Source organism: Mastigoproctus giganteus, chromosome 10, assembly GCF_048544385.1.
Source record: "Mastigoproctus giganteus isolate SK-2022 chromosome 10, ASM4854438v1, whole genome shotgun sequence".
Classification (NCBI taxonomy): domain Eukaryota; kingdom Metazoa; phylum Arthropoda; class Arachnida; order Uropygi; family Thelyphonidae; genus Mastigoproctus; species Mastigoproctus giganteus.
Genome location: NC_143584.1, coordinates 13,881,090 through 13,953,178, shown reverse-complemented (window position 1 = coordinate 13,953,178; position 72,089 = coordinate 13,881,090). Strand labels below are relative to the sequence as shown.

The 72,089-nt window shown below is 36.4% G+C and overlaps 6 protein-coding genes across 6 annotated transcripts; 3 read left to right on the top strand and 3 right to left on the bottom strand.

Moving 5' to 3' along the window:
* Window positions 1-8,329: 8,329 nt before the first annotated feature.
* On the bottom strand, window positions 8,330-8,742 carry LOC150078769 (histone H4). Its single transcript, XM_090382288.1, has one exon. The coding sequence runs from the start codon at window positions 8,713-8,715 to the stop codon at window positions 8,404-8,406; it is 312 nt and encodes a 103-aa protein (XP_090238414.1). The 5' UTR covers window positions 8,716-8,742; the 3' UTR covers window positions 8,330-8,403.
* Window positions 8,743-12,670: 3,928 nt separating this feature from the next.
* On the bottom strand, window positions 12,671-23,623 carry LOC150078767 (histone H4). The gene is made up of 2 exons (XM_090383732.1): window positions 23,565-23,623; window positions 12,671-12,987 (listed from the first exon to the last, which is right to left on the bottom strand). The coding sequence occupies exon 2, from the start codon at window positions 12,985-12,987 to the stop codon at window positions 12,676-12,678; it is 312 nt and encodes a 103-aa protein (XP_090239858.1). The 5' UTR covers window positions 23,565-23,623; the 3' UTR covers window positions 12,671-12,675.
* On the bottom strand, window positions 21,896-22,251 carry LOC150078768 (histone H4). The gene has a single exon (XM_090382287.1). The coding sequence runs from the start codon at window positions 22,223-22,225 to the stop codon at window positions 21,914-21,916; it is 312 nt and encodes a 103-aa protein (XP_090238413.1). The 5' UTR covers window positions 22,226-22,251; the 3' UTR covers window positions 21,896-21,913.
* A 3,451-nt stretch (window positions 23,624-27,074) lies between the features above and the next one.
* On the top strand, window positions 27,075-28,579 carry LOC150078766 (uncharacterized). Its single transcript, XM_090382328.1, has 2 exons — window positions 27,075-27,470; window positions 27,935-28,579. Exons 1-2 carry the CDS (start codon window positions 27,075-27,077, stop codon window positions 28,259-28,261), a joined length of 723 nt encoding a protein of 240 aa, XP_090238454.1. The 3' UTR covers window positions 28,262-28,579.
* A 32,034-nt stretch (window positions 28,580-60,613) lies between these two features.
* Window positions 60,614-61,543, top strand: LOC150078765 (histone H2B). Its single transcript, XM_090383795.1, has one exon. The coding sequence runs from the start codon at window positions 60,626-60,628 to the stop codon at window positions 60,998-61,000; it is 375 nt and encodes a 124-aa protein (XP_090239921.1). The 5' UTR covers window positions 60,614-60,625; the 3' UTR covers window positions 61,001-61,543.
* Window positions 61,544-69,606: 8,063 nt separating this feature from the next.
* On the top strand, window positions 69,607-70,017 carry LOC150078764 (histone H3.3A-like). The gene has a single exon (XM_090383622.1). The coding sequence runs from the start codon at window positions 69,607-69,609 to the stop codon at window positions 70,015-70,017; it is 411 nt and encodes a 136-aa protein (XP_090239748.1).
* The last annotated feature ends 2,072 nt before the right edge of the window (window positions 70,018-72,089 follow it).

Here is a 72,089-nt window from a genome sequence, read left to right as displayed (position 1 = left end):
CTCACCATAGATCTTCAGTAAACCGACTTAATTTCAGCTTTTAACTGCACGGATTATTTGATCATTTTGATCCATGAACTAAAATAGAGATGTAACTTTTGTAACTCATGTCCTGCTTCTTTTAAAAGTGTACACAATTTAAAAATAATGGCAAGTGAATTCAGATTTTCATAAAGAAGTTGATGTAACGAATTGGAATTATAAGTGTTTTTTTTTTTTTTTTTTTTTTTAGCATAACAGTGACGCTGGTCTATTTTTTGTGTTGATGAGAAAGTTGGTGCGGTATTCAAACAGCCCCAGGTATCAGGTAAGACATTTATTAGCTTTTACACTGCACTCTTCACCACCTGAATTTTTTCTGACCACAACCACTTTGATAATGATGCTTTAAGTATATATGATATTAAATTTACTTTAAATAACTAATTTTATTCTGATTGTAAGGGATTATTTGAAAGCAGATACTTTTCGCAATTTTTTTTCAAAAGTTTAGTTGTATCGATCCTTGGTGGGATGATTTCTCGCTCTGGACATGTGGAGTTTCATCCAGCAAAACACAATCATATTTAATGGCCTTCGTTGCTTTGTCAATAAGCAAAATAACCCATTGGACGTCAGAAATGAGTAGCTCCAGCTGTATGTGGCACCAACCGTGCCTCACCCAGGTGAATGGATAGGTTTCAGAAGGTAAAAAACGATTGAAAAATCTTGTATTCACTTAAGTTGTGTTCTCCAAGGATTGGGCGACCCAACTTAAGTAAAAACAACCTAAATACATAGATGAAAGATGTTATAAACATTTTTTCAGTTTATGCCAAGATTGGGAGAGTGGTTAATATCAGCAATGGTCCTTCAGGATGACTTGAATAGGCTTCAAGATTGGGTAGAAAAGTGGTAAAATAAATACATCAGAGCAAAATAACTTATAACTTGATAAAGCTGAATTAAAAACAGAGAAGAAAGAGATTTGAGTGTTGTGATACAAACAGACATGAAGTTATCTGAGCACTCTAGGAAAAGTCTAGGATAAATCTTAGAAATTTGTGGAATAAATTTCCTGGCAATGTCACCTTAGATGGAGATTGTCCATCTATTTTGCCAGGCCTGCTGTAGATGAACATTAACATGAACATCGATGCAACCAATAATCAGCCTTTGGATTATTGTTGGGATCGATGGTGAAATCCATGAAGGTTATCGATACACCTTTGGACAGATGATAGAGGAGCCCGTGTCAGATCACTCTCAAGTCCAAAGGGAGGGTGCCTGCTAGCACTTGTAATGCATGGGTACTGACAGTACAGCAGGTCCGTAAGTAGGATTGCTTTTTGGATCCTTTCAAGTTTTTTTTTTCTATTAGTTGCTATCTTCGCTCTGAGGTACCAAATTCCTGAGGCGTACGCAATAGCCGACAGGAAAACTGCCTAATAGAATATTGAGAGTTTGCAGCGTTTGAGGCCCCAGTCCCTCCGCGACACTCTAGTAACCAGAGTAGTATAGTTTCTTATCTTAGTCTGTATGGTGTTATGGTTTTGGGAATTTTTTTCTTGGCATGCCCTGGGTCCTCTCATCATTGTTGTTTAAGGCTGACCAGACTGCATGCCTTTCTATCGTTGCCAATCAAGTACATCCTTTCATGATGGCAGGGTATCCAGACAACTCCGTCGTCGATCAAAAAGGCCACGCGCCATGCCACAAGGCCCGGAAGGTTGCTAACTGGTTTCAAGAATTCAAGGCAATGAATTCTCAGTCCTACCATGGCTGCCCAACTCACCAGATCGCAACTGAGTGTGTTTGTACCTACTGGAAAATGACATTCAATGCTACGACCATACACCTGACAATGTTTGGGCATTACTGGACACATTATGTATGGATAGCCCTACACAGGACACCTGCAACACATTATGAAATCCATGGTGCCAAGACATGTACTGGCTGTATTACTGGCAAAAAAGTGGCCCCACGAGGTATTATGTAAATTTTGTTAATACAAAGCCAACTCAGTGCAGATCTTCAACAGAGCAAATCTTTTTTATGATTTCCAAATGAAGTTTAATGACATGAGCAGCAAAATTTGTTTTAGACTGTAGAAGTTCAAAAAGAACATTGCAAGAAATCGGGAAGTTTTTTAAATTGGAACACAGTTTTATTTTTAAAATACTTTTTTCAAATTTTAAACTTTGCATTTTTACTGGTTTCAGTGTATGCCCTCACTAATTCCTTCTTTTATGTTTTGAAGACAGTCGAACTTTTCAGCAACATCGGAGGATTTATTGGAATATGGCTGGGCGTTTCCCTGGTCGCAGTTTTCGACTTTCTCGAGAGTTTATTACTCATCTCAGCTGCCTTCTTCTGTCCTCGCAGGTTATCAAGATATAATAAAGATGTCCCAAGGAACGAGCTAAGATTGCCAAGTACTTCCAGACGTAATACTATTTCTTAAGGGATGATTCTGAAGTTACGCTGTCAGTATTCGCAACAGATTATGGAAAACTGTTATTCATGCTCCTCGTGATTTAGCAAAAACAGTGAAAAAATATTAAATTTCTTTTATTAGTTATTAAAATTAATGATTGATGTCTTACCACCAGAACTACAATGTTTAAGTAGTACTGGTGGGCACATTTTATTTCCAAAATGTTTCGCGTTTCCCTGGGTGTACTCTAAGTGTAATTCTAAAGATCAAAACTGTTTCTACCTATCATGTAGTGCTTTCTACAACCAATAACAATTGTTTTCTTAGATACGCATTCCATCTATGCACGAAATGCCTACCACTTTCTTTGTGACTTAAACGCATTGACGTGTTTAAACATGTCGAGACCTGCAAGTTGGGTATTTATATAAACCAGCGAAGTGTTTCTTCTGCATTGTTGTTTTCTGGTGGTCTATTGCTAACTAACGTGATCATATTAATGACCGCTGCTTTTATTCTTTAAATATAGCAGATTATAACACAAAGAACAAGTATACAGCATTGCGTACTCCAACAACTTTACCGGTACTACTGGTTCCACCTCCATCAGTTGTTATTGAGCATATTCCATCAGATCCAGACTTTGAGATTTGTGATCTAGATTCTAGAGGATGACATAAGCTATTATGACGAAGGATTCATGCTGGATCCATGCCTTCCCCATAGTGCGGAGGGAACCTTGGGTATTTACAGAAAATGAACTGGACGATTTCATGAGAGATTCAAATCTACCCAAAGGGTCTGCAGAGGTTTTCGGGCGAAGACTGAAATCCAAGTAACTACTGGTCCCAAGAACATTCTGTTCATGAGATAACAAATCGTGAAAAGCAAGTCAAAAATGCGCAAGTTTAACCCAGTCTAGTGCACAAGAAATCCAGTTTGTGGCAACCCATGCTTGAACAGTAAGGATTAGTCTGTGTTTTTATGTATTTTTATATAAAAATAACCTATTTGTAAATCTGTAAAAATATAAAATAAACCAGAAGCACCACCGCCAATACTTTCGTTTCATTTATTTGTAAAAAATTACTAACGTCATAGGAAGTTTCAAATAACTTTTAGATATCTTATCCAGTAAAATATCTGAAAACTTTTCATAACATATAAAAGGGGGTAGCTACACCATTGTATCATATTGTACAACACACGTAGCAGCACAAATATCGTTAAATATTTTTTCTGCAACATTCCTGTCATTCTTTGTTAAAGTTCTTCTTCGGCCCTTTAAGGCCAAAAGGTGGGAATTAACAAAGAATTCCGAAACCTAGCTAATTCAGGATTTGTAAAATTTTATAATTGTGATTCAATAAACTAGTTCATTGTGCATATGCCTCATGCCGCCTTCATTACATTCTAGATTCATCTCGTTGGCCCTCCGTGGGATTAAAGCGGTTTGCACCTTGTATCTTGCACCTAAAATATGAAGAGATGGAGACACAGACTAAGTGAATTTAAATGAAGGAAGGAATTGAAACGTACGAGTCTAACTATTTACCAGTTGCTGCCTTCTGACAAACCCACTAGGTAGGGTCCGCTAGCTTCTTGCAATGCTCTGGAAATGTAGACCAGTTTTGAAGTCCAGGGCATTATCGCACAAACAAGATTTCTGGTAAAAATTACACATAATTCTGATAATGGAGAATTTCACTAAGAGTAATGACACCCCTATGACGATGGGGCGTTTTTGCCCTACCGGTAACAGCCCCTGCTGCTAAGAGTGTCCCATTCTTAGATCAGCTTTACTTTGGGACTTAACTTCTGAAAATTTGAGAGCGATTCATTTAACATGGGCCATAGCGATACAAATATTTCTAGAACCTCTGAAAAAAAAATCAAAATGGTCTTCTTCTTTCCTACTTTATGGGACACATGGACAAAGATTAGCAATGATATCTCAATCTAGAACGTGGGTTATCTCTTTCTAGGCTAATCTCAACCAGCGCCCCTGAAATGAGATTAATGTGATATCACCAATTATGACTCTTGTCTTGTCTTAGGAATCGGATAATCGGCTTTTAAGTCCGTTATAAGAGGTTCAAAACCAGATTATCCACGTAGCGTCCCACAATCAAGGTAGCTGTTAGGTACCATATTGTCCATGTTGTTTCGAACGTGTATCAGAATTATATTTTTATTCCTCTTTGAATGCAAATATATGATTGAAATTACATTCAATAAATAATCGTACTTCGAAAGTAAGGCAAGCTTTACTTTTTCAATATCATTTTTACTGTGATGACAATATTACCACTCTTCGGTAAATTCCGGTTTTGTTTAATGAATTACCGAACGAATGAATGAATTACTGGAGTTAATTCAACGTACGGTGTGCAGTATCAGTTGTCATATGGTATAATCACAAGTTCCTTGTTATCAGATAAATACTATGCGCTTTCGTGTGCCTTCTGAGAAGATCCTCTGTCATCCCCATGACAGAGGATCGAAAAGATCCTCTGTCATGGGGATGACAGAGGATCTTTTCGATTTTCAGAAAGGTTGTTGGAGCATGTTTAGCAGCAGCTACAATTGATAAAAGAATGGAAATCACTGGTGGGTCGAAAGCAACCACCTCAAAAGTATACAGTGAATGGAACAGAAATGCAACAGAATGTCTCCAAGAATGAAACTATAGGAATTTAAAGCGAATTGTGAGAATTTCCAGCGTGTAGAAAATCACTGAAATATTCAATTTAGGTGAAGAATCTGGGATTTGGTATTCATGTGCCTATATGAAAGCCACTTCTTTCTGTAAAAAATCTAAAGATTCGACTGGAGTAGTGCCGCCTGCGAATGCCAAAACTGGACTGTTGAACAGTGGAAAAGGATGAGGAGGACTGACACGTATCGATTTACACTTTTTTTGCACCGATGATAGGGTGAAAGTGTGGCGTGAACTGAGGAAGACATGCAACCAGATGCCTCGGGTACACCATTCAAGAGGCTGAAGGTAGTATCGTGGTATGTTCTGCTAGCACGGACTGAGTCAGCTCATATTGTTAGAAGTTCGTATTATCTTCAATAATTCTCTTTCTGTCGTTTCGGACAAACACCTACCAATTGTGATGGATTCTTTAAAGATGCCAACTGAACTACCCATCGCCAAAAATTGTAACTGAATGATTTGAGGTACATTCCCAAAATTTCCAACATCTACACTGGCCGCATAATTCTCCAGATATGAATTGAATTGAGGATATCTGGTATATATTGGAAAGGTAGTTCGTTTTTCAGTTACGTACCGACCACAAAACAGACAAATATCCAGAACCTATTTGAGAACGTAATCTATCCATGATCCTAGATATTTCTGTTTGTCAACCAAATTCATATTGTCAAAAGTGCAGTCCCAGCAGTAGTTACAAACATTGATGACTATACAGTTTCATCACTGGTAGATACACCTTACTCAGAATCTTTTGCTTTATAAATCCCAAGAACTTCTTATAACACTCTTTGTAGTCCGTCGATAAAACCAGAGTGGAGTTGAGCATCAGTTTTGAGGCGCTGTACCAAAAACAGTCTCCTTGTTTATCTAGTGCTTTAACAAACAGTTTCAAACAAAACAAAAACAATTTTTGTTTTGTTTTTACTTTACGGCTAGAGAGTTTTCGTTTTTTTTTCAATTTTGATGTGTCGTTTTTGCCAACCACATAAAATTATATCTGCATATATTTTCGCAGTCGTGTGAGAGTGCCATATATCATTGAAAAATGCAATGCATTAAGAAAAGTTGGTCCAGAATGAGTACTTTGTGGGACAACTTCTAAAGGAGTCCGTATTTATCTCAAGTAAAAAAATGATAAAATTATTTTCCACCATTTCCTTCATGTTGGGTTATAAGAGAATACCTTCTAATAGAGATAAGCTATTAGAAGAAATCTGGTCATCCACCAATAATAATAATAATGCCATTTACAACAAATGTGAAGGATTTATACGACATATAGACTGCGAATGCCAAACCTGGACTGTTGAACAGTGGAAAAAGATCACGAGGACTTACAAGTATCCGAGGCCGTTTTTTTGTTTTTATTTGTACAAATTCTCCTCTAATTCATCTAGCCAGTTGAATATACACTGCCCTATCATTAATATCCGGACCTTGACGAGTCGAGGTTTCGCACTCTACCAGTCCGATAGCCGTTTCTGGATGTGGCGAATACCAGGAGAACAGTTCCTTCCTGATTGTATCCTCCCAACAATGAAGTTTGGTGGAGGCAGTGTCATGGTATGGGGCTCCTTTCATGGTTTGGCTTGGGCCCATTAGTCTTTATCGACAAAACCATGAATGCTGTGCAATACCAGGACAATTATGCACTTCCAACATTATGGCAACACTTCGAGGAAGGCTCATACCTGTATCAACAAGACAACGCGCCATGCCATACTGCTCGGGTCGTAACAGAGTGGTTTCAGGCCGAACTAGTGGCTGCATTCAAAGCCGAAGTGGAGGAACATATCACCTGACATAATAAGTGCTCTTTTTTTGTCTAAAGGCAGGTATCCGGATATTGATGAAAGGGCAGTTATAGTTCTAATATAGCATTCCTCATCTTATATTAAATATTTCTAGAGTAATTTAAAAATAATGTTTATATTTACCTGAACTGTATATTTTTTGCAATTAAATCAAGGTAGCTGAAATATTATATACTTCTAGTATTAAATGGGCTAAATTATGCAAAGCGGATATTTCCTGCAAAAAAAAAATTATACTTTTACTGTCGCTGTAGTAAAAATTATTATTATGAACTAGTGTATTTATCATTTCTAGTAATATTTTTCATGCATTTTGTTATTATTTCAGGTTAAAAAATGCAAATAAATTTCAGGTTAATTATATTTGCATTTTTTCACTGTTTCATATTTTTGTTTTTAATTATTTAATACCTTAGCCATTCGCCTTTTCACTACTTTATATTCTTTTTACAAAAGTATTTCATTCTCTAAATTACTAAATATGTAACGTAATTTTGCGATTTCTGCTAAAGCTTAAATTGGCAATCAGTGCAATGGTACAGTGGCGGCATCTGGCGACAAGATATTGAATGAGTTGATAATAAATCCCATACTCGCAATTAACTTTAATGTTTAAATACTGTAATTAAAAGGTAGCCATATGTGGCATGGCTAAAGCACCTATCACGGCGCAAGAACTCCAAATCGCCATTAACATGTGGTACTATCTGTACTTTTATATTTATTTAGTTTAATAAAATTTTATTAATTTCGGAAATGGCGAAACTATCAGTGCTACAAGCGCAGGAAATTAAAATCACAAGTTGGAGCTGTGATTGCTCCAGTTCCGACCTGTAATGATCCATTACTTTAATGTGCGCAATTAAACCATGCCTAAGTAAACTTCGTCAATATTGAGTAAGGTATAAATAGAGCAAACTGGAATATTACTTAAAATGGATTTTAAGCAATTGGGAAACAAACATAAGGTCCATGTCTGGACAATATGAGCCTCACGCAGCAGAATAAAATATTGCATCGAGTCCTTTCTGTTTACTTTTAAACCGTTCCATTGAAAACGGACAGTTTAATAAAATTACGCACTAATTTTAAAGATGCAATACAGAAAAAAAAAAAAAAAAAAACAGAAAATAAAACTAGAGGGTAAGCTTTTAACACAAAACTTTCTAATTATAAGATTTTTTTTAGAAATTCTAGCACTAGCACATTATTATCAAACTTCCTACCAGTTTTCGTGCTACTTAATGTTATTTTAATCATAAACAAAACATGTTTTTCTGGAATTATGTATTTTATAGTATAAAGAACAGTTAAAAGCTTGTTTGTGCCTGTCGAAAATTAGAAAATGGTAAACTAAAAACTCACAGAATGTACGAATGATAATCCCTTTATCAAAATTTGGTGGCCCTTAAAAGGGCCGTGTTAATTTTGTGGTATTTTCCACTTTAACCACCAAAACCATACAAAGTCTTCCCTTGTCGTTTTAGGGCATAAACCACATCCATGGCAGTAACAGTTTTTCTCTTAGCGTGCTCCGTGTAAGTAACAGCATCTCTGATCACATTCTCCAAAAACACTTTCAAGACACCACGAGTTTCTTCGTATATCAATCCAGAAATACGCTTCACTCCACCACGCCGGGCAAGGCGTCGAATAGCCGGCTTCGTAATACCTTGGATGTTATCCCGAAGAACTTTACGATGACGTTTGGCACCTCCCTTTCCAAGTCCTTTGCCACCTTTACCACGTCCAGACATCTCGAAAGAAAAAAGCCCAATAAACTACGACAAAACACAATCAGATCACAAAATGAACAAGTGAAAAGTAGCTGATCATAACTCTATATATAATCCAATACCACTTGCGGACCGAATAGAGAGCTTCCCTCATCAAGGACCAATCAGTACAGCGCTTTTCTTAATTCCATGTACGTGGACTGAAAAGAGAGCTCTTCGTGATATACCAATAAGCGTCAAGTGACGTCATGATTTTTGCTTATACTTGGAAAAAATAAAATTTTACTGACTTTTTACCCCCATGACTGATGCCCGATAATTGATAAGGGGAAAATTATAATTAATTAATAAGAAATAAATTATGAAAGTAGCTATTAATTCTAATAGTATAATATTTGCCAGGTGATATATTTTTTTTATAATTATCTATTATTATTAGGTTTTTTTTTATTACGTTTTGGAAATGTCTTGGCGTGAAGTTTTTTTGTTAAAAGTTTATGAAACACATGCACTAGTAATGTGGTTTTTGTGAACTGAAGGTATACTGTTAGCATTTAAATGTTAAAAAAGAAATATTTCCTTTTGTTTTCTCACAATTTCTCACACTTTTGGTTTCACCCACTAATAACGTCGGTTTGTAGAGTTGGTTTTGTTTTAGAGCAGAATGAATTCATTTCGATTTTTTTTTTTTTTCGTTGCTCAAGAACTGATTTGCTGTTATTTGTTTTTTTCGTGACAATGGTTTTCGTTTCCCATTAACGAACATTGATTAGACTCCCTTCCCTATAACTACTTATCTCTTTTAACCTAAAAATCGCTAGACCCCCCACTAAATTCCAGGAAGGATCACCTCAACAAACAAGCAGACTTCCTAATTTGATTACAAAAAGGGGGAGAACATATATTTTTATTAATATTAACAGCATATGCATATGATACAGGAAACAAAACGAAATATTGATGTTTTAACATTTAAATACGAACAGTATACCATCAGTTCACAAAAATCACATTACTGACAATAATCACAGTTTAATAATAACAAAATCACAGATTAAAAATCGCAAAAAACATACAATTTATAACCAAACGTTTAAGTATTATAATAATCTTAATGTACTTAAATAATCTTAATAATAATACTTCAATTATATTAAGTATTATAATAATAAGAAGAAAAGGCGATGTTTTTTCCGGGGATATTTTCAGTATTGTATGGTTAAGAAAAAAAAAAATTAAATATACTGTTGTATGTGCAATTATTTAAACGTTTCATTCAAATGTATGGGGAAAAAAGTGGTTATTTTTTCACTATATCATTTGGAACTAAACAATCGACCAATTTTGTAGCGGCTTCACTTTTGAGTTGAATTCCCCCTGAAATCAAAGAGGAACAATTTTTAGTAATTTCATGTGGAGGTAAAAAAGACAAACCAAGCAAATAATGCATCCATTTTACATCTTGGCTGTCTTTATTTCTATACTGATTTACCAGTCCTAGATTTTCTATTTTCTTAAGCCATGCTTGTCCCAGACGAAAGCTGCAACCAATTATTGATCTATTTGGCCAGATCGTTAATAGGGCGTTGTTAAGGAACATATCATTGAACTGTACTGTGATTGCCCTATCAGAACAGCCATTGATTAGACTCCCCTCCTTTTCCCCATAATTTCTGATCTCTTCATAAACTGTTACCTGAAAATTGATAAACCCCGGATGAATCCCAGGAAGAGTTGGTCCCAAGTGAACAACAAAACAGACACAATTAGACAGTCCAAAGTAATCCACAACTATGAATAACCATTTTCTCGCAGGGCCTATCGGGTGACAAAATACTACCACTTGAATTACCCTGTAAACGCACCTCAACAAAAAAATTCAGACTCCCAAACAGTCATAGCAGCATTTGAAATTAGATCTTGAATTTTTCCGCCTTCTGTGATGTGTTAAATCCATCGGGATGTGGGGATATAAACTTCAAGAGTAAATAACTCTCTATATTTATGAATCTTATAATAAGAGAAAGCAAAACAGGAACCAAAAGAAAATATTTGTTTTAATATTTAAATACTAACAGTATACCATCGGGTCACATAAACCACATTACTCGCAATAATCAGTTTAATAATAACAAAATAACAGATTAAAATGCGCAAAAAAAACCATACAATTTATAATCAAAAGTTTAAATATTATAATAATCTTATTCATCTTTACTCTTTTTTTTGCATCTGTATCAACCACGCCATTTATTAATTTTTGTGATAACTCATTCCAGCCTTCTATGCTTATCTTCATGCAATGTTACAATATTAAAATAAAAATTACTATTTTTCGCTGGACGAGGAGGGGGGGATTTTATTCCACCGGAGGGGACACTCACCCACGGTTACCCCCTTCCTGGATTCAACACTGTGATACCTGAAGAATTTTTCCTTTAAAATTTGTTATTTCTGGTTACTGACTGGCTGAAAGCAGTTGGTAATTAGCACAGAGGTAATTATGCTGGTATTATTCGACATCAAGGTAATTATGCAGGTATTATTCGACATCAAGGTAATTATGCATCATTATTATATAATAATGCTAGACTGTGTGGATCTCAATTTTTATTAGTGTTTTAAAAGCACTGAAAGGGAAAATTGAGTTCCTCCTTCAGCTGATTGTGAGGCCTTCAGTCCATGTTTTTCAGCCTTGCCCGACAGAAACAACTGTGCTGAATGATACTTTGCATAAAGTACCAGGGAATGATACTTTGCATGAAGTGCAGAGAAGAGAACATTAAAAAAAAAAAATAACACCCAAAATCCAAAACGTTTAGATCAGTTACATCTGCTTTCAGCAGAATAAAAATTTATTGCTCAAGAGGGTTAAGGATAGCCATAGACAAGGCTTTTGTTCTTTGTCTAAGACAAGGTTTTTCTGCTTTATCAAGCAGAAAAACCCTGAAGCATTTAATGTTGAACATTGCTAATAAGCCAGGATTCTGCCCTGTTTTGCTGAATTGTTTAAGGGAGCAAATAACAGCTATGCAAGAGTAAGATAAACTGTGCTTACAATGAATAAACAAAGTACATTATCTAATTGCGAAGATGACGATGTTCTTCTTACTTAGCCAGAAATATTTTAAAGAGCAACAGTTGTGAAACATAAAAGATTTACTAGTAGGCCCAAGAGATCCTGATATTGAAAATTTGTATTTTAAAGATTTTAATTTGAGTGAGTATGGATTGAAGTGGCCATCAAAGGAATTGTACAATAATATCTTCTTTTCTTTAGTTGATTTGGTATTTCATAAGGAAATTTTGTAAAAAAACTTTAATGTTAAAACGTATTTATTGACTTTGATTGGATTGAGAATCACAAGCACAACGATGATATGCAAAAACGTGCATATTCAGTCTTTCCTGAAAATCATGTGAAACAAAAAGAGATAAATGTGAATTTGGCTTACTGGTCTAGTCAAGCATCAAAATCCGTTCAAAAAAAAAATTGAAATATGTTAAACACATGTAACTGGGAATGTTAAACATATGCTGTGAAAACTAGACTGGAAAATTGTGTCACGATTTTTTATTAGAGATCAGTTGTATCAAAGCAATATTAACATTTAGTTTTTTTATCGAAATGGGAAGCTTCTTGGTGGCTTTGAAGTTTATTCTTGCTTGCTTCTCTCAATTTCCCTCAACTGGAGTTTTAGCTATCTTCGAAATACTTTTATAGGTATTTTTACAATAAAATTCAAATCTTTAATATGTAATAAAAAAAACTTCATAAATAGGAATTTTAATTTTAAAGTTTGTCTTTTGTAATGTTAACTCAATTAAATCGTTATCTAAATGATAAGTTAAAACGCGTGGTTATGACTCGAAAATAGGAAAAAACTAGACTCACAGAATGTACGAATGATAATCCCTTTATCAAAATTTGGTGGCCCTTAAAAGGGCCGTGCTTTTTTTTTTTTGGTTTTCCTTTCCACTTTAACCACCAAAACCATACAAAGTCTTCCCTTGTCGTTTTAGGGCATAAACCACATCCATGGCAGTAACGGTTTTTCTCTTAGCGTGCTCCGTGTAAGTAACAGCATCTCTGATCACATTCTCCAAAAACACTTTCAAGACACCACGAGTTTCTTCGTATATCAATCCAGAAATACGTTTCACTCCACCACGACGAGCAAGACGTCGAATAGCCGGCTTCGTAATACCTTGGATGTTATCCCGAAGAACTTTACGATGACGTTTGGCACCTCCCTTTCCAAGTCCTTTGCCACCTTTACCACGTCCAGACATCTCGAAAGGAAAAGTTCAATAAACTATGATAGATCTCAATCACACCAGAAAATGAAAATGAACAAGTGAAAAATTTCTGATCATAACTCTATATATAATCCAATACCATTTGCGGACCTAACAGAGAGCTTCTCATATCAGAGACCAGTCGATAGTGCTTTTGTCAATTCTATAACGCGGACCGAATAGAAAGCTTTTTCTTGATACAACAATAATCACAAGTGCTCCACTGTATTTTATAAGAAAATAATCGATTCAGGTAGAAATCAAGCAGAAAAGAGAAATTTAAATTGAGGAGTTACCTTTTGCTGATTAAATAGATCTAACTGCCAATGTAGATAAAGAAAGGATAGGTAAGAAAATTTGTAAAAATATTCAGGATATCCCCTCTGAAGAATGAAATACTTCAAAACTACGTGAAAGCAGAACATGGCTGCGAAAAGATACTAATTTTAGTTTCGAAAACTCACTGGGACAGTTTATTGGGTATGATTGAGAGATTTTTAGAAACATGAGCAGCGTTTTTTAAGCATTAATTGATATTAAAGAAAAGATTACCTAATGAAGAATTTGGTATCCTGCAAGATATTGTAGCCAGTAAATATTGGCGCAGAGAAATTATGCAGCCGTGATGCAGTTCTGCTCACTGCTGGAGGAGAATCTGCTTTCTTTATTAATGAGTTAAAACAACAAAAGTCAGAAATTGCCAAGAAGTTGAAAAACTTATAAAATGGAATAATGAGAGAAGGAATACAACTTTGGTCTGCCTGCTTCAGTATTAATTTAGATATTAGCTTCTGGTAAAAATTTAGTTTATATGCACCCTTCAAAATGGCGGCGAGGAGAATTTGTTTCTTGCTTCTTTGAAGTGCCTCAGAAAAGACAGATTCGAATCCCACACCAAACCGAGGCCCCTGTGGGAGTTGACTAACTTGATTTGATGTCCGTTTATAGAGCCATGCATTGGGGTTCTTCTTTGTGAATGTCATCCGAGCAGATTTTTCGGCATTTAGCTCGAGTCCAATGTAATGTAGAAGGGTGTTTACCTGATCTATTTGCTTCATTGCAGCTCTTTGGGCTGAGAGCGCTTGTTCTGGCTGATCCGAATGAATGAAGAGCTTCAAATTATCGGCGTACGAGAGATCATGTTTTGGAAATTTGCCAGCAGAGGTTCTAAAGCAGCTGCAAACAGTGCTGCTAACAAAACACCGCCCTGTGGTATCCCACTGCAGGCAGTAAAGGAACGAGAAAGACCATTGTATTCTACAAGGAGTCTACATTGTATTTTACAAAATTTTATTGAGTGCGGTGGGGAGGTTATCATAGATCATATCCATCACATCGTCACTTAACATCCTGAAGAACTACTTCAGGATGTTAAGTGACGATGTGATGGAAATGCTAACATATGCAGCTTTGGCGTCAAGAAAAATTGTCCAGCTGAGCGCGAGAATCCAAAGCTTCCTGTATGAGAAAGAGAGTTTGGTGGTAGTACATCTTCAAGGAATCACGGTGTGAAGGTGGTGAGGTCTGTGGTGGAAACAGTGCTCTATAAGTTGAGTTAGGATTGCCTTTTCAAAAACTTTAAGGAGTCCAGAGGCCACAGAGATTTGTAACTGGCAAAATCTCTCTCGCATAAAACAGAAGGTTAAGAACCCCTGATTTAAATACTGACCTACAGTTCACAAAAACCACATTACTGACAATAATCAGTCCAATATCAAAATCACCGATTAAAATTTGCAAAAAAATCTTTTAAATTATAATCAAACGTTTAAGTATTATAAAATAATTTTAAGTATAATAATAAGAAGAAAATCGGATATTTTTCGGGTTACAATTTGGAGGGGCGGGGGTATTACATAATATATCAGAGATAATTTTCTGTTATGAAGAAAATTTTACATGTAGATAAGCCTGGAATAATCGCCAAGTTTTATCTATTTATATTCTGTCCCCTCCCCAAAATGATCAAAATTGTTTATTTTCCCAAGCAAATCTCCATGGTTATAAATGATTTTCAGTTCATTGCGAAGCTATTGTGTGTGTGGGGGGGGGGGGGGGGGGGTACGAATGCTAGACCCATTTTCGATCAATATGAGCCTCGTGCAGCACGCATACATATAAATATTGTATCTGAGATAGTCCTTGCTATTCTGTAATTATACAAACAGCAATACCTCTGCTGAAATTGAAGTTTAATAAAATAACTCCAGTTTTAAAGATAAACGGGAAAAGAATATACAATAAAATAAAACTGAAGTGGGATTTAAACAGGATTCGAATTGATATATCAATATTAACCAGATGAATATTACTCAAAATTGAATTCTCAAGGGCTATTTGTTCTTTTCTAAAATGCAGGGTTTTTTTTTTGTTTTGTGTTTTTTTTTCATATGAATTATATGTTAGGAAAAAAAAAAGAAAATTATTGAAATTTGATATTAAAAAAAAACAACGTTTTTAACTATATAATTATTTTAGAAATCTCAGCAATAACAGATTAAGCCACCTTCGTAATCTTCCTGTCTTTTATTCGTACTATCTACTGTTATTTGAATTTTAAAGAAAACATGCTTTTATTCAATTATGTACTTTCTAGTTACAGTATCAAAACCAGTTAAAAGCCTGGTTATGCCTCTCGAAAATAGGAAAATGGTAAAGTTTTAAGGCATAAACGACACCCATGGCTGTAACAGTTTTTCTCTTTGCGGACGTAGCAGAGAGCTTCCCTCATCAAAGACCAATTGATAGTGCATTTCTCTATTCCAAAATAGCTGACCGAACAGAGAGCTTATTCTTAATAGAGTGAAGTCACTAGATCAGTGATTTTTTTAATGTAGGTTGATTTTTCAGTTCCGATTTTTTTATTAAAATCGGAACTATTAAAGTATATTAAGATTATTATATTATTTAAACGTTTGATTATAATTTACATGATTGTTTTTCAAATTTATATGATTTTGATATTATTAAATTGTGATTATTGTCAATAATGTGGCTTTTGTGAACTGAAGGTATACTGATAATATTTAAATGTTAAAAAAGAAATATTTCGTTTTGTTTTCTCATATTCTCTTATTACAGAGATGATATATCCAAAATGTTTTACATAATTTCAAACATGATGAATATTATATAGTATAAATTGGAAAAGATGAACAATTTTTAAATGAACTGATTTATACAGATATCTAATAACAACAGAAAAGACAATTGTAATGAATATATAACTGATTCAAATAAGAGCAAAGGTACACATGGATATAAAAGAGACTTAAATAAATGAAGGCATCAAATGATGATTGCAACTTTCGCATTTGTTGTTAGTTGTTTCTTCATCATCAAGAGTAGAATCATCTTTTTTCTACTCTTGAGGAATCAAGAAACATTTGAAGTGTTGGTCAAGACATCAAAGGCGGATATTGTTGGGATATCAGAGATGTGGTGTCATCCACGTCTCTGATATGATAAGGAATGCAGAACTGGAATTTGGGGAGTACAATATGTACAGAAAGGATAGGAAGGGAGGCGGCGTTATGCTGTTAATTAAGAAAAACATAAAATAAAAAGAAATGCATCCAGTTGATATAGATGAACAGTGCACTGTTGAGTCAGTTTGGTGTGACATAAGCACTGCGAAAGCAAAAATAAGAGTAGGAGTGTGTTATAGGCCTAATGACTCGAATGAGTACAATGAACAATTGTACAAAGAAATAGTACAATTTGTACAGAGAAATAGAGTGGGCTAGTAAATCAGAATGTCTTATAATGGGGGATTTTAACTTCCCATATATTGACTGGAACTTGTAGATTGGTCACTCACTCACACACTAGTCAGACTTTTGGTGGATTTATTGGATGATTGTTTTCTGCAGCAGCATGTTCGAGAGACAACCAGAGAGGGTAATACTCTTGATCTGGTTATCAGCAGTGATCATTCATTCGTGTATTAATAATTTGCAGATAAAGGAACCACTAGGTGGCAGTGATCACAGTGTACTGATATGGGATTTACTTAAAGATTTAATTACCATCAGGGATAAAGGAAAGGGTTTTTGCTTCCGTAAAGGTGAGTACAGTGGTCTCAGAAAGTTTTTAAATTCTGTACAGTGGGATCAAATGAAGATGTTACCAACAGTAAATTCTAAGTGGGAAGCATTCAAGGAATTAATCGTGGATGCTACTAAAAGTTTCATACCTATTAAGAAATATTGTTCAAGGTTTAGGCCTAAATGGTTATCAAATGAACTAATGAGACTCGTGACAGAGAAGAAAAATGCATGGGATGCATATAAATTATCAAGCGATTCAGAAGCCTATGGCAGATATAAGCTAGTCTGCAGTCAGGTCAAAAAGGAGGTTAGGCAAGCGAAGGCAGATTACGAGAAATCCTTGGCAAAAGATGCTAAGAAAAACAGCAAGGATTTCTTTACTTATATAAACTCTAAAAGGAAGGGGTTGAACCTGATTGGTCCACTTGACATTGATGGTTCGACTGTTGATGATCCTGCTCAGATAGCAAACAAACTGAATGATTATTTTGCATCTACATTCACACGTGAGGAATTATTAAGGTTTCAAAATTGCAGAAGGTTATCAAATTGTAGCAGGATACTTAATGATTTTGTAATAACTGACAGCAAAGTGGAGGAAAAATTGTTGAGGTTAAACATAAGAAAAGCACCTGGGGTGGATGGGATCTATCCAGTTATATTAAAGAAGGCGGCAAAGCAACTAATCAAACCCTTAGCCATAATTATGAGAGCATCCTTGGACTCAGGGGAGGTTCCCACGGACTGGAGATGTGCAAATGTATCCCCAATTCACAAAGGGGGATCGAAGGGTGACACGAGTAGTTATAGACTACTCATGTCACCCGTCATTTTACCAGGAACAGAAGTTAAACTTCTGTTCCTGGTAAAATAATGGAGTCACTGGTTAAAGATGCATTGCAGGATCATCTAGACAAGACTGCAGCAATAATTCAGACACAGCATGGGTTTGTTAAGGGAAAGTCTTGTCTGACAAATTTGATTGGTTATTACGATGTGGTTACAAAGGAACTGGATGCAAAAAATAATTTTGATATCAGATATTTGGATTTCAGGAAAGCTTTTGACACTGTTGCACATGGAAGACTATTGTACAAATTGGAACAGAATGGTATTAAAGGTAAGTTGCTACAAATAGTAGGTGGTAGATGACTTTCATCAACCGGTGAAATACCACCACTTTGCTTATTGGAGGCTTGAAGTGGTGAAACCCATGTTTAGTCTCTAGAGCAAAGTTTCCGGCATCCCCCTCACCCATACTTCTCCTTCAACCCATGCACGGTACTAAGTACTATAGGTTTTGATACCTTTCGTGTTTGGGGTTTTCATAAAAAAAATAATAAAATGGTTAAGTGGGAGAAGACAGAGGGTGGTAATCAATGGGTGCTGCTCTTCATGGACTAATGTTATTAGTGGAGTCCCACAAGGTTCGGTGTTGGACCCACTGTTGTTTTGTATATTTATCAATGATATTGATGAAGGATATCAGGCTTAATGTCAAAGTTTGCTGATGATACAAAGGTTGGCAGGGTTGGTAATGGCAGTGTGCTACTGCAACAGGATCTAGATAATTTGGGCAGATGGGCTAAGAAGTGGCAACTGAAGTTTAACCTTGACAAATGCAAAGTACTGCATATGGGTAGAAGTAACCCCAGAGAAACGTACCAACTGTGTGGTACTACATTTAAGGTGGTAGAAAATGAAAAAGACCTGGGAGTAATTGTGCAGGCAGATATGAAGTTTTCTGAGCAATGCAGACAGGCTGCCAGGGCAAAACCGCATCACTGACAAAACCCCATGACCTGCCAGGGCAGGTCATGGGGTTTTGTCAATGATATATAGGAATTTTGCTAGCAGGGAAAAGGAGGTGATTATCCCTCTGTATAAGGCAATGGTCAGGCCACGCATTGAGTACTGCGTACAGGTCTGGAGGCCTCATTTTAGGATGATGTAGATTTGCTTGAGTGTGTACAGAGAAGGGCAATAAGATTGGTGAGGGGATCCTCTTACCAAGACAGGCTTGAGTTCTGCAAATTGCAGTGGCTGGAGACTAGGCACCTGCACAGTGATCTGATTGAGGTGTATAAGGCCTTGAATGGGTTGAGCATGCTGAATTCTGATGGGATCCTTCCACTTGTTCAGATTACGAACCTAAGGGAGCATAAATTCAAATTAAGAAAGGACAGATGTAGAATAGATGTGCAGAAATTTGCCTTTAGCCAGCAGGTGGTTAATTGCTGGAACAAACTTCCATTTGTCGTGGAAATTGATAGGTTAAATAAATTTAAGGAGGAACTGGAGAGGCATTTGGAGGAAATGGTTAGATTTTTTTTTTTTTTTTTTCGGCTGATGCTGCATAAGCTCATACACTTGCTTTCTTGCCTCACATGCCACTACTACTATCTACATTCAGCAGCAGCAGGCATAATTCTTCTTAAAAATTCCATAACACAGGAAACAACAGAAAGGGACAAGAAAGCAAGACTGTCTAACATGGCAACAGGGAAAAAATCCATTTTAATGTATTAAAAAGAAACAGGCCGCAGGTTTTAACTTCAAGTAATCCACAACTATGGGTCACCAGGATTAAATATTTACTCTCAAGGCCTGTCGAGAGACAAGATACTACCACCTGAATGATCTTCTAAACGCATTACGTCAACAAAAAATTAAGTCTTCCTAACAGTCATGGCAGCATTTGAAATTAGATCCTGAATTTTTCAGCCTCATTGAATTTGGAAATGAATCCAAATGGTTTACATTGGGGGCGGGGGGGATATAAACTTAGAGTACATATAGGGGGTGAATAGATTTTTATTAATATTAACAGCATATGCTACAAACAACTCTATATTTATGGATATTGTAATTAGAGAATATGAGAAAACAAAAGGAAACATTTATATACTGATTGTACACCATCAGTCTCACAAAAAACTATATTACTGACACTAATCACAGATTAAAATCATACAAATTATAATGAAACGTTTAAGTATTATAATAATCGTATTCATCTTTGCATGTGTATCAGTCACACCATTTATTAGTTTTTCTGATAACTCATTCGCAGCGTTATTTTGTTATTTAAATAAATATATAATTGCAGTCGTCTTTTTTGTTGTTATTAGATATCTGTGTAAATTAATTCATTTACGAATTCTTCAATTTTCGAATTAATACCGTATAATATTCATCGTTTTGATAATACAATCACTATAATACGAGAAAACAAATTACGAAATATTTAATTTTTAACATTTAGATTAGTTCTTAAACTGGTGCGCGGGAGCACCACTGTGCTCTTTAAAAAATAAATTTTGCCCGGGACCAATCCTAAAATGGGTGCTCGCCAGCATCTTCACTTATGTTAAAAAAATTAAATATAAATCTTTGGGTTTAAAAATAGTGCTTTTTACTTCTCAACTTTCTGAGATACTCTCCAAAAACCCATGCCAATCTTCACTAGAAAATCCTTTCTTTTGTTCTTGATTGGAAGAAAATTATATATTTCCCAATGTTTTAATTTCAAAAAAGAATTGAATTTTGACACAATTTTAAATAGAATGATATGCAATAGCAAGTAGGTGATGTCTTTTAAAGAAAATAATCGATTCAGGTAGAAATCAAGCAGAAATCGATCATAAAATGATCGATTTCTGCAGCAGATCTGTAATCGATCATTTTATGATCGATTTGATTACAGCAATTGAAATTTTGTGTTCTGAAAGATATTGCAGAATACAAATTCTCCTTCACTGCTGAAAGAGAATTTGTTTTCATTATTAATGAGTTACAACGACAGTCAGAATTCGCCAAGAAAAACTCTTATAAAATGGATTAATGAGAAGGAATATGACTTTGGCCTGCCTGTTTCAGTATTTAAAGAGTGGGAAAAATTATGCGAATTCTGCAGTGACTCTTGGGCTCCCATCATTAACAAACAAATCATTATTTGAATTTGCTAAGATGACATTGTTTAGATTTTTCAACGAAGACGAATCTCTATCTAGCCCAAACTCTCCACAATCAGTAGATGAAGAAATTGAGCAACCCACGTGTCCCATGACATTGAGAAACAAGTCTGAAACAGCGATTCGATTCAATCTTGAACTATTTCTCAGGATCAGTGTTTATGGCAGGCTTTGAAGCAAGAATTGCAATTATTCCAGGCAACTGGAGACAGAGCTTCCAACATTATGCATTTAGTTGATTCACTAAAAATCGTTTAAAAAAATATGGAGGTTATTAGACAGACAACTTGAGTAGTCGAGACCCGCTAATTTTCGTGAAATCGGACAAATGCTAAATAATATATTGTAATTTTTCCTTGTAGTGGATCTGCGATCTCATTATGGATTGAAAATAAACTGTGAATTTTTCTGAAAAAGGATAGTGTAGCCTATTAATTAGACCTTGCATGGGGGTCCCCCAAGGTCTATTAAACAGGCGAATATTACTGAAAACTATATTTTCGAGGGCTATTTGTTTGTTCTTTTCCATAATTCAGCTTTTGTTGTTTCATTTCCATTAAAATTATGTATGTTGGTTTATTGATATTTAAAACCATATTATAATTTAGAAATCGCAACACTAAGAGATTAAGTCACCTTCATGCCTCTGTTTTCGTACTAGCTATTAATGTTATTTTAATTACAATATTTAAAAGAAAACATTTATTGAATTGTGTACTTTCTACTTACAGTATCAAAACCAGTTAAAAGCTTGTTTATGGCTCTGGAAATAGAAAAACGGTAAAAAAAAAAAACTAAAAACTCACAGAATGTACGAATGATAATCCCTTTATCAAAATTTGGTGGCCCTTAAAAGGGCCGTGCTTTTTTTTTTTTTTTTTGGTTTTCCTTTCCACTTTAACCACCAAAACCATACAAAGTCTTCCCTTGTCGTTTTAGGGCATAAACCACATCCATGGCAGTAACAGTTTTTCTCTTAGCGTGCTCCGTGTAAGTAACAGCATCTCTGATCACATTCTCCAAAAACACTTTCAAGACACCACGAGTTTCTTCGTAGATTAATCCAGAAATACGCTTCACTCCACCACGCCGGGCAAGGCGTCGAATAGCCGGCTTCGTAATACCTTGGATGTTATCCCGAAGAACTTTACGATGACGTTTGGCACCTCCCTTTCCCAGTCCTTTGCCACCTTTACCACGTCCAGACATTTCGAAAGGAAAAGTTCAATGAACTACGACAACGAAACGCAATCAGATCACAAAATGAACAAGTGAAAAATAGCGGATCATAACTCTATATATAATCCAATACCACTTGCGGACCTAATAGAGAACTTCTTATAAAGGACCAATGAACAGAGCGCTTTTCTCTGCCTCATTCACACGGGCTGAATAGAGAGCTTTTCTAGACACACCAATACTCGCAATTACTCGAGTGACGTCACATTAGTGATTTTTTTTTTAATGTATGTTGGTTTTTTCGTGCACCTACTTGGAATAATTTTTACTTTTTTTCCTTGTGGCCGATGCCCTTAATAGTAGAATTAATAAGAGAAAAATCAGAATTAATTAATAAGAAATAAGCATAAATTAATTGTAATAGTATAATAAATATTTTGCTAAATGATATTTTTTATAATTATTTATTATTATTATTATATAAATTCATATCATATGTATTTTAAAACTCTCTTGGCGTGAATTTTTTTTTTTTTTTTTTTTTTTTTTTTTGGTAAAAAGCTTATGTAGCACATGCACTGCTTCTCATATTAGGGTGCCACCATTCTTCCAAAACATTTGGAAATTTTTTTTTGGAAGTCTAATAACAGGGTTAGAATGGGTTGAGCTAAATGGTAAAATAAAATTAATATTATAATACGGTAATTTTATGGTAATTATACACATAGTATTCAAGGAAAAAATTGAGGAAAGAAAATTTGAAACAACATAAAAAATATATTATTTTTCCAAAAAATCGTCTCCTTTGTTGGGTGGGGATTTATTCCATTGTTACGTAGAATGACATGCAAGGTAGTGGAAATGCATCATTTCTGACAGAAATAGTGTACAGTATTTGCATTAATTTGTCTGAGTGGGTCTAAGTTAAAGATCATGTTTAAAAGCTTTCATCAACATTTACAAATTATATAACTGAATAAAAAAGCTCACAACAAAATATCAGTAGTATGCAAGTAAAGGTATACCCAACAAGTATATAATTATAAGAAAAAGTTGACCAAGTAGGAAAAAAAAATTTAGAGGGGGGCCATATTTTTACCAATTCATGACGGACCAGTCGACAATACTTTTGCATATAAAACACTTCATGCTAAAATACAAACACGTCATCGAGTAATGCCCTCATTGGTTAGTTGCCTAGTTACAAGTGTTTATCAACTGGCCAATTAGAGCTTTACTAGATGACGTAATTTCCTTATGTCACGGAGGACATAAGGAAGGCTTGAGGACAGCTTGGAATGGTGGGATTTTTTTTCCTTTGTATACAAGTAGAAATTATAAATATACAGAAATTATAATTATAAATTACTATGATCTGTGTTAGACAGCATTTTCAGTCCTGGTTTACACTGTAAACCAACCACTCGCTAGTACCAGACAATAAGCAAGCAAGAACTGGAAAAGATGCTAGATGATTGGTTAATGAGATATAAAGCTGTGTCCTCACTGCGTCGGCTTTTGCCGATCGGCACAACGCCACGGTGGCGTCGATCGGCAAGGCTGCGTGAAAATCCAGACTAGTGGGGACGGTGAGTCGATTTGTACCACGTGGCCCTAAATGCGACTGATGTCGGTAAACTTGAAAGGAAATGAATTGTGCAGTGGGGACGCGTATTTGTTAACAATCGGTCTCTTTTAGTGACCCCTCCCCCTCGTATCCAGATGACCCATTAATGGAAATAGCGGTTTCCTTTGGTGAGCCCAAAGACGAAATCGAAAGAAAAATTAAAAACCTCTTAAAAAGAAGACGCATCGTTAAAATCTGGTAGTGACAGTGTTTACAAAGCCTTCAAAAGCATGTTTTTGAGGGACGAGAATAAACCACGAAAAACGATTAATACCGAAGATTGGGTATGTAAATTACTGACAACAGTTTCTTTTTTATTATAACTAAAATGTAGAAAACAATTTCAACATTTTTCATAATACTCCTTGAATTCCTCCCGTACTTTTGAGTGGTATTGTAAGAGAGTTTGTTCAGATCTTCTTCCAGTCACATAGCTCCCTGAGGAGCTGTTGTGGCCACCAACTGCATCGATCGTGTGCTATACGAGCAGCATCGCAAAATGTCATGCCCAGTTCACTGATCCCATCCTTCCACCTAGTTGCAGGTCTTCCTCTTCCCCTCGGTTTTTCCTTCCATTATATTCTTCAATAGAAAGTTTTCCCTTCTTACATGTGACCAAAAAACTTGGGTTTTCTTTTGTTGATGCTATGAAGAAGAATTTTAGGCCTGCCAATTTTATTCAAAAATTAACGAATCAATGATTCTCAGTTTCGCCTTTAGGGGGAGTTCATGATCTCTCCATATTTTTTTTTTTTTTTAGTAATTGCGCAGTCTTTATTTTTTATTTATTCTTGACGCTAAGTAATCAAATTCATCATCTTCTTCGATATCTTGCCCATTAACCTTCACTTTCCTGGAACCGGGATTATCACCAATCACCATTATTTTAGTTTTACACACATTCAGAAACTTGCTTCACATACTCTCCTCAGAGTATGTGAAAAAAATCGGGCATCTGCCAGTTGAACTCGAAGGTAAACCTCCACCTTGCCAATTGCGCTCGGCCATTTTGCAGAATCCTGACGTGAATTGACCTTTAATCTATGCTATAGGCCCTTACTATTTTCACCTTATCGTATAAATCCAACAAATGTTTACTGATATATGAAAATTAGTAGTGTGATGTAAGTTATGCAGAATCAGCCAAAAAAATTTACAAAACAATTCTCTATAAATGTTTGTCCAGTTCCTCCTTAAATTTATTTAACCTATCAACTTCCACAACAACAGATGGAAGTTTGTTCCAGCAATTAAAAACCCGCTGGCTAAAGGCAAATTTCTGCACATCTATTCTACATCTGTCTTTCCTTAATTTGAATTTATGCCCCCTTAGGTTCCTAATATGAACAAGTGGAAGAATCCCATCAGAATTCAGCGTGCTTAAACCATTCCAACACCTCAATCAGATCACCTCGCAGCTGCCTAGTCTCCAGCCACCGCAATTTGCAGAACTTTTCAAAGCGTAAAACTATGCAAAGTGGAGAAATAAAATAGAGGTGTACAAATAAGTTTTGCACAGCTATGCAACGGACATGTTGGAATATAGAGGTATGTTTGATGTAAACTGCTTTTGCTTAAAAACCTGCGTTTTTCAACTGTACAGTAAAGTATTTTTGTCACAGCGACTCAGCCATAGTTGAGTCGCTGTGACAAAAACCTGCTGTTCCGAACATTGTTCGTTTACGTGGTGATCGGCAAAACTGTGATTTTCTCGTCAATGTTCCCGTGACTATTTTGAGCGAGTCACGTATAATAATAAAAAAAAAAATGTCCGTTTATACATTGGATGGCCGAAGCAAGAATTAAGAGCAACTGTGAAAAATGACTTCCCTCCAAAAGCTCCTTTGGAGGAGAGTCAATTCGTCGTTCGTGTCACCATGATAGCAGGTTTTTGTAACAGAGACTAGGCTGACCGGAGCAGTCACAAGCTGGAACTAATGCGCTCAGAGTGCTAGAATTGGTATGCTAATATTAAGGATTACCTTTTCCATTTCCAGTATTGTACAATTTTATTTTTAAATGAAATTCCACAATACTCAAGCTTCAAAATGGCCATTATTAGGGTGACGAGGCGTGTTTTTTTAAAAGATGCCATACCTGGATCAGGAGTTTTTCTCCATTACAATTCCTGTTGACTTGTAAACAGGAATTGTAATGTAAACATATAAAGATAATTTTACTTAAAGTAAATAAATAAATTATAAATCAATAAATAAAATTACGTCTTCTTTTGCACACCGTTTTATTAGCCTTGTTAATGTTAATTTACCCTAGAAAAGCCAGGGAGGTAAAACCTACATTATCATTAGCAGCCATATGGTGCAAGGAAGCCTGAGGCTTTTACTGCACCAGGCAAAAAAGATTTACAAAAAGTATACGGGCAGTGTCCTGTTGTGTAATGTCTGGTATGTTGTATCGTTGACCATTTAGCCGTTGGACCCCCGTTGCCCACACTTTCCCGTGGAGGCAGGATACCCAGTAGATTTAGATTCAGCACTCTGGCAGGCCCTGCCTGGCTTTATGAATGGGTTCCGGTTTTCAGATTGCATGACTAAACGTGGAAGTGGAAGCAGGGAAGTTGACTTTCTGAATCGCCAAAAAATAATATAAAACAAAACAGAATTTTAATACTAAGAATAAAGAATAATACTAAGGTCGGGTAAACCTGGTCTCCCTTACCGCTATATACCTTTTATTTTATCTTTTAATATAATGTAAGCGCACTCACGAAAAAAGTCTTTAAGATGATTAAAATCTTAGAAAAACTTCTAAGAATACAGTTTGAACTATCAACCAACTGAAATTGTTGAGTTTGAAACGAAAATTTAGAGTGCACTATTTCGACCTTTAGTCCCTCCCATTTAGTAAATTATGGGACAAGCCCTGATTTTATTGGTGCGTGTATATATATTTGAATTTTAACCTTACTTCCCAGATCAGCATTATTATTTTTAAAACGAATACTGTACTATACTTATATATATATATATATATATATATATATATATATATAGTCCTAACGTTCTATTTATTAAATGAACACAAATTAACTGCGTAGATATAACTGAGGGGAAAAAGAAAGAGTTAAGTGAGAGCAGCTAACAAAGATAGAAGGTGGAGTATTTGAACAGAGTAAAACTGACGTCATTTGCTCAGTAAAATGCGCAGTACGACTGATCATGCACTACGTTTTTTTTCCTGGTAGTGCGAAAGCGCAGTTAACTGCGCATTTCCTTCAGTTATCCTCTAGACATGGATGCTAGAGGTGTAAACAAGAGGAAAGCCTTGTTGGAATTCCTCGAATGTTATCGAAGCTTGCCTGTATTATGGAACATCAACCACGTAGCGTATAATAATAGGCAAAAGAAAAGTGCGGCATATAAAGAACTGATCAACAAGTTTAAGGAGGTAGAACCAAATGCTACTCGAGACTCCGTGGTTCGCAAAATCAACTCGATGCGCTCAGCTTTCCGCAAGGAGTTGAAAAAAGTAAGAGACTCAAAGCGATCGGGAGCTTCAGCAGATGATGCATACGAGCCATCGTTATGGTATTTCAAGGAACTTATGTTCCTGGTTGATGAGGACATTGATGAGAGCAGATGTATGCTGGATGTGAAAACCGAAAGCTATGGCGATGAAGAGAGCACTGTAAGTTAGCTAATGTATAATTTTAATAAATTTACATTTTAGACATATGATTAAATCTAAAGTTACATCCAACTTTGGAATTAAATAGTTTCGTCCTCTGTTCAGCAGAACTAACCAAGTAGGAAAAAATTAAGCCCAACTGCTTTTTAGCTTTCGTTTCGCTTTTCTACTGACAGATGACTTGGGGCTGTTAAGAAATTTATTATTCATTTGATAATAATACTATTGTCTTAAGATAATGAATGCCATTATTATTCCATACTGTGTCAAAAACTAAGAAAAAAAATTAAAAAGTTTCCTATTTTTAGTTATCTTTCCCTTTATGCCAGAGATCTGATTAGGTGAAATCAATACACTAATGCGCCCTCTGTCGTGGCTTTAATTATAATTAAAGGTTACAAATTTATTTATGCATGTATCAGTTTAAATTTCGATTTTATAATAATTTTTCATTTTTCTTTTAGGATGAGTTGATTACTGGATCCCCTACTAATTTGCTTCTTGATCCAAGTCAACCTCTCTGCACGATTTCTACACCTTTTTGTGTTGCTTCATCAAGATCGACATCAAGGAAAGGGAATGTTTGTGATGATATGCCAGGGAAAGTAGAGAAACACCATAAAAGTGAAGACGAATTTGACGTGATTGGAAAAACTGTAGCGTTTAAACTAAGGAAATTGCCGAGAGAGACAGCAGCTATTGCTGAAAAATTCATTCATGACATTCTCTTTGAGTGCGAGATGGGAAATGTAAACAGACAGACGAAATTATATCTGGCTCAAAAAAGTTAAGGGACTGTTATGGTAATCCAACCATAACAGCCTTCCAACGTGCGAGGCTGCCCTGCTATGTCGCACTTTCGAAAGAAAAGCTACGTACACAAATTGGTTAGTGAAGTGAGAATGCAAGTTTTCTCGCTTGAAAATCGTCACCAATGTAATTGGACTACTCGCCGTTACAGAGAGAGATGTTAAGTAATGGAAAACCACGGATTAGATGGTGTCACTTTTGTCGGCCAGGTGTGATGGTGACCAAATACCCCACCAGAAAATAGTTGAACTGAAATAATATTTTGAGTGATCACGGCGCATAGAAATAAAAATACAGTATATCGTTTTCTGTGGGGGATAGATCAAAATTACTTCGGTAATTTTAATTTTGCTGTGTTTTTAATTGTAAAAAGTTTGATTATTCTACAGCCAGCATGTTTATTTTTTATACTTAAAAAAAAAAAAAAAAAAAGTGGTAGGTTGGAAAAGTTTGCCAGCCTTCTTTCTATATTTGTTGCCAAAATTTCTTTAAAGGTTTTGTTTGATAAAGAGTATGGCCAGTATTCAAAAGGCTTCCATGGCTAATTAATTGAAATCAATTAACCATGGAAGCCACTTAATTTCTTGTATATGATTTTATCTTTATATTATTTTTATTTGTACATAGCTGTTTTATTTCAATAAAGTTTTTATGTGTAGTTGTGATCTGCAGCAATTTGTTATTTATGAACATATGCACAATTCATGATGGAAATTGAACATAAAAGCACAACAAACAAAACATCACTTAAGCTGACAGACTAACTAAATTAAGTGATATATCAACCTTGGAGAAGCTGAGCAAAGGTAAAGTTCCAGGAGTGGATAATATACATCCTGTTATACTGAAAAAGGCTGCATATGAGTGTAATCATGCTGTTGGAGATATTAATGAGATCATCATTAGAATGGGAGATTGTCTTAGATTCTAATGATGACCATCTAAATAGGATTGGTATCCTTAATGGATACCATTCCTTCTAGATGCGCTATCACAGCATGGATTCTTATGGGAAGTCTTAATCAATCTAGTTAACTATTATGATGAAATTTTAAAGCAGTTGGATGCAAGAAACAATTTTTAATATGGTTTCCACATGAAAGGCTGCTATATAAGCTGGAGCAAATTGATTACCTGTAAAATCCTCTTGGAACGAGGGCTGGCTAAAACGAGACAGAGATAAATGGACATTCCTCAGAGTGGACCAGCACAGTATTCCTCAGAGATCAGTATTGAGTCATGTCTATTAGTCATCTTCCTTAATGACAGTGATGAGTACGGTAAGTTGTGAAAATTTTCTGATGATTTAAAGGCAAAAAGGGAGGTTAATGTCCCTTGTGGTTGCAAAAAGTTATCCAAAAAATGGAAACTGCAGTCAAAAGTTTCTAAGCATAAGGTTTTGCACCTGGGAGATAGAAATCTGGGAGTTATAAGGTGTACAGAGAATGGTGTCAACAGGTCAAACCACCTCCGACAGAACTGTAAAGGATTATGCAAGGTGAATGTTTGTGGTGAGCAAAAGATAGAGCTAGGAAAAGATAGGTAGAGCTTACAGGCTGAACAGCAGGTTACTGTGCAACAGTTGCCATCGCAATACAGTATAAGGAATGCAAGACTATCTCAAATGATGTTCTGCACACTCAGATATGAGGTTCCACAGCAGACCATCCTTGTCCCTGATCATCAACGGCAAATGCCATGGTATCAACACACTGGTTGGCCACTGGAGGACAAGAAATGAGTGTGCTGGTCAGACAAATCCAAATACTTGGTGCAACACACTGGACACTCGTGTGGTGCAAGCAACAAGAGTCCATGGACCCATAATTCCACTATCAAGGCAGGTGAAGCAGGTGCTTAATATGGGGCACATTTTGCTGGAAAGAACTAGAACCTCAAATGTTTTACTGGTGAACTCTACCACTGGCCATGTGGACCCTGCCATGTTCCATTTTTTCCTGGACAGAAAGGTACCTTTCAAGACAATATGAGCCATCAGGCCCACATTGTGCACAAGTGTTCAAGGAATATAGTTAAGATATCATCAATCCATATTGCTTCCAAATTTTCCTAACCTCAATCCATGTGGGATGTTTTGGAAAAGAAAATCAGGTGTATGGACATGCATCCGTCATCTATTCCAACACTGAAAGCCTTACAGGCAGCATGGCTACAGATGCTTAGGTATGTTTTCAGACATTTCAAAAGGATTGCACCATTAGTGAACAACATGCCATGATAGAATTTTGTGCTCAGAAGGGGTCAAGACCTCCAACATTCACAGAATTTTAATACAGTATGGAGAAAAGCATATCAGTCAAAGAAATGTGCACAAATATGTCTTAAGGTTTAGTAGTGGCATTAAATTGATCATTGTTTACCATCATTTAAATCAGATGGCCTGAATGGACTTCAAACACTTGCTCTGTCTGATTTTTTAACTAAACCCGTTCAATAACTTTACCCCCCCTCTCTCCCTCCTTTATTAATACACTTCTCCATATTGTGCCAATGTTCTGGGGGTTCCCCCTCATCTGATCACAGCACATTGTTTACTAACAATGCAATTGGAAAGGGGAGCTGACATGTTTACATCTCGACTGTATAAAACAGATTGAGCATAGGCAACTGATGGCACATGTTGATTTGTCCAATGTAGTAGGTATAATGATTTTGGGAGTGTCTTCTGACATGGTTAGTTTTATGTGAACAACATACATTGGAACTTTACCAGCAGATGCACATTGTATACTTTATATACTTCACACAACATTACAATTTCTTTCTTTTAATTAACCACACCACAAAATTTTGTTAAGGTATGTGACATGGGTAGTAATGAGCTGAAGTATAAAGTTATATAAGTTATTTTTGGTAACTTTTAGCATAACTGGTCATTCACCTCCACCAAGTAACTAATTTTTTTTTTTTTTTAAGAGCAAGCAATCAACGGCTCAGATTTCCTGGATTGCAAAAATTTTAAGTGGGACACAGCAATTGCAATATCAGTTCCTGGAATTTTCATTAGCAATTAAAGCAATTGAATCTGTGTTTTCAGTGTTACAACAACATAGATAGCCAGCACTTCTTTCAAATCATTGCATTCTATACTATAAAGCAATGCACATTGGATTATCAAATATTCTTATTTTTTTCCCCTGAAAATGGGTGATCATTGGTCACATGAAGAATTTTTTTGGGATAATTTTGCCTTCTAAGAAGGAAGATGGCTAGAACATGAATCTCATTATTCATTGTGGAAGCACTTCAACATAAGTTGCCTTGGTGCATTTTTAAATGTACTGTACATTTTAAATAAAATGCACTGCTCCAATGGAGAAGTATATTGCTTTTACTTAACATTTATGCCCTTCCCCATTTTAAATAAATTATGTACAATGTACAGTTATGTCCTTAAACTGTTCCAACGTGAGACGTTTGTTCCAAATTCATTTGGTGGCACTATTAAAAAAAAAAAAAAAAACTTAAAAGCAACTTATTTACTTTTTATGAAATAACTTTTCTTTCTCAGAACAACTTTTAACTAAGCTATGTTGGTTAACATCTGATTCTCTGGCTCAATTTATGTACCCTGGTGTTTAAACACTTCAATTCTGGTCTCCTCCAAGTGCTGCAGTTTATGAAACCAAAGTCTCTTTGTAGTAAGCATACCCCTTTGTGTTCTTGACTAATCTGGTTGCTTTTCTCTGTACCCATTCCAAGAGATCCACATCTTTCCTAAAATGAGACTTCCAGACCTGTATGCAGCATTCAAGATATGGCTAGTCCATTGCCTTATACAATGGGATGATCACCTCTTTGTATCTGCTGGCAAATTCTGGTATCATTGATAGAACCCCATGAGCCATTCTGGTGGCCTGTCTGCAACATTCAGAGAACTTCATGTTGGACTGCACAATCATCCCTAGGTAATTGTACAGTCCATCCTAGGTGTTGTCCATCACCTAAGTCTGCGTGGCTAGTAACAGTGATATCCTCACTACACCGGGTTGGAAAAAGCCCGGGTTCAAACCCCATCGACGAGTTGGAAAAAGCCCGGGTTCAAACCCCATCGACGACGCAAGGAACTTTAATGGGTTTTTTTCACCCCGTGGCTGAGTTAGTCAGTTTCAGGCATATATAGCAAGGTTTCACCAACCCAGAAACAGGTTTTTTTTGTCCAGCAAAACAGGCAAGTCGACCAGAGAACATACGCAAATACGGGTTTATGTAATGAATTAAGGGTGATCCTAATATAACAATTTGAATTTGATTTGTCTAACACCTGATTGGTATATTATTCTAGGATTACTGCTGCCCATATGCAGTACCTTGCATTTACTAATGCTAAACCTCAATTGCCACTTCACAGCTCATCTGCCTAATATTTCTAGGTCTGGTTGCAGTAGTATGCCTTGATTCCTATTATTAACCACCCTGCCAACCTCTCTATCATCTGCTGACTTTGATAATAAGCTTGATATGCCTTCATCAGTATTGTTAATAAATATTGTAACCAGTAAGGGACCTAGTACTGAATCCTGGGGACGCTCCACTAACATTAGTCCAAGAAGAGTAGTGCTCATCTATAACTACTCTCTTATCTTCTACTACTAAATTTATTTAACCATTCCTTTATCCATAGCAATACTTAGCCCTAATACCACACTGCTACAAATTATACAGCATTCTTTCTGAAATCTAAATGCATGATATCAAAATTATTTGCATCCAATTTCTTTGATACTCCATTCATAGTATCTAACAGATTGGTCAGACAAGATTCCCCCTCCCATTTTAACAAATACATGCTGCAATTTCCATACAATTCCATTCCTGTTAAGATGATCCTAAAAAACTGACTACTGATTCCATTATTTTCCCTGGAACAGAAGTCAAGCTTACAGCTAATGATTTTTGCCCTCTCCTAATTTGCACCCCTCTCTTATTGAGCAGTGAAATACAGATGCAACTCACTGTGAAAGTGCCCATACCAAGTCATTTTATGACTGAAGCTAGTAACCGAGTAACTCAGGCATTACAGCAGAAGATAAAAGTACTTCCCCATTCTTACAATAAACTAATTTAAAGTGATATTATTTTTTTTTTTTTCACACTTACACAACGCAATGAATGATATTACATTTAGCAGATAGAGTTCCAATGTTGTGCAGGCTTAAGGTTTTTGTTTTGTAAGGGCACAACTTAACCAAACTTCAAAGTCTTATTAGCATTGCATCCTCCACCTGTGAGAATAAGGTGGGTAACCCAATGTCTACCACATGACCAAGAAAAATCCATTACATGAGCAAATGCAGCAAGATTTTGTATGCACATATATGGAATATTATAAAATTGGATTTTTATAATAATACTGAAACACAAAGCATGAGTTCACTTTATCTCTGTTACACAATACTGATAGCAGAGATGAAGTGAACATCTGAGGAAGTCTGCCAGTGAGAGAGATTATTCTGTTAAGAAGTTTAGTCTATAAAACAGAGTATGGCACAAGGTGTGGGTAATAGAAGACATAAGTTACTTTAAATTTCAAATAAAGCTGTGGCATGACTTCTGAAACTGATAATTTTTACAAATGTACACAATTAGAACTGTCATTTGATATTCATTCAAGGCAACCACTTTAAAATGGTTGATGCTGTCAGAAGAAAGTACTGCATTGCATTAATACGCTGGTTTTAATTTGTTTATTCCTTTACAGCAGTATTTTCAAATGCAGCAATTTTCATGGAGAAAAAACAAAGAAAGTCAGAAAAACCATTATAGAAATTGAAAGCCCTGGCATATTTCTACTCTGTGGATCCATTTATCACTCATCTGACACAAGCAAACTTCCAAGTTGATCAGCAGTTTTTACACCTATTACGCTGGTCACATGTCTTTTGGATAACAGTTTGGTTTTGAAAATATTGCATATAACTGCTTTGTCATTTTTAAAAATTTGAATCAACTGAATAACATTCATATTAACAGAAATAAAATCTCAACAAAACAATTTACAAGCTTACAGTGCAGAAACATCATACACTTTTTTTTTTTTTGACTATGACCAGAAATAAGGAATCTGCCATTCAGGTGCTATTTTCATACTATTACAGCTCCTTCAAACCAGTAAGAGTTCTTGCTGTACCAGACCACAGCTTCAAACACACACAACACCAGGTAGTGGAACTAATTTATTTAGGTACCATGGTGACCAGGATTTGTCACAATCCCTACTTTAACTATCAAGCCCTGGAGGAAATACACGATAATTTAAAGAGAAATGGAATTCTTATGAAGGAAATGCAGCAGTTTCATAAAGGGAAAATCATGTTTAACCAACCTGGTAAGCTATTCTGTCAGTCACGCATGAGCTGGAGTTAGGAAATAATTTTGATTTTTAAATTTTAGCAATGCATTTGACCCAGTCCTGCAGAAGGGATTACTTTATAAGCTTTAACATGCTGGAATCAAAAGTAAGATCCTTTTGACAGAGCACAGGTTGACTGAAGAGGATTCTAATTAATGGTTGCTCTTTGGATTGGTCTAACATTAGAAGAGGGGCACCCCAAATATCAATTCTGGGATCATTGTTGTTTCTGATTTTAATAAATAATAACCAGTAAGGGGATAGAGGGCATGATATCAAAATTTGCAGATGATGTGAGGATTGAGAGAGACTAATTAATGATCAGCCAAGCAGAGCTTCAGGATGACTTGGATAGATTTCAAAAGATGGTCAGTAAAGTGGCACCTATGTTTTAAATGTAGCAAAATGAAAGGTCTTTCACTTGGGGAAAAGAGGAAGAAAGAATTTTGGGGGTTACATTATAAGCTGGCAAAGTTTGACAGGCAGATGTGGATGCAGCTGTACCATGCTTGCTGGGTCTACGCTGTTGTACCTATCAAGCAAGTATTGGCTCTTGCTAATTAATTTTATTTTCATGCGTATCATTTAGTTTGTTTCATTACAGCTTGGTTGCAAGTAGTGGCAGCACCTTAAGCACAACCTGTTGCAGTTAGCAGCAAATTACTATGTGGTAAAGAAGTGTTTAGTTCATCAGTTTTAATCAAAAATTTCTTTTACTGATATTACAGCTGATATTTGTGCTAAAAAAAAAATTCTGCATCCCCCAACTCCTAAAAATCCTTAAGTGGTTGATTGCCTGGGGCATTCGCAACAGCTCTAACCTTTCAAGAGCTGTTACTCTTAAAATTACTTTGCTACCTAATTGCCTTTCTCAATGTCTCAATAAAGGTAAAATTTCAAAATTTACTGGAAAGGTTAAATCACTTAAAGCACAACACAATTACTGAGGGGTTAAGGAACCAAATAATTTTATGAAAAAATATAAAGGCCAACTAAAAATAACTACATTAGGTTAAAGAATACATCATTGTAAAGCAGCAGGTTTCAGCATCGTACAGCAAGCCTACCTGTTACTGACAAAGTGGCATAAAATTGCAGGCATTGGTGGTAGCATACTGGTTTTAAATTTGCATTTCATCACAAACAGATCTAAAGGGAGTTTTAATGATTTAAAATGTTTTTAATATAAAAAATGGATTTTTCACAGTTGTGTTCAGGAAAGATTGAAAATATAGGTGTCATCAAAAAAGTAAACAATTTTGAATTAATTTTGCCGATTTCTCAAATGTAGGCACATGGGGTTTAAATGGCCTCAAGGTGACTAGAGGAAGAACAATCCTTTTTGTAACTTGACTGGTTAAACTTCATGGATCCCTACTGTTGTCCTGTTATGAATATCATAAGACCATATCAATTATTTATGGCATCACCAAATATAGAGGACAAGATAGTTCTCAATTTACTGAATATTATCTAAGCTATTCCTATTTTAATTAGATTAAATTTTGAACTCATTTATACCACATGGCAATTGTTGCAGAACTGCTTCAATATTCATAAGTCACAGTTGTGCTAATTGAGACAGCTATCTAATGAGACCTCTGAGTTTGTAAACAGTGTTATAGTAGGGATCATATTTTCAAAGAAATAAGAGAATAAATACCCTTTACGGGTTAAGGGAACTCAAGGATGTAAAGACCTCTTATTAGAAGTATTGTGATCATAGCATTTACTTACAGAAATAAGTCTACCGGCCACAAAATAGGGAAGACAAGATTTACTGACCTTATTAATACTCCTTTTTAGATGAAATTACCCCAGTAGTTTTAGATCAAAAAGTATCATAACTGTAGAACTGGGGGCAGGCACAGATCATGGCTAAACTATAACACTAAAGTCATCAAATTTTCACTAAGTAACTTCAAACTGAGCCGATGCTTGACCTTAGTTTATAAAACACAGCCCCTGAAGGTTGTTATTTGGTTTTTAGGAGCATTAGCAACTAAGGCCATACTGCTCCGGGAATATGCGGCGGTCATTCCGACCTTTCCGCATCCTCCGTATTTGGTGGTCATGGGCTTGAACCCCGGTCTAATCAAGAAGCATGTGCTACGCACTGCTACTCCTGGCTACAGAGGCACTGGATTTCCCCCCCCACCTCCCAAAATTAACAAACTGCCACAAAAGTGAACATTTTGATGCAGCTCTAAAGAGAGATCATCAAAAGAATTGGTCCACCTTTCATTTCTCTCAACTGGAATTCCAATCATATAGCCCAGAAAAATGTATAATGTAACATGGTTATTCTCTCATTACTGTTATTAATGTATTTGCAACTCTTAGCCCAACCAAAGGTTGGTTTCCACCCTTGCGGCGAGGACGCGGTTGCAGTCAAGGGCATGTTGTCCTAACACATACATTTAAGCTACATAGGTATCAAATAATTAGATAATAAACCCTTCTGTTCATATTTTTCTGCCTTGGGGACACTAGTTTCCTCTAGCAACAGGCTAGAGCTTATACTCACCTGAGAAACTTTTTTTCTTTTTTGAAATCCATGCCTCTAACTAAAATTACTAATATCTTTTTAATCTGAATAACATCACCAAAAAAGAGGCAAATCTACTTCATATCTTCCAAGATTTTATTAAAAGCAGATTTTCTTCTTTTTTTGGCAATGTTATTCAATTAAAAATTATTTAGAATTCTAAGTTGACACATGGATAACGTCATTTCAAAAATGAAAATAAGCTCACGCCTGCTACTGTCACTGAAGAGAAAAAAGCATCCATAAAGCAGAAAAAATATAATGCAGAGAAGCATTTATTATTTAACTACACAGGTATTACAAGTTTTGATTTATCCTTCAGTGAAATGGCTCCACTGGATGTTTTCTTAAATGTATTGTGTCATCAAATTATGTTTGCTTTTCTTATGAAATTAAGATCTAAATCTTTAAACATAACTGAAATCACTATTAGTTAAATGGTTATAAGCAATTGTATATCTTCAGAAAACACAAACACTGTGGCTTTCAGTTTGATTCTACAGAAATTATTGAGAATTAAACTTTGAACAGCCAACAAGTTTCATTCTGCAAGTTACTTCTTACAGAAAAAAACAAAAAAAAAAAAAAAAAAAACAATGCTGTACCATAATTGGTCCCAATAAAAGTACAATAGTACTCATTTCTTTCTAAATGAAATATAAATTAAAGATTTGCTTGTTCATGTTTTTAATTTATCAAGGAACAAAAAAGGCACTAAAGTAATTTCATGCTCTTTCATTAAATAAAACAATAGCAATTTAATTGCAAGAAATGAATTCACTTACAGAGATTATGTGACAGATAAATGGTCCCAAATTATAAAAGAAGTGGTGTAGAAAGTAATTATACTGTCACACAATGGGTGCCTAGCACCAAAGAGTTACAATTTATAATGCTTGGATCACAGCTTGATTTACCTGTGATCCAAGGTACTCATTTCATCCAAAAATAATGTTTTTGGATTAAAAAACAAGCATTACTGAGTATATTCACTAGCCAGGGATTTTCCTACCAGTATAGATTTTTTTCCCTTCCACTGGAAGAAGTAAAAACTATACTGGGAGGAAAATCCCTGAACCCTCCATATAAGAACAACTAACTCAGCAATAGATGAAGAGTCTTGGAAAACGTTCCTCCTATCAGCAACAGGATTTGAATGAATCTCTTGCTAAAGTAGTTACTGTTACAGAGGCTTTGGACAGTGGGCACCTGCAAAGCATGTGTCTACTGTCTAACAGTTGACACCATGCGTCAGGTGTCGGCACCACCTCCAAATCAGAAACACCAATTTATTCATACATCAGAGTAACTGCACCGATGCCCGAATAAACTGCAAAAACAGAGAGCACAAACAGTACTACAGCGACAAAACAATCAATCATCAAACAGGTTAAATTCTGAACTTCATTGCTCAGACAAGAACAGGATCAGCAAGAATTCTGTTATATTATACAGACACTGTCAGAAGATCAGGAGGTATGCAAGTAGTATAGAATCATATGGCAGTTCTTAACCTGCAAAAGATCAAAGAGAAAAACTTCATATTAATATGAAAACATTCAATAATCATATTACATAAAATCAACTTATAGCATAATGGGATAACAGTGAGGAAATCATAGGAACATTTTCTTTGATTGCAATTTTCAACCCATCTCAATATATAGGATGATTAAAAATTATATCTAAACATTTTAAACCATACTGTCAATTTGAATAAAAAGCATTCATTTTAAGGCTAGAATAATACTTAAGTTTTCATTATGTTGCAGATTATCTGGTGATTAAATCAGTATAGAGAATAATCAATTAAAATTTGAAGAAAGGAAGTGCATTTTGAAATGGTACTTGGAAGTATGAAAGCATTAAAGAGATTCAATGTGCATGGGAATATCAATATGAGATGAAGATACCAACACATTCAATAATAACTCATCCCCACAATAAATTTGAAGAACAAGGAACTGTTCACAATATTAATAAGGAAAAAAACATCAAGAAGTACTGAAAACATCCAAACTGATAGAAGTGCATACAACCAGTCAGTAAAGAAGTAAACAAGATAGTGTTCCCAAGAACTGTGTTTAAGAAAATATGGTGCAAATATTATGAGAATCTTAAAGGTCAAAATTCACACCTGTATGAGGTTCAAGAAGATGATCCCAATCAACAAGTACAATTTTGTGAATGGTACTGTCAGAAGAACAGGGAAGCTGCTGATTTCAATTTAATTGCAACTGTGTTTACTGGCTATGGCAATCCTCACCTCACTCTACGATGTTAATCTATCAGGGATCAATACATGGATGGGAATCTCCTCTCATGGGATTAGCAAAAGACGTTATCTTGAATTTTTAACGATGATGCAGATCTGCAATCAGAAACATGTTTACAGATAGATGGTGCACTTCCATATTTTGATCTAACATCCATATCTATCTCGATTGCAAATTTTTCTCGAAAAAAGGATAGGCTGCAGGAGGAAATGCGTTTGAATATCCCCCAAGTGTCTCAAAAATCTCATTCACCTACTTATTTTCACTGGCATACCTGAAAGATAAACTATACACTCAACACAAACAATGCAGGGTTTACAGGTAATAAAGCAGACAAAATTATAACATATTGCAACACTGTGCATCAGGCTGTTGAAAAATCATGCCATTCACATATGCAGGTTGCTGGTGGATATTTTTAACATCTAATGTAACTTCTGTAATCCATCCAATTTCTATGCAATTTAGGTATTTCATGTTTCTGCTGCATGCTAGAGATACTTCTATGGGGACTGCTCTTCTGAATTGGCCTATAATTCAACTGCTCTCTTTCTAGCCAGTCCAAACAAATGCTTCAAAGATGGCATACAGAAATGACAATTTCTGCATCACATTTTTGTAACAAATTTTCCTTCAGTCCAAAATTTAATAGGCCACCAACGATGTTTTCACATCAAAAAGACTAGGATAATTGTACAGTCAGATACGAAGTTCTCTGAGCAATGCAGGCAGGCTGCCACTGGGTTTAGTCAAGTGATATACAGTATAGGAACTGAAGTGATTATCACTTTTTACAAGGCCATGGTTACGTACTGTATAGAGGTCTGAAGGCCTCATTTCAGGAAGGATATAGATCTACTGGAATTGGTATACAGAAGGGAATGAGACTGATGAAGGAAACAAAAGGGGGCTAACCAAGAAAGGCTTCAGTTCTGCAAACTACAGCGTCTGGAGACTAGGCACCTGCAAGGCAACCTGATTAAGATGTTTAAGACTTTGAATGGATGGCAATATTACTATTGCTGATACTATGTCATGAGGAGGCATAAATTCAAATTGAGGAAGGACGGTTACAGGATAAATGTGCAGAAGTTTGCCTTCACCTAGCAGGTGGTTGATAACAGGGTTGGGACAAACTTCCACGTGTTGTGGAAGTGAGCTGTTTGAATGAACTCAAGGCTATACAAATTACTGGAGGAGACAGACAGACAGACAGATGGTGTGGGTATTTTTTTTTTTTTTTAATTTTTTTTTGGCTGATGCTCTTATACGCTTGCTTTCTTGCATCATTTGCCACTACTAAAATACATATATGCATTTCAAAACATCTATTAAATTTAACAAACACTGACATTACCACCCTTTGTATAAAATTAAGTTTCTATTTACTGGTTTCCACAATTCTTTCTCCCGCGAACTGACAATATATTTACTATTTAATGAAAAGGACACAGTAATAACCATTGAAGAAAACAATAAAGAATGTTGAAAGTAATAAATAACACAGAATTCTGAAAAGTTGAGTAAAAGGCCAAAAATATTCAAAATGGTAGTGCTTTACAAGTACAGGTCAATGTTGAAAAAAAGTTGGAGTTAGGGTTAAATTTGAAAAAGTGTCTGCAATTCTGCCCAGACACAACAGGAGGGAGTATATGATAAGAGCCTTGTCAATCAATTCGGCCCTGGAGAGATTGGGGTAGAATTTTTCTCTGTTTGGTCTGCACTTGTTAACAGGAGAGATTGTTTCTACAGGGATGGGATACACTTAAATAGAAAGGGTGCAAGAATATTTGCTGATGCTATCAAGGCAGTGTTAAGTGGGTCAGAAAACTAGGGGGGGATTCATAGACTAATAGATTAATAGTAGCCGCAAGCAGAGGTGAAAGTGATTTTTGCACTGCTTCCATTGGAATGAGCAGCAGCCTGGAAAGTGCTGAGGATTTCAAGGACTGCTGGAAGTCATCATGGAAAAGTAAATACTGTACATGGGTTGTGTTAGAGTACATGTATACTTGCATGTACACCAATGTTAGGAGTATAGTAAATAAATTTGATGTGCTGGCAACACATCAAAGGCAAATAATGTTGGGATATCAGGGATGTAGTGTCACCCAGATATAAGGAATGCAGATTTGGAATTTGGGGAGTACAATGTTTACAGAGAGTATAGCCATGATAGAAGGGGAGGAGGGGTCATCCTGTTAGTTAAGAAAAACAAAATCTAAGGAAGTGCATCGAGTTGACATGGGTGGACAGTGGAGAGTCAGTTTGGTGTGACATAAGCACTGGGAAAGCAAAATTGAGAGCTGGAGTGTGTATAGGCCTAATGACTGATGAATACAACAAACGACTGGGCCAGTAAATCAGAATATCTTATAATGGGGGATTTAAACATCCCAGATATAGACTGGAACTTGTGGGTTAGTCACAAGCACACTAGCAAGACTTTTGTGAATTTATTGGATGATTGTTTTCTGCAGCAGCATGTTCGAGAGACAACCAGAGGGAGTAATACTCTCGATCTGATTATTAGCGGTGATTATTCATCATTAAGAATCTGCAGATAAAGGAACCACTAGGTGGTTCCTTTATCTGCAGATTCACCTATTTTAAAGTATAAGAGAGTGGATATTGTTTTAACTCGTTACTTCTTGTGAGCACGGTTTACAACCGAAATTCCTGGTCATGTATTAAGAAGTTCAGCCTAATAATATTTTTATACGGTTTAATTTAATATAGTTCTAATACAGTTTGACAATTGTGTTTTCTTTCTGGTCTATCATTGCTGATGTGCATCGGCTGCGCTTGGCTCTTCCTTGATAGCAGTTAGCAGACTATGTCTGCTAACTGCTGTCTGCTATGAATTGAAGACAAGTTTTATATAATATCACATAATTTAACAATCCTTTAATAGCCACTGAAATCCCAGGAAACTAGGTGGCAGGACCTGCAAGAGCAATTTGTTGCGATACTGGATACACCCGGCTAGCCTCCACGTGGCAGGGTATGGGCAACGTCAGGCCCCACTAGGGGCCTGGCGGCCAATAAGCCGGATAAACAACGGGCACAACATATCACACTGCACAGACATGGCCCACACACTTTCAAGTCTCTGGCTTGACAGTGTACTGTCCTCGATACAGCGAAACACACGCGGAGATGGGAGAAATCCCAGGTGCCGTCTGACACGAACATACCTTATAATCCTTTAATAGGGATATGTTTGCATTTTAATACTTAAAGATTTCATATTACATTAACCAGATCAGTTTGATGTGAGCGTCGGGTCAAGATTTCCTACAATAAAGGTATGATATCAGTCCTATACTTAAACAAGAGTACTTAAAGTAGGAAAAATTGGGCTTCATTGCTCTTACAATTTGAAAACATCAATTAGGTTACCACACAGATGACTAGTTTCCAGAGATTAAAGCATATTCTCTTAAAAGTATATCCTTTCTTGGTAGGAATTTCCTTTTGTACTTCCAACTAATCTTGCCACTCTGCTTCTTTTTCAATACATCTTGTGTTCTTCCTAAAAAATGAGTTATCCAAACTGTATGCAGTATTCCAAATGTAGCCCAACCTGTACCTACACAAATAGCATGTTACTCTGGAATTACATTAAACAGAATTAGTTAGCTATGATCTACCTTTAAAAGATCCATGCTGTGATCTGCTCTGTGTGGCAATATGGGCAACACGAATTTCTGCATTACATTTCTAACTATTGACTTATTTTCCCGGCACACAGGTCAAACTTATAGGTCTGTAGTTCACACTTTGAACACAACTTTGTGAATAGGAGAAAGATTTATACAGTCTGTAGGTGCTTCTCCTGAATCTAAGGATGCTCTCATTTTTCACAGGTCTCCGGTTTAACTATTTCTTTTGCAGTTTCTGTTAACCCAGAAGTAGTATCATTTTATTCCGTAGCATGAATGATATTGTGTAGCCTGACAGACCCCAGATTTTAACTTTAATACTTGTGAAATTATTCAGTGTTTTCAATTATGCTTGGAATGTACTAATGCTAGTCCTATTACCAGGAGATTGCAATACTTATTAACTTTATTTCTTCACTTTTTTTAATAATAATTGAAAATTTTGTAAACATTTACAAACGTGCTTTTTAGCCACTAAAAATACTCATTAGTTTCAATGAAAAAAAATTAATTATATTTATTTTCAAATAAACGTTGGTAACATAAAATAAACATTAAATAATTAATCTCCACCAAATTTAAGTTCATAAACCTCAGCATTACTTCAACACGACAAATTGAGCTATTTGTGAAACACGTTTTAACATAATGCAATAAAAAAAATGTTTAAAAAAAATCAATTTCTATTAATTGTGCCCTGTGTATGTAACAAATATAAATGCAAATTCATATCATACTATTTGTTCCCACAAACTCTACAGGAATTTCTCTTAATTTCTGTGACAATATAAGTGAACTTGGAGCAGCTTTTGAATAGTGAAAAACCTGCTGTTGTGGTGAAAAGCAGTGTTGAACCGTACTTAGCCAAGCACAACAGTAATTTAAACAATACTGCATAACTTCACAGAGTCCACTAGCATACACAAAATGAACGATATAATTGGACAAAAAAGCAAAGCAGCACAAGGCTAAACATATTATTGTGAAGATAAAAGACCACTAATTCCGAAACTGTAAGTCATCAGAATTTAATATTTTCCCAAATGGACCTGTCAGGCAATGACAGGCCCATTTCGGAAAATATATATAATATATGTATTTCAGCAACATATAGTGCATATCCTAGCTGGCTTTCACGATATTTTAAAAAGGAAATGTACGAATTTATTTCCCAATATATAATTCAGCTGAATTACTTAAAGTAAAAAAAGAAGTGTCAATATATTACAAAATACAAGGCCTTTAAAATAAAATACCACACAAGTGTATTTATAAATACACAAATCAAGAAATACCTGTCAATTTCTTTTTTATGGGCTCTGCTGACATTAATTGTTGTTGGAGCATGCTAACAGCTGTTGTTGACATGCTCCACACAAACAGGGCTTGTGCATGAGAATCCTTGATACTTTAGGGATGTAGACCATCTGCATCCCTTCATGGTCATCGTGCACCCACAGGGCAATGGATTCTTCCAGCAGGACAGTGTGCCTCCCCACAGAGCCGTGATGACTAGAACATGGTTCTAGTCATCCTTTTCTCCCCCTCCTTTTCTGCTTTCTTTTGAGAGATGACGGCTATCAGTCCTTTCATTTCCCACCCACATTATTTTTAAATTTATCAAAAAGAAGGAAAAATTATATTAGTTAAACAATGGCATTATGTGGTGTCATCAATTCATCTTACATAAAATACACTAAGTGATACTAATGTACCAGATTATTATTATTATCAGTAGTAGTGGTAGTGGTGGTAACACAAAATGATGCAAGTTTATACACCATCAGCCAAATACACTGGGTGGACAGAAATCATGGGATACCTACCTAGTAATGGGTAGGCCCACCTTTCACCCAGATAAGGGCAGTCACACGGAGAGACATTGAGTCCACTAGTTCACGAAACCGTTCCACAGGTATTTCCATCCATGCTTGCTACACCGCTGTCCATAATTCTGCTGCATTCCTGGATGGAGGATCCAAAGCTCAAACAGACCTTTCCACAGCATCCAAAAAAATGCACCACAGGGTTCATTTCCAGTGAACAGGAAGGCCATTCCATGGTGGTAAAATCTATGAACCATGTTCTAGTCATCATGGCTCTGTGGGGAGGCACACTGTCCTGCTGGAAGAGTCCATTGCCCTGTGGGTGCACGATGACCATGAAGGGATGCAGATGGTCTGCAAGGATGGACCCGTAACGTGGACCACTCAGATGTGTCTAGACATACCAGAAGTCCCAACGTGTGCCAGTTAAAATGCACCAGACCATTGCCAACCATCCACTTGCCTGAACAGTTCCTTGTTGACCTAACAGGTGCACAGCTTCGTGCAGTTTCTATCGGATATGCATCCTCCCGTCCACTCGAAATAACTGGAAACAGGACTTGTAGGACCAGGAGACCTGTCTACAATCATCCAAGGTCCAATGCTGATGTTATTTCACCCAGCTGAGGCATAGAGTCCTGTGTTGTGGTGTTAGCAATGGGACTCTAGTGGGTCGGTGGCTCCTATAACCTATTGTAGCTAACAATAGGTGGAGATGTTTCTAGCACCTCCCTCGTTGAGCTTGGCAGTGATTTGTGCCACTGTTGCTTTCCAGTTGGCTGAAACAATGCGAGACAGACAGCCACATTCATCCACCAGCTTTCTCCGCCCACAGTGAGATGTTATTCTGGAAATGGCATATTCCCAATACACTCGATACTGTCGAATGGGGATAATGCAATTTCTTTACCACCTCCACAATAGTGACCCATGCATCAGCCACCCACTATCATCCCTCTTTCAAAATTGGTTGACTCACGACATTTATCTATACTAACATCAAATTACTGTCTACGTGAATGCAATGAATCTATATACCAGCAAAGTGGTGGGTTTTCCCACTAGCAAGAGGGGTGACAGCGTCACGTTGCCCAGGAACCCCATGAATTCTGTCCTTTCAGTGTATATGCTAATCACAAAAATAAATTTAAGTTTTAATTTTGCAGAGTCAAATAAATGTACTGACCAATACCATAATTCAAAGTTGGTCAATAGCTGCTTTGGGAAGTTTGGATTTAATCCTAGTAAGCAAGATAAAAACCAGTATTCTCACCTAATTGTATATGAAGTGAGAATATTGGTGTTTACTCCTCCCACCTGATGACCAGACCATGAACATTTAGGTCTCAACTGGACTAACATATATGCAAAATAGGATAATGATTTGGATAACATCACTATAGCCAGTTTAAAATGGCTAAGGCAGAAAGGAAGATTTTAAACAATGAAATATTAATAACCAAACTCAATAAAGCACTCCCTGCATAAGATCAACCCAGAAGTACTCAATGCCACTTGCAGAAACTCCAAATGGATCAAATTTTGAGCTAGGCCACACTATTCACGAAAGGCTTCTACCTTTTTTTTTTTTTTTTTTTTTTTTTTTTTTAGGATTTGTGGGGATTCCATTGGAGTTTTGGGATCTTGGCTTGCAATTTTATGAAAAATTGTAATAATCTTTTGCTGAATTACTGCTATCCCTGATAAAATTATTTGCATAATTACCTGTTCCAAAATGTGTCTATAACTTACTGTTATTTGTCTATTGATCCATTTATGCTTTGTTTCATGAATGTTGTTATTATAATACCACACTTGATCAAATAAAACACTTAATTTGTAGATCAAAATTTACTAATATGAGTTGAGCAACTATATCAGTGTCTAACAAAACAGATAAATGTAGATACAACCATTCATAGATAAAATCGGTAATGGTATAAACCCTGGTCAGGTTTACACTGAAGTACTGACTTCAGTAATACCATATTTGAATGGAATATATGATGGCCATCTGAGTAAATTTCCTGTACAATGAGAGAGGGAATAATAATGAACTAAACAGGACGAAAATCTAATTGAATATATACCTCAAGTACGACTGGCCTCCTGACCGTTATTGTGGTATTCCTGGGTATAATTCCTTTAAATCCTCCAGGAATTTTCGCAACCTCTGTTTAATGGGAAAGGTGTGCAGGTAATTCTTCCTGTACACGAATTCATCGACATAGCTTGGTGCACAGCGAATGAATATGCCCCTAATTTTAACACACTCCCTAGCGCACTTTACTGCATTCCTTAGCTCTAGCCACATTCCATGAATTTTATTTAATGTAACTTCAACACGGATTACCCTTCCAGTACAATCAACAATATTATAAAATTGTCGTTCACGGATATTGGAACTGTCGATCCGAAGATGTGCCGCCATTCCTAGTTCTTCTACTAGTCCTCTGCATTCATCCCAACAGTCTGTGATAATTCGGCTTCCTATTTCAACCCTTCTTCTGATGATGTCCTGCACACTAAATCTGGTCTTAATTAAATCTAGTTCCACAAAACACTGATTAGTTTCGCGGCAAATACCACCAACAGCCCAGACATTCTCGAAAGCCAACTGCTCACTACCTCTGCGACATTTCCTCTTGAATAAGAAACATTTATCAATTTCAACACAAAATCCACGACCCCCTATTTTCCCGAAAGAACGTACTCGGGTGGCACATACTTCACGGCAGAATTTACGAAAAGTTGATACTGTTGAGCTGGCATTTTCCGATTTCTTGATGGTCATTTTATTACTGAATTCGTTCACCCAACAGTAAAGCTGTACAAGTACTTGATGGAAAGTCAATCGCATTCTTTCAAAAAGTGTGTTTGCTGTGCCGGACCATGAATAACGGCAAATATTTCTGCAGGTTTCGCGTATTTTGCAACTACTACAAGTCATGCATCTTCCACGATATCCTGCACATCTAAATCTGAAACCACTCTTTGAGGATGGTGCAACTTCTCGACGCACGTGATCCGAACCACAGCGCGGGCATGAAACATTGCGGTTCACCAAACCTATATTTTCGAAAAACATCTTATATTCTTCCTCTCCCTTAAATCGAGTGTGCATAGTAGCTAATGTTAAATCTTCTAACATCTCCCATCCCATGACATTAACACATTGAAGAAGAAGAAACACAAACGAAGAAAAATAACCCCAACATCGCTTGCCGAAACATTTAGTACAGCTCAATCCGAGATAGATGGCTCTGCTGGTTGCATTTATGTTATGTAAAAGTTTGACATAATTTAGCCAATGAGGTACTTCATCCTAAACGTATCTAGGATCCAGTGGTGATGTTTCTCCTACAACCAATGAAATTTCTTCATACGTTCTTGCTGTCCACGCCTCACTTTGTGCTTTTACTGTACTACTGTAAATACAATATTGTAATATGGCATTAAAATAAATTTATCAAAATCTCGTGTATTTTCAAATTCTACATTCACATATTTTCAAAGGAAGATGGCGACTGAACATATCTGTCATAATTTTGTAGAATTTTTAACGCTATCATACAAAAATCAAATTTACACTTTCAAGGAAACAGAAACAGTTTTCATAAACTGTACATTTATATACTAAATCCTTTAATTACCACAAGCTGAACTAAGGAAAACTGATGATGGTGAACACATCATGTAATGTATTTGTAATCAGAAAAAAAGCTTTTCGATTACAAATACAACAAACAATACAATAAAAAAAACAAATGTAAATGAAAAATAAAATAATTAAAAAAATTAAAATTCAGTGTATGATCAAGAAAGAGCATTAACCATAATAAACATATACAGTAAATGGAGAAAAGGGTTACATTTATAAATTTCACCCGCTTTACCCAGACACGGAATCCTTGGGAAAATTCAGCTTCACCAGTTCTTCTTTCCCATATAATATCTTTTTTTTCTTTGCACTCGGGCTGTAGATTATACAAGTCATGTATAGTCTACAGCCCGAGTCATGTATAGTCTACAAGTCCTGATTCAGAGATCGTGGTCCAAATTGTAATCGTTGATCTCTAAGAGCATGGGCGCCAGCAGCATGTTGCAAGGTGGTGCAAGTGCACCACCTTTGGATTTCGAAGAAATACACCATCTTTTAATATTTTCATTCATATAAGGAAACATAAGATATTGCATGTATTCGAAAATTTGGTGAACATAAAATTTATTCCCACATGCACCACCTTGCAAAATATCCTGTCGGTGCCCATGTTTCAGAGGCATTCACACTTCTTTAAACTGGATGAACTGCTTGCTGATTTATTGATGAAGCTATCAATAAATAAATAATCGTCGCCGGGTGCAGAGTTATCCTGACGGAGTACACTTATAGACGTGACGAGATCGCCAGGATTATACATCAGAAGCGAGCATAAGATCAAAGAAAGTTTCCCATATTAAAAGTACAAGTCTCAGGCCGTACTAGAGACCTCTACTCACAGACTATACTTGTTCCGTGCCACAATAACAAACAAAACGATCCCGCACAACAGCCCAGACATAACCATGATCGACAAGAAGGAAAAGGCTATCAACCAGACAGATATAGCGACACCCAACACCAGCAACCTCCAGAAGACCGACGAGGAAAAAATAAGGAAGTACCCAGATCTAAGACGGGAAGTCAAAGGAATGTGATATATCATGGAACAAGTAATAACTATTCGATCACCGTATCAAACACGGGCATGGTGCCAAAAAGCCTCTGTAAGGGCCTATGTAACACGAAGTCTATGAAAGAAAACACTTACATAGACCTCCAAAAAGCGAACCTGGCCACTAGCAGGATAGTCAACAACTCAACACCAATAACAGTAACCACACATAACCACCACCCCATGTATCTGGCCAGTACCCGTAGTGGAACGGAAAAATCCATTAAGAGAAAAAAAAGAATGATAGTAAAAATATAATAATCGGACATAACAATCACCCCACATACCTGGTATTAGTTACTGTTATTGTTATCGGGTTTTAGGAGCAATAGCGATGAAGGCCATATTGCTGCGTATATGCTGTCTGTAAATTGCTTGTGTTCTGTGGTTGATTTTCTGTTTCCTTGACGAAAAACTGGAGTTTCCGGGAGAAGCAGCCATGCTACCCTCGAATGAGACCGACTAATTAAGCCATGTTGTGAAAAAGGCCCATAAATATTCCTCTCGTCATCGACAGAACTGAAACCCAAGGACTTTTCCACCCAGTGCGGGGAGTACGGCGATTCTACCAAATGTGCTACCCACGATGGCTCTGGTACTAGTCGTAGAATCGGGGAAACCCATTAGAAGAAATATGATATAATAATAATTACTCACAGAGCCATGTTTTATTTGGATTATTCATTCCTGTAAAAGCACGGATTGCAAACACATCACTTCATTCCTGTTTTTTGACTTGTTCAGTGGGATAGCCACATCTGTGGTGCTCAGGACAGCAAGTCATCGTTGTTTTGAACCTTACATGGTTCTTTGAGTTGGCAGGCAGTTCGACGATTTAAAGCTGGCTGTCGCAGGCGGATGTAACACGTTGGCTTCGCGCAGAGTTGTCTCAGCCCAATGAAAGCAGTTTCAGGAGACAGGAACCATTACAAGAAAGCTGGTCAGGGTCGCCCGAGGGATACGTCAACTAGCACAGATCGCAATCTGGCTTTAACAGAAAGACAGAACCCTACGATGTTCTCTCGTCAATTGTTGCTGGAGGTTACTGCGGCCATAGGTGAAAACATTTCCAACTGGACTGTGTTAAGGCTCAATTCAAGTGGACTCTATGCAAGATGGCCAGTGATTTGTATCCCATTGATTCCAAAATACTGCAGAGCTCGTCGAAACTAATGACATGAACAAGTGACTTGGAGTATTCCAACCTGGGTACAGTGCTGATCTCTGGTGAGTCCCCTTATGGCCTACTAATTTGCCGATGCCATCAAGCATTGTTAGGTGGGTCGGAAAACTGCTAGCTTGGGAGCGGGAGGATTCACAGAATTAAAGTTTAACAGTAGCCGCAAGCAGAGGCGAAAGTGATTCTTGCACTTCTTCTATTGTAATGAGAAGCAGCCTAGAGTGCAAGTTTCTGAGATTTCAAAAGCTGCTGGGAGTCTTCGTGGAACAAGTAAATACATGGGCTTGTTAGGATAACTAAGAGTAAGAACAGGTGCATGTATATTTGCATGCACACCAATGCTAGAAGTATAGTAAATAAATTTGATGAATTTGAAATGCTGGTCAAGATATCAAAGGCAAATATTCTTCGGATATCAGAGACATGGTGTTATACAGATATAAGGAATGCAGAATTGGAATTTGGGGAGTGCAATGTGTACAGAAAAGATAGACAGGGTAGGAAGGGAGGGGGGGTATTGCTGTTAGTTAAGAAACACATAAAATCTAACAAAGTGCATCCAGTTACACATTTGTGTACAGTGCAGTAAACACAGGAAAAAGGAAAATGATACTAGGAGTGCGTTATAGGTCTAAAGATTCTGATGAGTACAACGAACAGTTGTGCATAGAAATAGAGTGGGCCATTAAAACAGAATGTCTTGTAATGTGGGATTTTAGCTTTCCAGATATTGACTGGAACTTGTGTCTTGGTCACTCGCACGCTATATGAAAATATTTTTGGGGATTTATTGGAGGTTTGTTTTCTACAGCAACATGTTCGTGGACAACCAGAGAGAGTAATACTCTTGATCTGATTATCAGCAGTGATTATTCATGCATTAAGAATTTGCAGGGAAAGGAACAACTAGGTGACAGTGATCACGGTTTGGGATGGGGATTTACTTAAAGATGTACTACCATAGAGGGTAAAGGGAAGGGTTTTTGCTTTCGTAAAGGTGACTACAGTGGTACCAGACAGTTTTTAATTCTATACAGTGGAAGCCTTCAAGGAATTAATCTTGGAAGCTACTAGGCTTTTCATATTAATTAAGAAATACTATTCAAGATTTAGACCTAAATGGATGTTACAGGAACTAATGAGGCTACTGGCAGAGAATCAAAATGCGTGGAATGCATATAAATTATCAGGTAACAGAGAAGCCTATGGCAGGTATACGCTAATCTGTAATCAAGTCACAAAGGAGGTTAGGCAAGCGAGGGCTGATTACGAGAAATCCTTGGCAAAGAATGCAAAAAAAACAAGAACAAAGACTTCTTTACTTATATAAATTCTAGAAGGAAGGGAATGAATCAAATTGGACCACTTGATATCGATGGTTCGACTGTTGATGATCCTGCTGGGACAGCTGACAAATTGAATGAGGATTTTGCATTTACATTCACACATGAGGAATTTTGTAACGTAGGGGAGGACAATAGTTAACTTAACTCTAACTAGTAGCTAAATGATTTTGTAATAACAGAGAGCAAAGTGGAGCAGAAATTGCTTTCTTGCATCATATCCTCAACTAATGCTAATGCGAACAGATCTATACGTTATTACATGTGGAGATAACGAGGAATGGGGCACCATCTCTCGATTTGAAAAAAGGATCTTAAGGTCTAGTCAGTGTTGTCATGTAGTGTTTACGGTGTAGGTAGTATTGTTCTGTTTGAAAAACCTGTTTCCAGGTTTTTCGAATATGTACTGGAAAGGTGACTCACAATAGCTGCAATTCAACATATGCTTGAGACTATTCTTTCCAGATCAATATTCTATATATAATATAATTGTCTCTCTCAAAATGGTCAAAATGATATTTCCTTTCCTACCGCTGTGGCTTTCACGAGTTGCTATGATGTTCCACTGCTTTGAGAAGTACCATTAGTTATTATTATTATTATTATTATTATTAGCCATATTGTGCAAGGAAGCCTGAGGCTTATGCTGCACCAGCCAAAAAAAATTTCTGAGTTACCCTGTGTGTGTGTGTGTGTGTGTGTGAGAGAGAGAGAGAGAGAGAGAGAGAGAGAGAGAGAGAGAGAGAGAGAGAGAGAGAAGTAGAAGGAAATCACCAAGAAAGAGAAGAATGATGATATCCAGCTGAGGACCCTGGGTGTGCCAAGCCCATACTCACCAGATGTGAGCCCCTGGGGATAGTTGGGAGTGCAGTTAGCAGGTAAAGCTTCAGAGATTGAAATATATGGGGAGAAGGTTAATTCGCTATTTAGCCATTGTCTGATCTTTTAAATAAATGGCAGATCAACCTCTCAAAATAAATTACATTAATTACATAAAAAATATGTAATTAACGTGAAAGGTGCAATATCAATAGCGCCTAGTGGGCAGCACAGTTGATGGAATTGCCACCCTCCCGACATTGAGTGAAAAATACCTGTTTCGTCCAGCAAATAGAAAATCGACCTTGGAACACACGCAACGTAGACAGCATATACAGAGCAATACGGACTTAGTCTCTGATGCTCCTAAACTCTACATCAACATCCTTCAGATGCATGTATTTCCTGAAACTTTCAATCCACACAATTTCAAGGTAATGCAGCCAGTATCTTCTGATCTCGGAGTCTCAACGAGTTCAGAGTATTATGGACCTACAGGTGCCAATTCTTTTGCGTTCCGAGTTTTCATTAAAAAAGAAAGTTAGCTGATCTCAGGCAGTAGTAGTAGTCGGGTTTCTTCTCTTGTGAGTTATTTCAGATTTTCATCCCGTGAACACGCACATCGCGCAATATGATTGAAGAATTTTTTGAAAATACTGAAACATAACACGGCAAGCATTCGCTGCTAGAAAAATATTGGATGCAGTTTTGCACTCAACTGCAGATCCATTTCATGTGAAAATAAAATAAAATGTAGATAAGCATATTTACATAGTTTTTCGGATTTACTAGCATGATCCACGTCTAGCACAGTTGTTAAATCGTCGTCCTCCCCACACTGGGTGGAAAAGACCTGAGTTCAAGTCTCTTAAGTTTGGAAACACAGGTTTTGAAATACCATCACTACCTGGCACGTTCTTGGCATCAAGATTGTTCAAATTCTTCTAATATCCTTTTGACGGAAACCGCAGGGGGCATTGAATGGAGTGTACTGGGAATGGTAGAAGGTGGTTCACCAAGGTCATCAATACAAGAGTTAGAATAAAAGTATGATGCTAACAGGTCATCATTTTTAGCTGAGGTGGCAATGGAACCACTCGGATTTGACATAGGCGGGAATAAAGATCAGCAAAAGTTGAGGCCAGTAGCTTTGGCAAGAGACCTGAATGCCTGACTACTATTTGGACAAGAAGCAAGTTTTCCACTCAACCTGTTCAAAATCTAGTTAGGACTGTTTAATAACTGCTTTATAATTGCTGCAAGCTTTTGTGTAGGCAGAAAATGAACCTGGAGATTTGGATGCACGCAAATTGTGATATGCAACATTATAATCTTGAACAGCCTTAGCACATTTATTGAAAAATTAAGGTTTAGATAGAAGATATTTGAGTTGGAGTGTGGAATAAATAATTTCACTAACACGATCTGAGAAAACTTTAACACCAGAAGGTTTAAACTAGTAATACATCTAAGGAAAACAATGTAAATCATAGTTCATTCCATTTTGCATTCTTGTAAGGCCAAACAAAACAAAGTTGAGAATGTTCACGAGGGAATGACTCCATTGGAAAAGAGAACATCACTAAGTTGTTGCGTAATCTACGTAAGTTGCTGAGGTGGGTGAGTCAGTGGAGACCAATCACCTCAACAATTTATTTGGATGGTTGTTTGTGAAAATACACCGAGTTTTTGGCTGTGTGGTTAGGAATGTCTGGTTTTATGAAAGGTTCTGGTTCTGTGCAAAGTCATTAGTAATTGCAAAAGCCTCAACATCTTAACCAGATGGGTCCACGTAACTAGAAAATTGAAGTTAGCTTGAATTGTGAACTTTAAAATCACCACAGAAATGCACCTCACTATTAGGACAGTTGGACTGGAGAAAGTCAAGATTAAAAAAATGGATATCAAAGTCAAAGAATTCAAAGTGATCAGTGGAATTGGTAGAACAATAGAGGCAACAGACAGATTTGACAGAATGGGGTAAAGAGATTTTAAGCCAGAGAATATCCAAAAGAGGAGATTCTGAATTACTGTCTTTGACAGGGAATATAATAGTGGACATATGCACAAGTACCGCTTTTGAAGCAAAAGGAATTCAAAAAGTGAATAATTCGGACAACTAAGATGAGCAGTTATTGAATCGACTGGTAATTGGAACAGTGTGAGAAAAAGTAAATTGGGTTTGGCACAGATTAAATGGAAATGGACATTGAGATTGGAACTGACACTACGTATATTTGTGGAATGAACGAGAATGTGCTTGGAAGGTTTGATCTTTTTGATATTAGTTCGACTATTCATGGTGTATTCGGAGGTAAGAAAAGGTGGGGAGGACATGTCGTATGAAGTAATGAAAATTTTGCATAAATCGTACACACAGCAAGGATATATCGTTTCTTGACATTACGTGGCCGTGACAATGCACTCTGCATACACACTGCTCAGACTCCCTGTAGTCACTATCTGGCAGAGTAGAGGCAGTGAGATTATACACTAGCTGATCTGGAAACCTCTTTGAGAGTCACCAATAGGTTTTGTCCGGTGGATTGTCTATGGGCTGGCCTGCAAACACCATTTTAGAGCACAACCTCAAAAGCCATCAATCATACTGTACGATGCCATCACTGGAACTTTGCTCTGGAGGCTAAACACTTCTGTCATCACCACTTCAAGCCAACAATAAGTGAGTGCTGGTATTCCCCCAGTTGATGAGAATTATCTACCACCTAGCACTACATGGTAACACAGAATGGCATTCCTATGTGGTGTGGAAGTTACACTTTGGCATCCTGCTTAAGTGTTCACACCCGGATGGTCACCTCCAATTACTAGGTCCAGTATTTCATGACATTCACACTGGGGTTATACCCAGGGTAACTAACAGTCTCACCATCACAAGGTGTAAGGAGAGGATGGTTTGTTGCAGAATGAGCGGGCTTCGACAAAATTCTCTCCATGTAAATCAAGTGTCACCTTAATATCAGTTCCATCGGTGTTTTAGAAAACCCTCGCATTTGGTAGAATCCTTGTCTTCCCTGCACTAGATGAAAGAGACTTGAGTTCGAGTCCCGTTGATCACGTGAGGAATTTTTATGGGCATTTTCACAATACGGCTGAGTTAGTCAATCTCAGGCAAGGGTAGCATGATTTTTCCTCCAGAAACTTGGGGTTTTTCTTTCAGCAAACAGAAAATAATTGACTACAGAATATATGAAATTTACAGACAGTGTATTATACACGGAGCAATGTGGCCTTATTTGCTGATGCTTCTAAAAATTAAACCCCGGGGACTCACATCTGGTGAGTATGGGCTTGGCACACCCAGGGTCCTGAGCTGGATATCATCATTCTTCTCTTTCTTGGTGATTCCCTTCTACTTTTGACTCTCTGTCTCTCCCTCTTAGGGTAACTCGGGAATTTTTTTTTTCCTGGTGCAACATAAGCCTTAGGCTTCCTTGCATCATATGGCTATTAATAATAATAAATCCTACTACAACAACAACAGTATTTTAGATTCCCAGGTAGCAAGCTCTTGCTTGCAATACCTGAGACAATGTGTGACTGAGACAGCCTCAAGGATCCCAAGAAACAAAACAACAAAAACAAGCTCTTTGAAGAGCAACTGCTTAGTATACACAATGCTTAAACTAAAAAAATTTTTTTTTCTGTGCATCAACCATATTGCCCATTCATTCCTCCAATCAGTGCATTGCAATAAACTTAATATCCAGTGCTTCAGCTGTATGTCAGCTATACATATATGGATAACTTAGATAATATGTATGAACAAAAAAAACAGTATTTTTCAGCTTATAAGTCTTTGAAGCATGAAAATAGACTGCCATAGCAGTGTTTCATCTCTTGAAATTTAAAAGGTGAAACACTGCTATGGCAGCCTTTTTGGAGCTTCCTATTGGTCCCTGAAATAAATGCAATACAAGTTTTTGATGTCCTTTTTTATAGCGCAATACTCGTGGCACAGGAGGCTCTACTAGAATCATTTAAAACATGTGGACATGTATGAAAATATGTTAATATAGCAAAAGTAAAGTTTTTTACTTTTCTCATACTATGTACTAATATACTTCAGTTGAGAAATGTAGTTTTTATTTATTTATTTCATTTCTTTATTAATTATTATTATCACTTCCTTCTCATGAGTTTCTTTTCTATCCCACAATGGGTACTAGTACCAGATACGCGGGATGATTGTTGTTATGTCCTGTTTGGATCTTTGGCACCGTGCTGGTGGTTAACACAACGATCGGGACGGCGATTACTTGAAATAATAATACAATACAATTTATTTATCCAAAGAATTTGTTTACAATAAATAAACTTGTTAAGAAAATTAAATTTCTTGACAAGTTGTAATTCATCACATAAAACAGTTTTCCATACAAATTTATTATTTAACAGAAAAGATAAAGAAATTACAATACATAATACATTCCACACTAGGTGCCTCCGTAGCCAGGTGGGAAGGAGCAGCAGTGCATAGCACATGCTTCTTGATTAGACCGGGGTTCGAGCCTGTCACCACCAAATATGGAGGATGTGGAAAGGTCAAGGAATGACCAACGCATATCCTGGAGCAATATGGCCTTAGTTGCTAATGCTCCTAAAAAAAAAAACAAACATTCCACACTGCAGAGGTAGTAATTTTTATGCATAGCAACTTTAATCTACTGAATCATTAATTATCAAAAATTTTCTTAACGTGCCCCAGCGGACGGGAATACGGTTAAAAATTTTAATTTGAAAATAGGATAACTTATAAGTCTGAAATCAACACTAGCCAACAAAATGTTTATTATTCATTGTATTCCTTTCTCCAAATCTATTTAGTACCCAGGGTAAGGCAAAACAATTGCTTTTGGGGTCCTTAAATTATGTGAGAAATTCCTTTACTCATTCAACTGTTCAAAAATAATGTTCAGATTTTTCAAGATTAAATTTAACTTCAGTTTCTGAACTGGATAAAGGATTTTATGTTTTAACAAAAATTGCCTTCCCTTATACATGTCATCCCAAATATTTTTTCCCATTTAGGTGAAACCAGTCTCAAAATCCTGTTAATTGAGTTGTTTATTACCCTTGCTTCAGATAGATTTGATAGATTGACTAAATAATTGAATTGGGAGTCCACTAATGCATAATATAAGGTAACTTTTGTTTTAAGATTTAACTTATCCTTAATGTAGTACAAAAAGTACACATAAAATCTAATTTTTTGTACAAATTTATTATATGAATCACTCAACTTAGATTTCGATTATAGTCAATTCATAACTCAAGGTAACAATGATTTGAAGTTTCTTCGACAGTTTGACATTCGCAATTCTGGAAATTCTGATCATGAACGCATTCATGTTTATGTAATTTAACAGAAGGATGACTATCTAAGATTTGATGAGGAGATCTAATTACCAAAAATTTTGTTTTTTCGAAGCTGAGTGCTAATTCTGCAATAAGATCATGTAGCCAATTCTGCAACTGAATAAGATCCTGCTGTAAATCATTAGTCATATTTGTTTCAAGATTTTTCCGAGTGTATATAATATTATATCATCTGCATAAATTTTTATAAAAGATCTCTTAATTACCTCAAATATGTCATTTATATATAAATATTGAACGTTATTGACCCTGCATGAGTGCCTTGAGGTACCCCTCTCTTTACATTATATGATTTTCCTTTTATATTTTCTACTTCAACTGTTATTTTTCTTTTGGTTAAACAACATGCTAAAAGTTGATTGATTCTTCCCCTTATATTTCAGTTATTTTTGTTGCAATATTGGATATCAATTAAGTCAAATCTATAAATAAAATCATGATGAAGTTATTTTTCTTTAAATGTAAGACAAAAGAATCAACTAAATTCTCTTATAAGGTCTGTGTGCCCTTCTGATACGAGAATAGAGAGTTGTTTAGCAGTCCATATGGATGTAAGTACTTGCTAATATGAAAGAAAATATAATTTTCTATAATCTTATTTAGAACTTGTTATTGGTCTATAATTGTAATAATCATCTGGTGATCCCTTTTTATATACTGGAATTATCATAAATGAAAGTAAATTAGTTTGTTCTCCCTGTCTCTAACATCCATGCTATTGTGGAGTTAAGACTGCACAAGATTTCACTATTTCAGGAAGACTATCTTGTTGGTCTCCATAGCCGAGTGGTCAGGAGCGAGAATCCACTAGCACATGCTTTTTGAGTAGACTGGGGTTCAAACCTCTGACTGCTAAATACAGTCGATCTGTCAACGCTGTAAATATTATTTCGGAATACTTTTATTGATTTCATATTCAGATCTGTGCCTTCATCCGTAAACAGCAATAATAGTAGTAGTGCTGTACAAGTTTCACCTCAAATGAATTAATTAGCTAGAAATCCATCTTGTGGCTGTAAATAATGAAATAAACAAATTTTCTATTTATGCTCTGTGATGACCACATGGTTAAAGAAGTTCACAAGATAGAGAGAATACAAGAAACAGCTCTGTATTTAGAAGTCACGGGCATGAATTCTGGTCACTAAAAGCATGTGTACTTATGCAACCTTGCTTGACTACGTATTATTATTAATAATATCCATATGATGCAAGGAAGCCTGAGGCTTATATGCTGCACCAGGAAAAAAAAAAAAAAGTTCCCGAGTAACCCTGAGAGAGAGAGTCAAAAGTAGAAGGGAATCACCAAGAAAGAGAAGAATGATGATATCCAGCTCAGGACCCTGGGTGTGCCAAGCCCATACTCACCAGATGTGAGCCCCCGGGGTTAAATTCATTGAAGTTGCAGTAGAAATTTTTTAAAAGGCCATTTATATTTGTTTTTGTCTGTCTTTTCTGTCAGCCATTTTTCCCTATTTTTGCTTTTCGTCTTCCCCTTTCCATCACATTTTACGACAGGAGCTCACATCTGGTGAGTATGGGCTTGGCCCACCCAGGGTCCTGAGCTGGATATCTTCATTCTTCTCTTTCTTGGTGATTCCTTTCTACTTCTGGCTCCTCTCTTTCTCTCTCTCTCAGGGTAACTGGAGAAATTTTTTTGGCTGGTGCAGCACAAGCCTTAGGCTTCCTTGCACCATATGGCTAATAATGATAATAAAAATAAAATTTCTTTCCCTATTGGGAACCACTTATAACGCAATCTTGTATTTCCTATAAATATTGACTTTTTTTTTTTTTAACTTCGATAAGTTTCCATTGGGAATCAAGTTTACATTTTAACTAGAATTTAATGAGTTTTTTTTTTTTACTTCGGTATACGTGATCAAATGCACATGTAGGTATTTTTTAAATTTATTATTCCTGAATAATTCAATTACGTACAGAAGCCTTTCTAGTGGATTAAATAACAATTTTCAGAACAATGAAGATTAATCTGCTTCAACGCCTTTGTCGGTAGCAGTAACGAACAAACATGGCGGCTTATTTACAACAAGGTAGGTCATTGTCCCCTGCTAACACGGAAGCAAAGTGAAGCTCTCACAGACGTCCTCGTAGGGGTGCATTTCAATCGCACCCGTTCCTATATATATAGTTTTCGCGAAGTGTGTGTCACTGTTCGTATTTACTATTGCCATTAACTATGCCACCTCAACCAAGTGGTAAAGCGGTGAAAAAAGCTGGTAAGGCCCAGAAAAACGTTCGCGTTGGTGATAAAAAGAAAAAGAGAAAGAAGAGGAAAGAAAGTTTTAGCATCTACATCTATAAGGTTCTGAAACAGGTTCATCCGGACACTGGTATCTCCAGCAAAGCCATGTCTATCATGAACAGTTTCGTTAACGATATATTTGAGCGTATTGCCGCAGAGTCGTCGCGTCTATCTCACTACAATAAACGTTCCACGATCACCAGTCGGGAAATCCAGACTGCCGTTCGCTTGTTGTTACCTGGTGAACTTGCAAAGCACGCGGTGTCCGAAGGTACCAAGGCTGTCACCAAATATACCAGCGCCAAGTAACTTGTGCCACAAACTGCCCTTTTCAGGGCCTCCAAATTGTGACAAAGGGATATCTAATCGTACATTTTGTGTTTTTATAATTTGGTGACTTTTTAGTGAAGTGAAACTTGTGCAGTGAACGTAGGTAAGTACTGTACGTGAGGTTCTTCATCAGTGTAAAGAGGACGTAATAACTAGTGATACTCGTTCTTCGGAGCTAACACCCTCGTAATTTTTGAAGAAGTAACTGTTTAATGTAAGAGTTGTCCAAACTATTTTCAGATGGCTTCAAAAAAGGATTTATCCATTATTCAAACATCATGTCACATTGTCGCTAGGCCTAATTTCATTAGGCGTAGTTTTCGATACAAGAACTTATATTTGTTATATAGTGGTAGGAATATTTTTGGATTGAACTGATTTATTTGTATCTTCACTTTTAAAATGGTTTTTGTGATGCACCGAAGCGAAATAAAATGCAACGTGATCTGATGCTTGGGAGAAATGGCGTCCGTTGCACATAAATAGGTCAGTGTGTTTTGGTAAAAATGAACAGTTTTATGTGAGCATATTTTCAAACTTTATTCCAACGATTGATTAGCGATATTTGGATTGTGATAGAATCTTTTAAGTCTATGTAATTTTACTGACAATAAACTTTTTGTTAACAAAAACGAAAAAGGAACTTTGTTAGTCGTAAGAGGTGACATAATTGGCAAGTTGCCAATTTGAATTATCCGATTGATTTTTCTTCCTATTATACAAGACATTTTAACATAACTTTAGTTTTACATTAATATAAACTGATATAGAAAATTTCACTATGCTTTATTGCACTTTTACCGTTTTTATAATTATATAAAAATTAAAGCAAAAGTTTCTTTTGCTTTAATTTTTTATATAATTACTTTGCTCAAGCTGTAAAAATGGATATCAAGTTTACAGGCACAATTTTTATTTCTAACTTTAAAATTTACCTGTTCTTCTGTTGGGAAAATGTAGTTTCATCTGATTAATCGATTTGCATAAATTATTTCGATACAATTTAGTAATGGGTCCAAACAGATGACATTAGGTGTACAGTTCGTCTTTCCTGCCTTTGTTGGAGACATTCTGCGCCCTCTATGGGGAAAATTTCTTTTTTACCATTAACAGATTAATTACAAAATAGAATTTTCTTTTTCACAGAAATATATAATTTTTAATATACTAAATGCAATATGTAGTTCGATAGAATTAATTTAATTTAACATTCACTACAAATTGAAAAAAAAAACTTAGCTTAATCAGGAGATAGGAAATGAATAATATCTTCGTTCATGTATTAAAATACGCATGCTTAGGCATGTATCAGCTTAGTGTAGAAAACAAGAGGGAACTTTAAAAAGATGGTTTTACAAAATGATTATCAAATTAAAGAGTATTGGCGAAACCATTAGAACATGATTTTTACAGAACACGAAAAACAAAGCGAACAATACGAATCGAAGTTAAAATTACAGATTACACCTTAATAATAAACATTAAGAGATAAATGTGAAGAAATTAACGAACACTGCAAAGTATGACCATCATCACCCATTTTCAATCCACTGCAGGATGAAGGCCTCTCCAGCAACTTTCCAGTTCCTTCTGTTTTGAGCACTGGCCATTCAATTACTACCCACAAACTCATGAATTTCATCTATCCATCTCCGCCTTTGTCTTCCAGGTTTTCTTCTAGCTCTTCTTGGATACCATTCTGTTATTTTCTTAGTCCATCTGTCATCATGTCTTCGAGCTATGTGTCCTGCACAAGATCATTTTAGTTTTCGTAATTCGTAAGGATGTCTTTTACTTGAGTTTGCTGCCTAATCCACGTGTTTCTCTTCCTTATCTGACAGTCTGATTCCCAATATAATTTGTTCCATTCTTCGCTGTGTAGTTCTCAGCTTCTCTTCCATTCTTTTGATGAGTGCCTAAGTTTCACTTCCATAAGTCATGGTGGGGAGTATACATTGGTTCATTATTTTACATTTCAGACAAACTGGGATATTGCTCTTCAGTATGTGACTATATTTTCTGAATGCTATCCATCCAAAATTTATTCTTCTCTTGACTTCCAGCCATTTATCATTATTACAGCTAATAACTTGTCCCAGATAAGTATATGACTCCACCTTTTCAATTACTGCTCCTTCAACCATTATTTCCCTTTCTGTGGCATACTTGTTCATCATTACTTTTGTTTTAGCCCAAAATCCTTACTAACTGTGCATAACTGATTAAGATTTTCCTCTAATTCTTTGGGATCGTGGCTTATGACTACAATGTCATCTGCAAATCGTAAATGGTTTAGGTACTCTCCATTCACATTGACTCTTTTTGCGACCAGTCTAATCTTCTGAAAGCTTCCTCAAGGGCAGCAGTAAACAACTTCGGAGGTATTGTGTCTCCTCGTCGAACTCCTTTCTCAATTTTAAATTTGTTACTGTCGTTACTGTCTTTGTCTAGTCTAATAAAGGAGGTAGCACTCTCATATATTTTCTTCAAAATCATAATATATGGGGTATCTATGCCTTGTCTTTCTAGTGCCCGAAACATTGCCTTATGCTGTATGGAGTCAAATGCCCTTCTTTCCATAATCCACAAATGCCAGGCATAATGGTGTTTTATTTTCATTTGCTTTCTCCATTAGCTGCGATATTACGTGAAGGTGAACCATAGTTGAGAATCCTGTCCTAAAGCCAGCTTGCTCTTTCGGTTGATTCTCATCAAGTATTCTTTCTAATCTCTTATGACCCTTGTGGGATAACAAGCTAATTGGTCTATAATTTTCAATTTCTGATTTATCTCCTTTCTTATGCAGCAAAACTATGATTGCATTATTCCACTGCGTAGGCGTCACACCTTTTCTAATGCACTTTGTGAAGAGCCTTGCCAGTTTTTGTGTTATGTCTCTTCCTCCCAATTTTAACAACTGTACAGTAACTTCATCTTCCCCCGGAGCTTTCTGATTCTTCATTTTCTTCAATGCATGTGCTACCTCATCAAGAAGAATATCGGGTATGTCATATGTGTTACTAATTTGCAATCTATCTTCCCCACTGCTGGCATCATTCCCTCGCTCCTTGTATAATTCTCTATAGTAGTCGTTGAATTATGCCTTCTCTGCTGTTTATAATTACACCATCGCTATTCTTCAGTTTCAGTATCATTTGTCTTTCTGTATTACTGCTCATGGCTGCTGATTTAAATCCTTTGTTTTCCCTTAATGCTTTTTCTACTTTTCTTGTGTTAAATCTTCTTATGTCCTCTCTGAGTCTATTTCTAATGGCTTTGCATAACTCAGTATACTCAATTTTCTCCTTGTCATTGTTTATCTTGCTCTTCATTTTCCGCCTTCGATTCATCATAACAAGTGTTTCTTGACTAATTTTTTCTTCTTTGGATTTCTTTTTCCCTATAGGTTTCTTGGGCTTTATCATTTTCAAAAATTTGTAATATTCCTCGTCGATATCTTGGTCCTGAGCAGTCTGCAGAAGCTCAAACTTGTTCTTAAGTTCCAGTACATACTGCTTTTTCTCCTCATTTGTTATCTCAAAGAACTTTGTATTATTTACTCGAGTCAGTTTTTTCCTTTCCTTTCCTACATCTATATCAAATGTACATCTTAGCATTCTGTGACCACTTCCAACATTTACCTTATTCAGGACGGTAACATCGTTCACAATATATCTTCTGTTAGTGAGGATGAAGTCGATTTCATTAGTTGTTAATCCAGTTGGACTCTTCCATGTCCACTTTCTGTTCACCCTTTTCTTGAAAAAAGTGTTCATTACTGACAGTCCTTGAGATTCTGCAAATTCCACAAGTCTTTCGCCTCTTTCATTTCTTTCACCAGTTCCAAAATTTCCTATAGTTCCTCTTTGTGCTCTGTTTCGTCTTTTTCCAACCTTAGCATTGAAGTCCTCCATAATACTAGTGTAGTGTGTTTTCTGCTCATCTAGAAGACTCTCAATTTCGATGTACATTTCTTCAACCTCTTCATCATCATGGCTCGATGTTGGTGTATAAATCATTATAACCTTTAGCTTGTACCTCTTAGAAATATTGAGTATTAGTCTTGACACCCTTGGTGTCAAGACTAATACTCAATATGTACTTTTGAATTCCAAAATGTTTTTTTTTAAATCTTTATGGACAAGAAACCCAACTCCACCTTCACTCCTTTCACTGTTTCTATTGGTGCACAGCAGATTTCCACTTGATAAACTTAATTGATTAATTTCTTCTTGTTTCAGCCAAACCGATGATATTCTAATTCACATTTTCTAATTCCTTTTCCAGCTCTAACTAATAAGTATATATAATTGACGGGTGAATAAAAATATTAAAGATTGGAGATCCACAAGCAAACGAAGTTCAGGAGGACTAAGAAGATGGAAAGGCGAATCATCTTAAACTGAAACAGCAGTATGCTTAATCTTTTATATTCCTATTTTGAACTCTAAACTCGTCCCTTCGGTGCCCTCGAGGATAGCACAGTTGGTAGAATCGCCGTTCTCCCCCACACCGGCTGGAATACTCGAGTTCGAACCCCGTCGATGACGTGAAGATTTTTTATGGGTCTATTTCACACATGGCTGAGTTAGTCGGTCTCATGCGAAGGTGGCATGGTTTTTTCTCCTGGATTTTCGGATTTTTCGTCCGGAAAACAGAAAATCGACTTCAGAATCGCAGTATAGACGGAGCAATATGGCCTTAGTCGCTGATGCTCCTAAAACTACAACAACAACTCTCTTTGGTTGTTTACTTCCTGTATAATTATATACCAGTGTATGTACATATGATAATACGAGAGTTATTTGCTGTCCAATGTACAAAGTTTTTTTCATCTGTTAAGTTCATGGAAGGCATGAACCACCTTTAGCAATAGACATTTGTACATTGGGCAGCAAACAACTTTTGTAATAACCACCAAATGTTCTCTTATATTGGCTGAAGCAATAAGGTTTAAGGAAATTCTGACCGAGTAAACCATCAGTCAACGTTCCGTCCTAATCGAAAACCAAATTCAATCTCCTTGGGTAACCTTTACTAGAAGCTACAGATTTTGACAAACCTTATTTGCAGCGACAATCGAGCCATGGAGTCAGTCGGCCACATTAGAAGAAATTCTATCCAATTCGTTGATCAAAGAATCCCAGTACTGTATATCGATTTAAAGTCCACCGAAACTTGAATTTGCCTAGCAGATCTGGAAACCACAACTAGTTACTTTAGACATATTACAGGTCATAGACGAATGTTCAATCGTTGTGAATGCTAATCGCAATATTTCAAATTTAAGCACCTACAAACGAGACGAGCCATTCTTCTGATAAAATTACTTCAAGCAATGTTTTGGAAAGTCTGTGTGACTTCATGTAATAATCAATTTCGAACGGTACTTTATGAACAAGGAGATCCAATGACTGTGAGTCCCATGGACCTCAATGACCTTATTCCTCTAGAAGAGTTCGAGACTAGTTTCCAATCGGCCATGAATTAATCCTTCAAATGGCTTCAGCCAAATTGTATTAATTCTACTGTCTTTTGGTAACTGGTCTCTAAGTTCATTGGGAAACATCAGATAGGCTCATGAAGTTTACAGGCTTTTTAACTTAACACGTTATGATTTTTATTTTTTTTGTCTTTTCAAATAGTCCATACATTGTAAATAGGTTTCTTTGTTATGTAGGATTCTGTAAATAAATATATGCTAACGAATCCATACTGTCCGCAAAGAATTTTTAATTAAAAAAAATTTCAGCGAAATGAGCACCAAAATATTTAAATGCAAATCAGAAGAGCAATGCAATAAATTGTGCCAATACGATTCTTGCTGTGGATTGGCACAAGACGGATTCTCTCACAATAAGAAATTCCCAAGGGGACCACCAGCTACCAAAGTGATGGGATCAGTTTATTTTTTAAGAAGAAGAAGAGTTGATATATACTGATTGCTATCAAAACGGTAGTGTTTTTGTAGTACGGTTTCAAGAGCATCAGCGAATAAGGCCATATTGCTCTATATATACTGTCTGTAAATTGCGTGTGTTCTGTGTAGATTTTCTGTTTGCTGGACGAAAAACCGAAATTTTCGGGGACCGACTAACTCTGCCCCTTTGCGAAAATAATCCATAAAAATTACGCACGTCATCGATGGGACTCCAACTCAGATCTTTTGCTCTCGGTGTGGTCGAGCTAACTGCCCATATTGAGTGAGTCAATGGCGTCCTCTGATTGGATCTATGGAAAGGCTTCCCCTTATAGTTTTATCGCCGTCTTGTTCCGAATTAAAAGCACCCTAGCTCGGGAGAAGGCAGTTTTGTCAGAGGGTGTGCCAGAGTTTTTCCACTTTTTGTGCATGTTCTGTGAAAACTTTTAGAACTGACAATTATTTATGAAACGTACTGAAATAACTATAAAATTAGGCTGGTAGTCAAGCAGAACATCAGTCCCTCTGCTTTGAATGATAGCTCAAACAGTAAGATCGTTGCCAAAATCTTGACCACGATCTTTGTCATGGAACAAGTATCAAATGCCGTTCTTTTGTTTTGTCTGCGCGCGTAGCACAGTGGTATCATCACTGTCCTCCCCCACCCAGTGGAAAAGGCCCGGGCTCAAATCCCGTCGATGAGGGGAGGAACTTTAGTGGGCTTTTTTCATTCCGTAGCTGAGTTAGCCGGTCTCAGGTGTAGATAGCAAGGTTTTTTCCCAGCAACTGGAGTTTTTTCGTCTAGCAAACAGGCAAATCGACCAGAGAACACACGCAATTTACAGAAAAAATAAATATGGGTAGATGTAATCATTTACAAGGGACCCTAAAATCATAATTTGGGGGAGGGGGGGTTGAACGTTTGTTTCATCTTAACAATGATGTTGTTTAATATAACGCTCCAGAGTTGCATTGAAACACCACCATCGATTGTATAGCCGACGATCACTTTTCTGGTTAACAAGAGTCAAGAACAGTTGACTAGTATGCGAACAAAACTACATCAAATGAGCGTAGCAGAGATACAATACGTATTGCATCTATCGACTGGAAAACCTTACATTATCACTACAAACATCGATGTTGAAGGTGGTTTGGTCAATGGAGCGATCGGAACTTTACATTATAGCACGTTAAGATGGAAGAAACAGATATGAAAAGATTGTGGATACATTTCGAAAGCAAGAATGTTGGAATTAAGAGTTGTCTCAAGTCTCGCCCGCACATATTGTGGCATCATGGGGTAATAAAATCTGGCTGGACTCCGATTACGAGACGTTCCACCACAGTACCTTTCAAAAGCAAAATGCTTAAATGCAAATGAATTCAATTTCCTTTGGTTGAAGCTTGTGCCACGGCGGTTCATAAATTTCAGGGTGGAACTATAAAAGAAATCGTATTCGATTACGATAAGGGTTTCAAACAGCAACTGGTATACGTTGCATTGTCGAGAGTTAGAAGCATCGATGGCCTGTACATCAGAAATCTGAAAGACGACTTTACATTCTACCCTGCTGGCGGTTGTAACGCACCTAAGATGCAAGATCTTCGAACTGAATTGAAACGTTTGAATAACCATCGTTTGGAAACACTACAACCGCATTACAATTTTGGGATCAAGTTTCTTCGTCCAGTATAAGAATGGTATTGTGGAATACACAGAGTTTGAAACTTCACAGCGAAGACATTGCAACCGATCAAATTCTCATGGAATCGAGTATCTTGGCATTAAATGACACATGGCTTTGAAAACGATGAAAATGTTGATGTTCGATGATACACTCTGCTTGCTGGACTGAAGAATAAATGTTCTTTCACCTGTTTATGTTGTTTAAATTTGAACAAGAACAGTCACATTAAATATTTTTCATTTGCAGATCATATTTCGATTTTTAGTTAGTAGCGCGGTACAGTTCTTTATTAATCTCTTTTTGACGAATATTTACTCTTATGGTTTATTCTTGAATGTTGTGTTCAATCTTTAGAAAAATTGGGATGCCTTTTCTGATTAAAGGACCATTGATTGGCATGTAAAGATTTTGTTAAAATTTATTTCGATTTGTTTCATAAATTTCAATTTTTTTCCCAAAAGCTCTTACAAATTTATTGTACGTGTGGTTGAACTTCAGCCATTTTAACTTTTAATAGTTAATAAATAATAATTTAATACGTTTTACACAGCATAATAAATTCATCGAAGTAGATTCTGTGTTAATAAAAATCCTAGTTAAATGCTTAATGTGTCTTTATTACATAATAAGATTGCATAAAAATTGTATAAAATATACAGATCCAGAATTCAAAATATAATCCATATGCAATGCTAAACATAAATGACACATCATGTGGAAACTCTCGTTCTAGGGTAGTTTCATAAAAAGTGTGATCCAGTTGAGTATGATGCCACGTGGAAAACATTGGTTCAAGAGTACATACTGGAGTACTGATTGGCTGCAGTGTTATTAGCCAATCACCACTCACGACGATTAATCTTCCCAATTAATCTTCTTTGGAAGAGTTGGCTTGTTTGATGCCTATAAATAGATCTGAGTATGCTGCTTTTAATCCACTTGGTTTTCAGAAGTTCCAGGACAGTTGCATCGTTATGGCTCGTACTAAGCAAACCGCACGTATATCCACAGGAGGAAAGGCCCCGAGGAAGCAGATAGCGATGAATGCTGCTCGCAAGAGTGTCCCTTCTATTGGTGGAGTAAAGGAACCCCATCGTTACAGGCCAGGACCAGTTGCTCTTAGAGAAATTCGTCGTTACCAGAAGTCAACGGAACTTCTAATCAGAAAGGTTCAATTTCAGCGCCTCGTTCGTGAGATTGCCCAGCAATACAAAACTGATCTTCGCTTCCAGTGTGCTGCCATCGATGCTCTACAAGAAGCCCGCGAAGCTTACTTAGTGGGGTTGTTCGAAGACACCAACTTGTGTGCAATCCATGGCAAGAGGGTAACCATCATGCCTAAAGATATTCATCTGGCTAGATGGATTCGAGGAGAACGTGCTTAAATGAAAGCAAAAACGGCCCTTTTCAGGGCCACCATATCATGATAGAGAGATTGCCTGAACGTACGTTTTTAAATAACATAAGATTATTTTATATATAAGATAATTATAGATTTCGATGTAATAAAAATTCTTATCAGCCAAAAAACATTTCACCTATGAATTTACTCCAATAGTTTCTCTCGTTCTTCCTTGAATTCATTGAACAATCAGCCACCAGGTGACTGAAGGCAAACTTCCACACATCAGTTCTGTAACCGTCCTTCCTCAGTTTGAGTTTATGACCCCTCATATGCGTAGGGGTGCAAGAGGAAAATCCCACAATCATTGAGTTTGCTCAAACTATAAACCCTTGAACACCTCAATCAGATCTCCTCACAATTGTCTAATCTCCAGACACGACAATTTGGAGAACTGAAGCCTTTTTTGCTATCAGTCTCCATCATAAAATAATTTTAATTTTAGTAAGTTTGCCCGAAGACAGTAGTTCTTAGGTAATTGATTTCGTTAGATGATATTCAGTGTTCTTCACAAATGCACGTGCATACAATACACACCAGAATTAAATTCGACTCCGAACAGATAGAAATAAACGAAGACAAAACTTTTCAATGTATTTTATTCAAAATATGAGAGACTACAGAACGTGGCATGATTATCTGACACATTGAACTCTCTGATAATTTTTCTCTATTTCGAAAGGTTACATCGTTTCTATGGAGAATTACATACACATGTTATGGTTCCACGCTCCAATTCAGCTGAATTTTACATTTGGTCATGTTAAAATGGAAAACAGAAGTAATCTGTTGTCTTATAACTCTTTGAGTATGGAAATGTGTATGAAGTTTATTGTTTTGAATGTACTAAGAAAGTTGCTATCCGTGTGGAGACTTTAACGTTTTTCTTATTATATTTCCCTAGTTTACCAATAAGGTTAGTAAGAATTCGGACGAGCAGTGAAATCATGAGTTCTTGTGAATATTCTGTTAATAATTTTATGTGTATGAATAGGGACTGGATTCCCATATAAATAAAACTCAAGGTTTTATTTATATGGGAATTTCCAGCTTTTTTTTCAGCACTACAATTTTCGAAGTATCAAAAACAGAAGGAAGAGTGACCTCCCGAACTGCAACTTCTGAGATAGCCAGGGGAAAAAAACTGTACACCATAAAAGCGGAACAGTAAATTCTCAGCCCAAGGAAATTTAAAGGAACATAATTTTTTTGTTTTCTGAGTCTCCGCACTCGTGTGTATCATAGTTTGTACAAGCCCCACACCAGATGGAAAAGACCTGAGTTCGATGACGTGAGGAATGAGCCTTTCTCACAACGTGGCTGAGTTAATCTGCCCAGATAGCAGGGTTTTTCGTCCAGAAGGAGAAAATCGATCACAGAACTCACGCAATTTACATACAGTATATGGTCTTAGTCGTTGATCCTCCTAAAACTAAAGATGTAATGAGAAAATACTAACTGAATTTGACTCCAATTGATGGGTAAGTAGACCTGTATTTTCTCCTTAATGAGAAACTCATGCAGTGATATATTACAGGACAATCTCGATAGGAAGGGTATCCTCAATGTATTACTGCATAGGTTCGTGAAGGGAAAATCATGCTTGACAATCCAATTAATTATTATGAAGAAGTTATAAATCGGTTGACTTCAACAAACAACTGTGAAATTAATTATGTTGACTTCAGTACGGTTTTTGACGTAGTTCTCCATGAAAAGCTATTGATTAGTGTTGGAGCCACTTCTGTGTCTTATCGAGAAAGTTGTGAAAATTTGCTGATTATTTTAAGGTAAGAAACGAGCAAAGCATGCAAATCGACCACAGAACACACCCAATTTACGGACACAATACAAATGGGTATATGAATTAACTTTGTGGATGACCCTGATGTAATTGTTTTTTTTGCCGTCATTTATTAATTGAAGTAATTTAAATAAGTTAGATGGATATTACTTAAATCAACATTTTAGGGAACGTACTAATAATACCGACATCATGTATGTATTCAACAATTGACACATTCAAAAATACAGATATGATGATCCCCTGCGCTC

What these genes read in the sequence shown, in the direction of transcription:
- LOC150078769 (XM_090382288.1), bottom strand. Translation starts at nt 8,715, where the DNA reads ATGTCTGGACGTGGTAAAGGTGGCAAAGGACTTGGAAAGGGAGGTGCC.
- LOC150078767 (XM_090383732.1), bottom strand. Translation starts at nt 12,987, where the DNA reads ATGTCTGGACGTGGTAAAGGTGGCAAAGGACTTGGAAAGGGAGGTGCC.
- LOC150078768 (XM_090382287.1), bottom strand. Translation starts at nt 22,225, where the DNA reads ATGTCTGGACGTGGTAAAGGTGGCAAAGGACTGGGAAAGGGAGGTGCC.
- LOC150078766 (XM_090382328.1), top strand. Translation starts at nt 27,075, where the DNA reads ATGGATGCTAGAGGTGTAAACAAGAGGAAAGCCTTGTTGGAATTCCTC. An exon ending in ATGGCGATGAAGAGAGCACT is followed by an intron (nt 27,471 to 27,934) that starts GTAAGTTAGCTA and finishes TTTTTCTTTTAG; the next exon opens with GATGAGTTGATTACTGGATC.
- LOC150078765 (XM_090383795.1), top strand. Translation starts at nt 60,626, where the DNA reads ATGCCACCTCAACCAAGTGGTAAAGCGGTGAAAAAAGCTGGTAAGGCC.
- LOC150078764 (XM_090383622.1), top strand. Translation starts at nt 69,607, where the DNA reads ATGGCTCGTACTAAGCAAACCGCACGTATATCCACAGGAGGAAAGGCC.